This window comes from Platalea leucorodia (genome assembly GCF_965183815.1).
Source record: "Platalea leucorodia genome assembly, chromosome: 7".
In the NCBI taxonomy this organism is placed as follows: domain Eukaryota; kingdom Metazoa; phylum Chordata; class Aves; order Pelecaniformes; family Threskiornithidae; genus Platalea; species Platalea leucorodia.
Genome location: NC_138829.1, coordinates 20,280,258 through 20,352,346, shown reverse-complemented (window position 1 = coordinate 20,352,346; position 72,089 = coordinate 20,280,258). Strand labels below are relative to the sequence as shown.

The 72,089-nt window shown below is 39.6% G+C and overlaps 1 protein-coding gene across 1 annotated transcript; it reads left to right on the top strand.

Annotated features, from left to right (window-relative positions):
- Positions 1 to 11,683: 11,683 nt before the first annotated feature.
- Positions 11,684 to 56,305, top strand: TTC8 (tetratricopeptide repeat domain 8). Its single transcript, XM_082318306.1, has 15 exons — positions 11,684 to 11,813; positions 20,369 to 20,398; positions 26,093 to 26,213; positions 29,774 to 29,837; positions 29,990 to 30,149; positions 31,070 to 31,159; positions 34,841 to 34,885; positions 40,928 to 41,013; positions 42,989 to 43,076; positions 46,857 to 46,967; positions 49,173 to 49,312; positions 50,622 to 50,796; positions 52,128 to 52,250; positions 54,024 to 54,107; positions 55,788 to 56,305. Exons 1-15 carry the CDS (start codon positions 11,706 to 11,708, stop codon positions 55,902 to 55,904), a joined length of 1,542 nt encoding a protein of 513 aa, XP_082174432.1. The 5' UTR covers positions 11,684 to 11,705; the 3' UTR covers positions 55,905 to 56,305.
- The last annotated feature ends 15,784 nt before the right edge of the window (positions 56,306 to 72,089 follow it).

Sequence of the window (72,089 nt, the reverse complement as noted above, 5' to 3'; positions counted from 1 at the left end):
TTGACAAGGTTTTCAAAATATAATGCACAGTACTGACTTTGCAAAAGCTCTCAAAAAGCTTAGCTGTCAAAAGGAATCATGAAAGAGCTTAGCCGTAAGTCACTACATAGAATCAAAGTACAATAATGCAGGTTTATCAGATATGACATCATTTACCAGTGATAATATAAATATTCAGAAGAACTGCAGGAAATAAAATATTTAAACATTAAAAAAGTAACGGTATTAACTCTCATAATGCTGAGAAACTTAAAAAATAGCATAGCACTATTAATCCAGCAGTGAAATGCAAACCTTGATTTAATTCATTTCATTGTATGACTCCATACTGTCAGATCTGACTAAGCACTGGTACAGATGGGTTAAGGACTGGAATAGGTGGCCGAAAGAGGCCACCCTCAGAGATTCTCTAATCTCAGCTGGACAAGGCCCTGAGCAACCTCATCCAACTTTGAAGTTAACCCTGTTTTGAGCGGGAGGTTGAATTAGACAGCCTCCAAAGATCCCGTCCAACTTAAATCATTCTCTGATTTAGATACTCAGTGCTGTAGGCTGGTTCCCTACAGCCACACTGCACTTAACTCAGTCTACCGACTGAAGTAAAGTAAACCTGCTTTTAGGACAGCAAATACTTCATTTTAAGTGATTCCAGTTGTAAAAGAAAATACGGGCAAGAGACTGCTACGTGATATAACTTTTTAGTGTAACTTACTGTGCGCAAGCCTCTATAAAATAGCCACTCCTCACAGTAGGAAAATAGATCTTTTTCCCACATTTTTGCTCTAAAAATGATAAATTAATAACCAAACAGATTAACACTCCTAAAAGGAAGAAAGTAGATTTGTAGGACAGCTACATCATTTTTTGTGCAAACTAAGAGATAGAAAACAAATGATGATGCTGGAATGGCTTTGTAATTAATACAGTAGACTGAGTACCACAAGGTCTCTATTGTCTCTCCACCACTTTCGTGTGTGTGTGTGTGTGTGTGTGTGTATGAACAAACCCATTTACATCAAGCTTTTCAGATATGACTGTTAACTTAGTATTATTACCAGGGTACCTGCTTCGATATTTAGGATCCACTGCAAATAAGCGTGCAGTCTAGCTGCTCTAAATTTGAAAAGAAAGAAAAAGTGTCAAGCCCAGTTTTTTTAAGCTGAGCATCCAGTCATCAGTGGATCCTTTGCAATTTTTTGCAACCTATCTTTAAATGGAAATAACACACCAGACTTTTTCATAGGCCACTTTTTTTTTTTTTTATAGCTGCATTGATTCCTCCTGGTGTGATGAACACCGATCTATATTCAGCGCAGCATGCAGAGCATCTGCATCACACAAGAAATAGTGCCTCATATGAAACACTAAAGATAAAAAGGAAGGTGACAATCTCACTTGAAAAACATCCTATTCATCCTGTGCACTGAAGGAGGTGTGGATCTGATCATACGGATTGTATTCAGTCCACGCATAAATAGAACAGGGCAGACCTAAAGTCATATGAAGGTTAATGGCTTGGGACCTGAACAGTATTGCCACCAAGGTCCTGCTATCAACTGCTGGATGATCCCTTTTTAGCTAGACCGTGGTAACCATGGTTAGGATATCATGTATGATCAGCAAGAAGCAGCAGTATTCTTATTTATGATAGCAATAGTTGCTATTGACGCATATTGTTGTCCTGGCTGGTCACAGAATGAAACCTGCAGCTGTTACTACAAATTACTTTCCCCGATGCTGAATCTAAGCCTCAGCACAAAACTCTGCTCTTAATGCAATTTCATTTGCATGACCTCTCCTAATTTTCTACAGTCAGTAAGAAATGGGTTCTGCAAGCAAATATTACACAAACTCGGCTTCAGATGGCAGGGCCCTTGCTGAAAATAGCATGTAAAAAGGGAGCTTCCTCTGTGTGCTCTCCTGCCACAACTACGTGCCTTCCCAAAAAGCAGGCACTTGGCATGGCCTGATCTGTAGTCCTGTTCGGGTTCATTCAAAGCACACAAGACAAAACGTGCTCTACATTTTGTTGCTCTCAACATCAAATGTATCTGAATCATTAGAATGAACCCTTTTTGCATGTCATCTTTCATGATTCCAGCTCTTGTTCACAGGTAAGCCAGATGTCTCTAGCTGAGGCAAGCTGCAGGTAGAGGTATGGTAATATTAATGTTCATTTTCAAGCCCTTGTTAATCGTTTTGATCAGCAAATTAAATCTTCTGTATTCTTACATCTTGAGAGAGATGAGTAACTGACAAGCAGTAGCCTGCATCTGAATGACTTAGCTACTGAGGGGTACAGGACGTTTCTCCACAGAGTTGCATAAGAAATTTTAATATACCAACAGCATTTTAGGAACTATTTTTAGGTTCTATTCCTGGTTTTATCATAAGAATGTGAGTTCATGATGACAGATGAGGCCTGAGAATTATCATTCCTAGTTCAAGAAAAATGTATGATTGCTTGGTGCACAGAAGACCATGGGAGACTTTCAGAGAAAGGCAAAGTCAGCCTATAGCGTCTCTGTTTTTAAAATGAAAGGGGTATTAGATATCGGTGGGTCCTGTCCCACCCTCCTCTTCCATACGCCCTTTGTAGGAAGCTAATTCATGTGTCTCATACTCATAGTTTAAATGTTAAGAGACCAATGCAGAAGAGCCATAAGAACGTTTGGAGAATGCAAAGCATTTTAGGCATACCAATAGTTTATTCTGGAGGAGTATGTAAAGGAGAAAAACATTAAATACATGTATTCTGTCAGAGCCAGTATACAGTATCAGTTTAAAGCGCCCTTGTCAGTAGGAAGGAAAAAACTGTATTAAAATAAAAGGTGAAAATGTGAAGCAGATTTAAAGCTCTAAGCAACATTTAATCTTGACAAGTAATTGAACAATTAATTGAAACACAACTGAAATCCAGTACACAGATCTAGATCTCAACAAAACCTACGTTTTATAAAAAGGAATTATACAAGCCCATGTGTTTTATGAATAAAGATAAATAATAATGCATTCCTGATATTCAGTAGAGCTCCCTGATATTTTCATTTAGAAATAATTATAATAAGAGTTCTTATTGTAGCCTGCCTCAGGGGTATCTAGTTTTCAAATGAAGAATAAACCATAGACAGAAGAGAAATTAAACTGTCCCTCACTTCTGATTCATGAATTTTCTGCTCTTGGTTCAAATAAATGAAGTCAAGGTTCAAATTACCCATGAGACACTGATATCATCACAATTCTCCAGCTGTAAATAAAGCAGCGCCACTGAGTTTCCTGTCCTTTCACAGAAGATGAGAATAGTCTCTCAAAACACACTAGCTAAGGTCAGGTCACTTCTAATACAACAAACGTGCATAGTTATACAGGAGAAGCACATGACTTTTCTTGAATAAACCCTGGTGATTTCTATAGTTATATCGCATACCTGTCATTGTCCCAGTAGAGCATTGACACAATGAACATGGAGGGATTCATTAGGACATTTGAGTATTATGACCAAGTTAACCACTTCTACTTAAAGTAATGAAGGGACTAACCACTAGACTACAAAACTTTTGAAAACAGAATGCAGACAAGCCTATATTGCACTCAAGCCAAGCAACTTCCACCTTTCATAATATCACACATAAACACTACTTGTAACATTTCACACAGTGAAACCCATCTGCCACCTAGACAATCTCTCACAGGATGTCGCTGTTACTAAATTATGATTTTTTTCTATCAATGTTGGGAAAATTTATAATTTGTTTTTCTCCCACAAATCAAGTACATCTGAGGTATAATTCCTCAAATTTCTTTTGTCCAACTTTCCACAGAATGAGTTTTCCTCATTTTGGGAGAGAGTGGGTGAAAGAAGCAGACAGCTCTAGCAAGCTACTCGAACAGTGTCTTAGCCCTGAGCTATGGGAAAGGAACTGATCAGTTTCCACACACATTCAAAATTATTCTTTTTCCATACACTATGCACAAGTATGCCAGAAGCGATAATTTCTGAAGTATAGCATGGAGATTTAAGCACTACTAATTTCACTGAAACCAACCACTAATTTCCCATAAGCCACTGAATAGCTATCTTGTGATAGATAACACTTCCAGCTCTCAAATGGGGTGTCAGATATATATTTGAACAAATGACATCACGAAGGAAATGCTCCAGAGCTGAAAACCACTCCTTAATACCTTGCAGATATTAATGCCAGAGTCTGAAAGATACTGTGTTCTCGCTTTTGTGGAGGAGGGCCAGCATGTTCCGTCTCCCAAGCTGTGACGGTGCACCCCCAACAACAAATGTCATCCATTTGAGTGTGACTGAGAGTTATTTCATGCACTGCAGCCTGTGTGAGAAAACTCCTGAGAAGCCAAACAGGCTTTCCAGGCTTCTGTCAGCCTAATGACAAATACAATTCGATGGCAGAGTCATTTTATTCACAGGCCAGTTGTGTAGTGTGGCTACATACAGGGGACGCAGGACACTCATCTGCTGCCCAGTTGGTTGAATTCTTTTTAGCCCTAGCGTATACAGCTTAAATGACTATGATTAACCAGTGGCTCACTTCATGCATAGAAAGGCTATGCCTGTGTACAAAGGACTAGCATGCAGAGCTGCAACCACATGAAGCCCTGAGAGCAAAAAGCTCTGATGTAGAAAAATCTTGCAGAGTCAAATTTCCACTGACCTTTGGCTCAGACTCACCCAGTCCAACTTCCAGATAGAGAATGGCTTTAGAAAAATGGGGTATGTGGTACACTGCACAACTATGCACTAGACAGGAATTTGTCTTTGTGGGAAATGAGAGGAGCAAGTTCCCTTTTTATGTTCACACAAATCAGTAGTGGCAAGTGCCCAGAGGCGGTGGCAGGAGCAGAAGATTGCATTCTAGGCCAGGATCTGATCAGCTTTGTTACTGGCCTTCTGTACTTGCACTTTTACATACACCTCAACTCTGAAGAAAGCGAATTGCTGGGCTTTTTCCTTTTGCTGTTGGCACCAGCCAAATGCATACAGTACACTCTTTCGGGATAAGCATCAGCATTTGCAATAGAGGCTGGTACCAGCTACCTCGGCAGACAGGTTGGACTCATTAGCATCCAGGAAGGCCACATGGCCAGAGCAAACACAGCAGCTCTGAACCAGGCATACGTGTGTAAAAGGAATACTGCTCACCTGATTTCAAGGAAACTAAAAAGACCAGGGGTCTTTAAAGGCCATGAGGCCAGCAGCAGACCCTCAAGGAAACAGGGCAAAAAATAACCTACATTTTGTTTTCCTCTACCGTAGAGGCCTTACAGCAGGGCTCTAAAACACCCTAATAATATAGCTGGACATGAAATATTATAAATTAATCTATGCTTCTCAGAAGGTGACACGGAAAAGACTATTTACAAGCCTGTGCTCGAACTGTGCAAAATGACCTGAGGCTAACTAAAGTGCATGGCTGCCCATGCTGATGGCCTATTGTGAAAGTTAATGTTGCTGTTAACCAGGAGAAACATAGAAAAAAGGATATGAAAATTCCTCTGTAGTCTCTTCCCATTACTCATCTCAGTATTAGTCTGGGAGGACTGCAACTCAGAGTCCAGGAAAGGACAGCCAGAGCTATAGTGGCTCTGTTCGTCAGCTCCTGTTTTACTTCCTCTGTCAATCCAGTTCCCCCTCTTTTTCTCATATGTCATAGGATAATTAATCAGCCCTACCAACCAGCCCTACAGTTAGTCCTAAACCATGATCAGGATTTGTTTATATCCCAAGTCAGCCAGGGTGTTTACACATTCCTTCAAGGACTTCTGTATTCCTGCAAGTAAAGTTTTCCTATGTAGTCTTATTTGACATATTCCTTAATGTACTAGCTGCCATGTACTGGCTTCCAAAATCCTGTTATCAGTGTCCCAGAAAGTGGGGAAGTTTAGGTTGGGTATTAGAAAAAACTTCTTCACCAAAAGGGTAGTCAGGCATTGGAACAGGCTGCCCAGGGAAGTGGTTGAGTCTCCATCCCTGGAGGTATTTAAAAGACGGGTAGACGTGGTGCTCGAGGACGTGGTTTAGTGGTGGACTTGGCAGTGCTAGGTTAACGGTTGGACTCGATGATCTTAAGGGTCTTTTCCAACCTTAATGATTCTATGATTCTATTAGAAATATTCACTGGACTACCCATCTGGCTTCTATGCTGTGTTTGAGAATTACACAAGTGTGCAAGAGTGCCTCTACACATGCCAGAAATAAGTATTCAGATCCAGATTTATTTGGAAATAAATATCATAGGCAGATGGATAGGGTGAGTTGCTCAGTTGAACAGGTATGAAACTTCTCCCAATTTTATGTCACCTAACTTCAGCTGCAATGTATTACGTCTTTTTCTTTCCCTGAAGGTAGACTGGTCATAGGCCCTGAATCTAATTCCTGGCTGTTTAGCTTTCATGCAGTTACACTGGAGGGGGACTGCCATACAGGGCTCTACAAAGCACACAAAGACAGACACAGGGACTTTGTGTGTCTTACTGCAGGATTTTAATAAGTTAGAGAAGTGGAATGTGGCTACTCGCAGAGATTATTATTTGAAGGAAGTACTAGACTGGTTAAAAGGCTCAAATCTGGGGATTTCAATAATCAAGATAAATGAGAGTCCCCATATTAAAAAGCTCTGAACACTCCCCTACGCAGGAAGTGAAAGCCAGCATTATCAGTGGAAAAGACTTGAAAGATGATACACATAGGATGATCTCTGTGCCAATACCAGAGACGGACCAGGCTATAAGCGTGCCAAAAAAGCGCACCAGCAGCACGCTTAGGGATTTGGCCTCACCTAGTAGCAGCAGCAGGCTGTGACAGACGGAATGCATTGCTACTGAGGTAGGACTGGACCCCAGGGATGCAAACAGCATCTGCACCAAGGGATTGGCCTTACTTGAAAGGTAGGGCAGGGTGGATCATGCGTAATTTTATGTCTAAGTGCTCTGCTCATACAGAAATCTGTCAATATTGGATTGAGTCTTCTTTGCAATGTCCCTCCAGGATCGGGACATACTTTCTAGACAGCTGTTTCTGAGAATAAAACAGTGCCACAGTTTAGAGAATTGACATTCTCTAAGATTTTATGGAGGACGAACATAGGTATTCTCAGGTCTATATTCATCCTCTGAATAGTGCACGTAGAGAGGCAACACATGAGCAGGGACTTACATGTACCATAACCGCTGACTTGGGTGGACACACCTTTCTCTGTCCATCTTCGCTTTTTCCTACCCTTATACAAACTTGTCTGTCTAGGGATGCACAATGCGTAGCTTCTGGAACACAGACAAAACTGCAATGTGATCTGGAAGCAGGAGGAGACTGACAGTGTGTTTCTATTCGACATGCTGGCAGGTAGGCCACGAAAGTAAATGGTTTGATAAAAGCTAAATTTCCAGAATCACAGTTGCTTTACATTTGGAGCTATATAAAGGAAATAATCAAAGGCCCCTGCTCATATAAATATTGCTGACAAATTATTATATAGATTAATCTTTATTTGAACTTTGATTTAAGGTACAGTTTTTTGCTTTATGATTTTAGTTCTGAGTGTTCACATTGCCATGGGTGGATGAATTAGGCTTGCCAGGTCAACTCTTTCTGGCTTCATACATTTGAATTAGATGCATCCCATCATGTAGAAACTGAAAAAGCCTCCTTTTCATATCTGCAGCCAAAGAGAGAGCAAAAACCCCTTGCACGTTACAGGTTGAAAAGAAGGAAAAAGAATTTTCCTGTCATTCTCAACACTGTAAAATCTCCTCATTGTAAAAAAAGCTGAAGATCCATCTTGATCTAATTGCTACCATAGGATGCCATTACTTCAGCTCAATCACTAAGTGCAATGAATACCTTTCCCAGCAGTGTAACAAATAAAAATTGCTCGGGGACCATCTTCCCCTTTCTTTTGCTGAGAAGCTATATGACAGTATCTAACAGGCTAACTTTGGAAGACTGTGACCTTTCTTGTTATAGATAGAATCTTGGTGCTATAAAACTAGGCTGAAGTCCAGTAATAATGTGTATTACTGGGTAAATATACAGCAATTCTTTTATATGAAAAGCATTCAGTTTCCACCTCTCCTCCCAACAGAGCTATTTGAAATGCTTACTGTTTTTCTTGCTTTCACGGGCATCCTCCCATGGCCAGGGACCAAATACTGGCAGCTCACGACTCACAATTTATTCCCATTGGTTTCTAGTCACACAGCCTCATCTCTTTTTTTTTCTTCTGAAAAGTCATCAGCTTTCATCAGAGGAACTCCAAGTTTATCACCCATATAAGGCTTCATGCCTCTTTCTGGGTCTCCACTGCTTTCCGCTTGAAGAAAGACCCATTCTTTTCTCTAGGAAACAGAAAACACTGTTTCCTTCTCAAGCCAAACACCCTCAGGTGAGCCAGAGCAGAGAGTAGTCAATGATATCTATGACTAATCCACTACTTGCTCACCTGAATGCACAGCTCCCAGGTTGACAGAGTACTTGGAAACCTTAATCCATTGTGTCTGCCCCCAATCACTGCTTCATTGTGTTTTGTTTTACTATCTCAAAATGGAAATCATTAAAAAGACTGTTATAATCAAACATTCTCAGCATCCTTAGACATTTACTTTACTTTGTAGTCTGGAAGTAGTCATTAAGATATTAAGGCGTAAAATAAGCCTTCACAAAGAAAGAATTAGATGTAGCACTTTAATTATGAGGTTTTTAAGACGGTAGTGTTGGAATCAATAAAATTTAGGAGCTATTGGTCTCCTCTCTTTTCCTGTGCAGATAAATGGTGTGTTTAACTGATGTGGTGGGCTATTCACAAAATAAAACTGCCTTTTAAAAACAGCAAGTATAAAACATTCTGACATTATTTGTCTCCAGTAAACCAACTAACACCAGTTTGGCATTTTAATCTAACAACTTTGGAACTCATGTACTGACCTCAAAATATGTCTCTACAAACTGAAAGTGCCATTCATGTCACATTCTATAAAAAAGTAGCAGCCCAGACATGCTGAATTACCCTAGTAATTGGTAACAGCAAGCATTTAAAGCATTTAAAAACAGATCATCTCATAAACGTACACAAAAGTGGAGGAACTTCAAGTTAGTATTTTTAATAAATCTGCAGTTTTTGACCAATGTTCACAATCTCTCTGAACAGCACATCCTGCTCATCGTGCTAAGCCTGACCATAAAACACATGCTGAAGGATTTGCCATTTAAAAAGAATTTGTAAACAAAATGGGCTAATATTGTACAGCTCAATAGTTACTCAGCCACAGTAGTACAACTGCATAGCAGTATCACAGCAGATGGTCTGACAGAGCAACAAGAAATACTGTTTACTCTTCTGACCAACCTGAGGTATACAGCGAGTCTCCTTGTGCGAGTCTCCTACGTGTTTTGTGGGAACGCAGCACATACGGGCTCCCACAATGACTTAAGAACAGAGAAGGCACAGAAACTATTGTACTATTTCCTTTCCACCCTTCTGAACTGTGGATGGCTTGGGTCCCAGAAAAGACTTCACTCAGATCACCATTTCCCTGTTGTGGTGGGTCGACCCCGGCTGGATGCCAGGTGCCCACCAAAGCCGCTCTATCACTCCTCTCCTCAGCTGGACAGGGCAGAGAAAATATAACAAAAGGCTTGTGGGTTGAGATAAGGACAGGGAGAGATCACCCACCAATTACCATCATGGGCAAAACAGACTCAACTTGGGAAAATTAGTTTAATTTATTGCCAATCAAATCAGAGTAGGATAATGAGAAAATAAAAACCAAACCTTAAAACACCTTCCTCCCACCCCTCCCTTCTTCCCAGGCTCAACTTCATTCCCAATTTTCTCTACCTCCTCCCCCCCCAGCGGTGCAGGGGGACGGGGAATGGGGGTTGCAGTCAGTTCATCACACGCCGTCTCTGCTGCTCCTTCCTCCTCAGGGGAGGACTCCTCACACTCTTCCCCTGCTCCAGCGTGGGGTTCCTCCCACGGGAGACAGTCCTCCATGAACTGCTCCAACGTGGGTCCTTCCCACGGGCTGCAGTTCTTCACATCCTTCAGGAACAGGCTGCTCCAGCGTCAGTCCCCTGCAGGGTCACGAGTCCTGCCAGCAAACCTGCTCCGGCATGGGCTCCTCTCTCTCCAGGGGTCCACAGGTCCTGCCAGGAGCCTGCTCCAGTGCAGGCTTCCCGCAGCCTCTTTCGGGCATCCACCTGCTCTGGTGGGAGGTCCTCCATGGGGCTGCAGGTGGATCTCTGCTCCACCATTACCCTCCATGGGCTGCAGGGGGACAGCCTGCCTCACCATGGGTTTCACCACCAGCGCCTTGAGCACCTCCTCCCCCTCCTTCTTCACTGACTTGGGTGTCTGCAGGGCTGTTCCTCTCACATATTCTCACTCATCTCTCCATCTGCTGTTGCACAGTTTGTTTTTTTTTTCCCCCTTCTTAAATATGCTATCACAGAGGCACTATCACCGTCACTGATGGGCTCGGCCTTGGCCAGTGGCGGGTCCATCTTGGAGCCCGCTGGCATTGGCTCTGTCAGACATAGGGGAAGCTTCTCACAGCTTCTCACAGAAGCTGTAGCCCCCCCACTACCAAAACCTTGTCACACAAACCCCATACACCTGTGCACTCTCACATGGGACAACCAAAACTCAGCTGTCTATAGTTGCTACTTCAGTTCAAGCCGCTTACTCCCATATTAGAATTAGCCATAGTCCTGTGACTGGCAGTTCTGTTTCTCCATCTTTCCACCTGACATTGATCTTGCTAGCCTGGATATCCATTTCATGGATCTTGGACAAACTGATAGTTTAGGTGAGACAGAAGCAATAAAACCAGAATGATCTGTTAAAATGCCAACGACATGATTTTAGCTATCATGTTAGTATCCGCCTATCAGATTTTCACATCACAAGCTCGCTCATTTCTCCAAGCATCCCTAGAGATTTTTTTCTTCCTTTTACTTGGGCTGATGGTTGCAATCAGCATCTTACAAAACATACAAAGTAAGAGTAATTGTATTCCAGCTTTTTTCATCTTTAAATATCCTGGTCTTAGTAAGAGTAGTTGTATTCCAGCTTTTTTCATCTTTAAATATCTCGGTCTTATCGTTTCTCTGCAAGAACTAATGAAGTAAAGGAACTAATGGAGCCTGCAAGACTGAAAACAGTGCTGTTCACAGCAATCTGTACTTTTCTCAACCAGGACTCCCATGGCTCTAAAGGACATTTTACCCAAATAAGGATTAAAGGACTATATTCTTCTTGTTTAGGCATATATTCCAATTCGAAATGGCTCTTGATAATAGGACAGCAAATAATAGGACGCAGTTAAAAACAGCGGGGTTATTTGAAATCTACTGTTCTCAATATTACGGATCAAACCCTGCTTTCAGCCGTCAATGTATCAGCCTACGAGAGGCTCCTGCAGCGCGGGGCTCGGCCCAGGAGCGGGGCGCAGGGCAGCGCGCACGGCCCGGCGGCAGGGCCCCGCCGCGGCTCCCCCCGCCCGCCCGCCTCTCGGCGGCCTCCCGGCGCGGCGCGCAGGCCCCGCCAGGCCGAGGCGGGGCCTGCCGTTTCCGCGGCAGCAGCCCGGCCGGCCGCGCTCCGCCTCGGGCCCCGCTCGGCAGGCAGCGGGCCGGGAGGCGCCGGGGGCACAGCCGGAGCCGCCGCGGCGGTCCCGCCGGCGGGATGGGGCTGGAGCCGCTGTTCCAGGCCTGGAGCTACTTCAGGCGGAGGAAGTTCCGGCAGTGCTCGGATCTCTGCTCGCAGCTGCTGGAGAGGCCGCCCGGCGAGCAGGTAGCGGGGGCCGGGCCGGGGGGCGCCGGCTGGCCGGGGCGGGAGGCGGTGGTGTCGGTCGGCAGCGGGCCGCGTCCCCGCTTCCTCGGGCCCGGCCGCCCGGCAGGGCGAGCAGCACGGGACTCCCTCTCTACCTGTTGCAGCCGCCGGAGCGGCCCGGTGTGACCACCCCCCCCCCCCCCCTCAGCGGGCCGGGGAGGGCTGGGCCGCGCCGTGCTCCGCGGGCAGGAGGAGGAGGAGGAGGAGGAAGGCCGGGCAGCGCCTTCTCACCGAGCTCCCCAAATGTCTCCTGAAGCGAGGCGGTGAGCGGGGGGCTGCCGGCTCCTCCTCAGACAAGCTCCTGGTAGGACCCCTCCCGCCTCAGCCCCAGCCAGGCGAGGAGAGGGGAGTGGTGCGACGGGTACCGTGTATGGCTGGGAAGGAAACCGTGGGGGTAGTGGGCTCCCAGGACTCCCCACAACAAGAATTTTAACTCACTCAAGGTTTTGCAGAGTTAAAGGAAGAAAAGCCAAGACTGAAAATCAGGTCTGCTTAAGGATGTTACTGTTGATTTTCCACAGACGTTCAGATATTACAGTTGCTGTGTGGACTAAACCTCACAAGGCACCCATTTTAGCTCAGCTTATGTGTGAGCATTACCGTGGGACAGAAGGCATTTCCATTCCTCTCTCTTTGCTCTTTCTTCATCTGCAAAGTCTCTGGAAATGTTGGGCATGTGTTGTTCAATACCTGCATATTTTCGCACCCTTCTGTAAGAAGGAAGGATTTGAGAATGTTGTTTCTGGATTAATATTTATATGCATGTAAACATTTTTTACTGCCATATTTGGAAAACAGTAATTGAATGGACTTTATCTTCATCATAAATACTTTACAGTAAATTAATAAGTCTCTCAAAGCATCCTGTAGCTACATATCTTGAAGGCAGTTCTTTTCATCACAAAGGAAAAGTCTGTAAAGAAAGCTGCACAGTCACACAATTGTGTAAATGTAAAGCACAGTAATTGTTTAAACTGGTTTAGGGTAGATATTTAGAATATCCTTTTGTTTATGTTATATACTGTAAGGCATCAACAAGGAGCCATCAGCAGAAAAAATTTTAGCAGAGAAGACATTCCAAGAAAATTGGTCCTGAACACTAAATGGGATTGAGTGTTAGTTCTGTGCCAGACCTGTATCATTTATGTGTATTTCCATTATTGGGTCTCGATACATGTAATCTTTGCATGTGGAAGTACAGCACTTGATTTGTGATAAAAACTTTTGAGGCAGTACAGATAATAACAGTAAATAAGAGTACTAAAGGTCATAGTGCTTCTGTTGCTATTCATTTATAATTTTTTTAATTAGTAAAACATTTTCCAATCTATGGTCTCAACATGGAAATATAAAGACAACTGCATTTCTACTGTGTGCTGAAGCTCAAGTATAAAATTGTTTTGTTACACCTGGCAACTGCAAACTTTTGCTGGGCTGTTTCCAGTAGCACTGGGGAACTTGTTGAAGACATCTGCAACTGACAGAAGTAGGGTAAGGAACAGAAGGTGTACAAGGCTGGGAAAAAGGTTTAGGAGGAAGATAACACATTGTCCTCGGCGAAACAGGATCTTACGTACCAGCAATATGAGAGTTTTTCCAAATACTATATAAAATTGGGACAAACAATTGATCACTTTAATTTAATCTTTGAAATGATCACACCAGTCTGTAAGCTTTGTCTTCTATAAGAATGAAAGAGTGAAAACAATTAAGATAATTATGCTTTGAGAAACAGTGGAGGACGGGGATATGAGTGGTGTCCATACTCCATCAAATCACAAGCTTTTAGAAGAGGTCCTATATGAAGTCTCTGAATTTTAAGATCAAGTTTCAGCAGTGTTTTGAAAAGACTTCCAGGTCATGGTTGCCTGAAAAGGACTGGACTTTATAACTTCAGTATGTTCGTTTCAGAACTATATTCCTGTTCATCGTTTTATGTGAAAAAGGTACTCTTCATCCGCAGTGTATTTCAAACCTACTGGAAAGTTTAGATGGAAGAGAAATGGCTCTGCTTTCTGTAGAGGCAAACTTGAAATATGGTTAGTGTGGCTCTTGGCCCATCTATTATCTATCTATCTATCTCTTATTAAGAGCTCTTTTTAAGTAGGAATTAATGACTTCTAAAATATTTTAAAATATGCCTACTTTAGCTTGGAAAATATCAGTTTAAGTATCTCTTTAACATTATAAAAGTGCATGGAATGACGTTTCAGTCTTTCTCTGAAAAGAGATTTCATAGAGCAATGTTCAAGTAAAGCACATCACAAGTTTGCAGACACCAGCAAGTGGTTTTTACTCTGTATAAGTACTTTATGTAAGTGGAATAACAGTTTAGAGACTTTTTAAAAAATAAAATAAATGAAGAGGTGGCTATTAAGCGGCAATTCAGCATATTTCTTCAGAAGGATCATGGCGTATACTGTACTTCATGGTGTATAAGGTAATGGCTACACAGCTTTCTTCCATCATTCCTCTCTGTTAGTCCAGACAAAGAGCACAGCTCCTGACAGGAGAAGACGTGGCATTGCTTATACCACCTGTTTATTTTGGTCCAGCAGGTTGGAGAAACCAGAATATTGGTTAAATAACTTTCAAGAGTGCAACTTGAACCAAACTCAAACCAACTCAACATACAAAATCTTACAGTTGAAATCTCTTCAAGTAAAACGTTTTCTGATTATCTAGTTAAAATATAGCTTTGACATTCATGGCAGACTTAACATGGAATGGTATTTCTCTTCTTCAGTTAGCTGTGCTCATGATGTTTTTAGACTTTATGCTTTTTATTGTAATCAACACAAAATCTTAATATTTACTGATTATCTGTCCAAGTAAGCATGTATTTTATTATTCTGCTTCTGATTTATAAAGCCTTGCAGGTCTTTTCCCTAGCTATGTTGTTGCACTTTCAGCTCATTACTTTCTAGCACTTCTTGCTTTCAGGTACCAATCTGTCACGTTTCCCCTGCTAGACTTCAGGTACAGAATAAAGGAAGTAGTAACGTGCCTCAAGAATGTGTTTTATATGTAGTTGAAACCTTACAAACTATTTTGAACCTACTTAATACGACAGAATGAAAAAGCAAATCATGTTTATGTATTGCAGCATGTATAATTTGCATTCAATAGAACCGTTATTTTTATAAAGCCTTTGAAAGATACTAAAATCCAAGTCTGAACACTGAGGTAATTAGAACTCAAATAAGTGACATACATTACTTAATTCTCCTGGCTTGCCTAGTCTAATACTGTTTTACGTTATAATGTATTTATTCTAATGGTAGCATATCAGTTAAGTTGCTGTAGTTGTGAATACTAGAAAAGTGATCTAAGATTACTTTTTTTTAAGGTTAATTAAGAATCCAAGACCGTTCTCAGGCAGATTGACTGTTGATTCCCTAAGTCTGTGTTACTTTTGAAGGTGGTGTGTTAATGAAATCAATAGTTCCTAAATATTTTGATCAAAGTTTATTTCTGTTTTCTTCAGCCACCTACCAGAAAATGGTGCTGTCTTCCATCTGTGTGAATTACATTAGTAGTATTTTAGTATAACCTGGAGAAATATCTAAAATCAAGTAGTATCATTTTTGGTACCTAACCAAATATGTGTGGTTTATTATGCTTAAAAAACACATAGCAGTTCTAAAACATTTAATGGTCAGAATCTTAATGGCAGCACTTCTACAAATCAGGCCCAAGATATGTCATGTTGGGCACCAGGAATTCAAAGAGACAAATGACAACACTTACAGAAAGTTTGGATTAAGTGAGCTGCTGTGCAGCACCAGGGAATACTCAACTGCTGTAATCACTGTGCCATCTGTTCTCATCCTCTTGTCCCATATTCCACTAAGCATGTGCCTCCCAACCTCTGCAGCCAGGGAAGGAAGGGTCTTATAAGAACAGTAGCCTTGGTCACTCTTCAGGGATTCAGTTCTTTGAACAGCATGCATTAGGATATGACATAAACCAAGCCACGGGAGATGGTATCCTTCAAAGAGTTGCTCAGGAATGGTTGAGTTAAACTGTGACTGTGACAGGTCAGAGCTTCTTCACGCTCAGACAACTAGCCTTCTCCCTTCTAAGACATGTCATGTAACAATAAGTAAGTAAAAGAACAGACTAACACTGCATAATCTGAGAGTGTTTTCATGCCTGAAAGAGATGACCTTGCTTGTCTGAAAGCCTGTCCGTTTTTCCCAGCTCTCAGATGGTCTGCTAGATGATAGCACCACTCCTGCTCCGTTGCATCTGCAACACAGTCACAAAACTATGGGCAGCTGAAATCAGCTTTCTACGATAGCCTTAGAAGTAGGCATTTTTGCCAGTCACACTTATAAATGTAATAAAAAATTTTCTTGACCCATACATCTTGATATATCTCTTAATTTACCACTCCCTGTACTTATAGCTTAGTATTCAGAATAAGTTTTCATCAGAAGTATAATGACATCTCAGAAGTTCTCCTTTAAGAGTATGGTAAAAGATGATTTGAAGGTCTCAAAAACAAGTTTACTGATAATCCAGTCGATATTTACGTGTACATGCATTTAGAAGCTATCTTAAATGATGTAGAACTCTCTTTAAACTCTGTCACCAGATGCGGTAAGCCTTAGGAGATTTTTAAGGTATGGTGTTGACTTTTAGCCAACTGGGCATGAATCAGGAATTTCCTTACGTAGCAGTATCAAATGCTATGCTATTATAAACTTGAATTCTTAAAGAACACATCAATGAAATCAAAATATTTTAAAATCAATTATGTTTTCCTGAAGAGTTCTTAATGAATAAAATGTGCGGAACATCTTGATAGAAGAATAATTAGCTGCTACTGAGCTGGATTTTATGGAAGACTGAAATATTTTTTTCTATAAAATGTCCTGTGCATTTGTCCATTTAAGAATTAGGAATATAAATTTTATTGATGGAATTTACTTCTATGCTGACGATCTTATCTCAGGATAGATAAAAGCTATATTTTCTCTGAGTAGCATTTGGGCATATAAACACATGTATTTGGGCATATAAACACTGATGTTCTGTTTAATTATTTCCTATTGTAAGCAAACAGGCGTTGTCTTCTATGTTTATGGTAATAGCATGACCTAGAGGAAATACAATCCAGGGCTGTCGCTGTTGATCATCCTGATTAGTTACCTAATCTGATTACTCTTCTTTGTGTTCCGTATGTCAGATGCAAGGCAATAGCCAGCACCGATGTATGAGGCTTGCTTTAGTTTAACAATTAAAAAAAAATGCCTAATGTAATTAATACACATACACTAGGTGTCCTGCCTTTAACTTGATTAATGGTCTGCTCTGAAGGTTTGCTTTTGTTCATTCGTCCTTTCTTCTCCCATGGTGAACTTTCAGCTACTATTACTTGCATACTGTTTTTTCTAAGGTCATAATAAAGTTGTCACGGATATATTTATGTTCATGGAACTTGATTTGACAAAGTATCTTCAACTGAAATCAGTTATTGGTTCAAGAGACTGTAATTATTAAGTTTATGCATGAAAATTAGTGATACATACAGGGAATGTATGTTCCTGGGTAATGTTTTTTCTGTGTTTCTGCTCTTAATCATTTGAAGAGCATTTTTGGAATATACTGATTTTAATATTCTGCATGTATTAAATCATACTTACCTGAAATTAATTGTAGAGTAAAGCTTTATTGGAATATAAGGTATGTAAGCTTGTTTCATTCCCTCTTCTAGGCTATAAGCATCAGAAAACTTAATTTTTCTAAATATTTTTGGTCTCCAAATAAACTGACTTTACACATTAACTTTCATTTTAAAATGCCCTCAGTGGATTTAGAGATCTGGGTTAAATCCTTCCTTCATTGCTTTTACAATCTTATTAATTTCAAAGGAGCTTTATATGTGTAAATGAAGAATAAATTTGACCTTTTGTTTTGAGATACAAGCTTACAGGGCAATGCTATTTGTTAATCCTCTCAAAGAAATCTTTATTCGGAATCTAGTTCGAGTGGATTACTTGCATGAGTAGCAACTGCTGGATCCACCCATGTTAAAATATATTATATTTTAATGTTAATTTTTATTGTTCCAGACTTGTGTTTAATGGGAGGGTTCTATCACCTGCTTGAGGGTTATTTAAAATCTTAAGTTACTACTTCTTGTCAAAAACTGAAACATTATATTGGGATGTATGAACAATGCATACTATCACCTACCATTATGAGAGGGCAGTGTTTTTAGTAAGTATTATTGGTCAACCCTACCTTTTTCCAAAGTAATGAGGGATGTAATTTCTGAATTTTTTAGTAATATGAATGCTCCTACATAAGCAAATTTGGTTTATTTTTAAATTATTTTTTAAACTAATGAACAGTGCCTAAAGTAAGATACACATCTGTAACATCAAGGCATTTTTGAGTTAGTGTTGATGTAACATTCCTAACCTTGTCCTTCTTAGTTACTGTAGCACATATGGTATGGAAGATCACCTACTGCTCTTAAACCATTTTCTAGTACACCATATGTGCTATAACACCTTGGACACAATGGGGTGAATAAAATGCAAGCTGAAATATTTCAATGTCCTTTTCTTTATTACTTAGAAAGCTAGAACAGTTTAGAAGATGAATACTATAAATAAAACAACATATTAGAAGAACTTGGAGTTCATTTAATCATACAGCTAAAATATAAAGGCAGTTTCAAGTGCCTTAGTCAAGCCCAGGTACATCACAGACAGCTGACATCCCTCAATTAACGTTTAGTTCCATAGATACTCAATTTATAAGCTGTGTTATGCATTCTAACACCAGTGAACAGGTTTGTGATTCCAAATATGATCCTTAAAAGGCCACGGAAATTCCAGTACACTACAGAAGTAAGATGCAAGAGCATCACCAGTCTTCAGGTCCTTGCTGTCATGGAATTTACTGAATAAAAATGCTCAAATTGAAAGAAGTAGACCATGTCTTATACTACAGAGTAAAAGGGCGAGCTTGACCTTGCCATTCTCTTGGTGAAAGTGAGCCGGCGGTGTGTCCTGGCTGCAAAGGAAGCTAACAGCACGCTGGGCCATGCTTCAGCTTGAAGACATTGGTGTGATCTAATAGCGGTCTTCTAATACATTCAAGGAGGTTATCGAGAAGATGGAGCTAGGCCCTTCACAGTGGTGCATGGAGTGAGAGACAGCAAAGATAAATTGAAATAAAGGAGGCTTTGGCTTGACAAAAGGAAAAACATTCCTCTGTAAGGACAGTCAGGCACCAGAACAGGTTGCACAGGGGCATTGTGCAGTCTCCATCCTTGGAAGTTTTCAAGACCCAACTGGGCAAAGCTCTGAGCAACCTCAGCTGACCTCATAGCTGATCTTGCTTTGAGCAGGGCTTTGGACTAGACACCTCCTCCTGAAGTCCCTTTCTAGTCTGAATTACTCTAAGGTTCTATATTCAATCTAATATAGCTGGCTTAACTGTGATAGAGTTACACAAGGCCAGATATGTAAGAAATTTTCTGCTGCCTTTAGGAGCAGAAGTTATGTGACTCTACAAAAGACTAATAGTGATTTAGAAAAAGTGACATCTGTCTCCCACCTTCCCTGTCTTTCCCCCTAAAGCTAAGTAATGCATTAGAGAGGAAAAATTCCTCCCCAGTTCCTGGAAGTGAGCAGCAGAAGCCCTGAAGGATAGTTCAAATATTGTATAAACATGATAATTACATGATATATGGTGATAAACCTACATTTCCTATTGTTGGTATTTACTCACTTTTACTTCAAGTTTTCAAGTAGATGCAAGTTCCTGCTTTTTGGCTTGTAGGAAACTTCATCTGATAGTTTTCCTTTTGTTTATTAGATGGTGCAATAAGCCATTAGTTTGACGTTTATTCCACTTACAGCATTACTGTCCAGAATACAATGAATATATCATTTCCATCATAAAAGTACGAAAAAAATTCAATATGTGCAGAAATTTTATGTACTTCAGTGATATCAGTGTGATCACCATCAGCAGCTAACAAAGGTGCACAAAGATTGATTTTATTACATAGGCATTCTAAAGCCCATGGCTTAATAATCTGGTTAACTTTTGAGAGATTTGCTTACATCTTCCAAGCTTTCCTTTTTCCTTTTTCCTTTTTCCTTTTTCCTTTTTCCTTTTTCCTTTTTCCTTTTTCCTTTTTCCTTTTTCCTTTTTCCTTTTTCCTTTTTCCTTTTCCTATACCATTTTTCAGTTTAGTAATTCTGTAGTGTTAATCTAAGATTTGGCCAACATGATCCAGCAGAAGCAAGAAAGCAAAAGGTATCTGAAAAATGTACGTTCTGCAAATCTGCTTTCATTATGTAAAACATCGATTAGCTCCCTAATGTGTGTAAGTTGAGATAATGTAATAAAATGGAAATTTGGATATATGTGTCAGAGAGACAATGTTTGTGGAAAATGAGGTGGTCACAGAGTAAAGTTCAATTTTTTGTTGTTCTTTTTATTGTTTGGCATTTCCATTCCTCAGCTTCTATTTCCTCTGTTTTCAGGAGCCTGATTCTGAATACACCGTGTTTCAGGTAAATTCTTTTCATAAATACAATTATTAGATACAATCATTAGAAAGAATTTCTGATACACTGAATAATACTTGTTTTGTTGTTAAATCTTTAATGGCATATATTTGTTTTTCATCATTGGTAAGGCAGTACATTTGATAAGGGGTATTTTAAATAGGCAGCTTTATATTTGATAGAAGTTTATTTCTCTCATGTATTTCCTGTAGGTTTATTCAAAGGTTCCGTAGCTTAGTGCCTTCTAAAAGCTAAATTGAATCTATTTTGAACGGAATGACCTTCATCTGCTGATGAGATTAGGAAAAAGCCAATGTGTATTTCACAGACAGAACAATGTTTGTGCTCTTAGGGCTCACTTTCATGTTTCATTTAAGGCGATGTAATGGTGGGCTGTTACCCATGCCCTTCCTGCTCCTACAGCTCATTCTCACTGCCTACCTTCTGTAGACTCTGGTGGTCTTGAAGCTGCATGATGATGCTTTGCATAAGTGATGGAAGACGGAGTAATTGATTAGTTTTCATTCTGTCCACATTAGCACTAGATTACTGCAATGGGAAGAATAGTAATGTGCAGGTGGTGGCATGTTAGGTTAGCAAATGTAACGCCCATCTACAAGAAGGGCCAGAAGGAGGATCCGGGGAACTACAGACCTGTCAGTCTGACCTCAGTGCTGGGGAAGCTTGTGGAGCAGGTCATCCTGAGTGCCATCACACGGCACGTGCGGGACAGCCAGGCAATCAGGCCCAGTCAGCATGAGTTTATGAAAGGCTTCACTAACCTGGACTCTCACAAGGTGACCCACTTAGTGGATGAGGGAAAGGCTGTGGGTGTTGTCTACCTGGACTTTAGTAAAGCTTTTGATGCCGTTTCCCACAGCATTCTCCTGGAGGAACTGGCTGCTCATGGCTTGGATGGGCGTAAGCTTCACCGGGTAAAAAACTGGCTGGCTGGCCAAGCCCAAAGAGTTGTGGTGAATGGAGTTAAATCTGGTTGGTGGCCAGTCACAAGTGGTGTTCCCCAGGGCTCAGTATTGGGGCCAGTTCTCTTTAGTATCTTTATCAATGATCTGGACAAGGGGATCCAGTGCACCCTCAGGAAGTTTGCAGACAACACCAAGTTGGGCGGGAGTGTTGGTCTGCTGGAGGGTAGGAAAGCCCTACAGAGGGACCTGGGCAGGCTGGATCGATGGGCCAAGGCCAGTTGTATGAGGTTCAACAAGGCTCAGTGCCGGGTCCTGCACTTGGGTCACAACAACCCCATGCAACGCTACAGGCCTGGGGAGGAGTGGCTGGAGAGCTGCCTGGCAGGAAAGGACCTGGGGGTGTTGGTTGACAGCCGCCTGAATATGAGCCAGCAGTGTGCCAAGAGGGCCAATGGCATCCTGGCTTGTATCAGGAATAGTGTGGCCAGCAGGACCAGGGAGGTGATAGTGCCCCTGTACTCGGCCCTGGTGAGGCCGCACCTCGAGTACTGTGTTCCGTTTTGGGCCCCTCACTCCAAGAAGGACATGGAGGTGCTGGAGCGTGTCCAGAGAAGGGCACCGAAGCTGGTGAAGGGTCTGGAGCACAAGTCTGATGAGGAGCAGCTGTGGGAGCTGGAGTTGTTCAGCCTGGAGAAAAGGAGGCTGAGGGGAGACCTTATTGCTCTGTACAACTACCTGAAAGGAGGTTGTAGTGAGGTGGGGGTCGGTCTCTTCTCCCAAGTAACAAGCGATAGGACAAGAGGAAATGGCCTCAAGTTGCTCCAGGGCAGGTTTAGATTGGATATTAGGAAAACTTCTTCACCAAAAGGGTAGTGAGGCATTGGAACAGACTGCCCAGGGAAGTGGTTGAGTCTCCATCCCTGGAGGTATTTAAAAGATGAGTAGACATGGTGCTTGAGGACATGGTTTAGTGGTGGACTTGGCAGTGCTAGGTAAATGGTTGGACTTGATGATCTTAAAGGTCTTTTCCAACCTAAACGATTCCATGATTCTTTGATCTTTTGGCTCCAGCTCACAGTCAGAAGAGATTAAATGCAACATGAAATTGCATCTTTAAATACAGCTCAGTAACATATTTTACAAGTCTCCAATTGCATTCCAGTGAAGTCATGCAAGTTGTTTGCATACAAAGTCGTTTCAGTGAAATACTGCCGGATATGTTCTTGACTTGAAAGATAACCCTTCACAAGTTAGTTGTTGTGTTCTGGGGTTTTTCACTGTGTACAGAATAAAATTTATGATAATGGAAAAGATTACTGGAGAATGAAACCTCTCAGAAATGTGCGTTGACAGATTCAGAAAATACATTTAGGTTTAGATTTTAAGTTTATCTTTTTTTAATTTGGTTTTTGGACTTTTCAGGAACAAAAGATATTTGATTCAGTGACAAACCAGTTCTCAGGAACTAAGTGAAAAACGCTTTGTCACTTTTCTTTCTGGAGTACAGACTTCCTAAGAAATACTATATCACGTTTCTGTACTTACAGTACTTAAGATATTGCTTCCCTCTTTAGTTACTATTAGTTATTGTGAAGTTCTGTTCTGATTATGAGTTAAGCAAGCTAAATCTGTTATTATGTTGTGAATATATGGGTTGTCTGAAATAAGCTGTCCCTTTCTTGTTCCTACTGTTTAAGTGCCCATTTCATAAAAATGCAAATCTTCTTCATAAATGCCAGACATGTTGCTTGTCACGAAACAAAATTATCGACCCCGCAAAGAGAGAGCAGATAATATAAATGCAATCTGAGGCAACAGTTTGAGTGGACAAACTTGTGCTAAGTCGATGTGTAAATAATATTGTCATGTGGTTACTCAGAAATGTGTGCATTTATTTTTATGGCTTTTTGTGATTATAAGTGAGCCTTCCTCTCACTGTTGGCAGTGTGGTTCTTCCAGTTTTGTGCTGCTCTTATTCATTTTAATTGAAGTTTTTCAGCTGAAATTCTTCTGCATTAGTTTCAGATTAAACCCTTACAGGTTTTCACTGAGCGAAAAATCTGTGCATTGTACCATAGTAAAGTAGTAAAATTCTGTACTTTTTTATGAACAGAATTGTTAAAATTTTTCTGAATAACTGAAAACTGCAATGCAGAAAGTAGGCCTCATACAAGGATAAAGTAGCTATAGGAAATACCAGGACTACAGGTGTAAATTCTTTATAGATAGTCAGCAGAAGTTGAAATTACTGAGCTGTTAAGAAAATCTCTGAACCTTGCATGAGTTTTAGGTCTCATGTGATAAAAGACACGCTTATGAACAAAAAAAAAAGATCAAAATTTGTTGGGGAGGGTCTGTTTTAACAGAGAAATGTGCATCACTCAGGTTTTCTTTTAAAAAGTAGAACAATAGCCATATGCCGTAGTTCTAATAAAGTCCTATGTGATTTTTTTTATGAATGAAAAGGGTGTCAGAAATGTCATTTAATTCTTTAGAAAAAAAAATCTTTTTCCTACATCTCCCTTTGTGTGCCAGTATACATGTCTAATTCCTTTTCCCACACCTCAGTTTTTCAGATATTCAGCATAACTGTGTGCATGCACAGAAATGATACTTCTGTTTCATATGGGTCTTGTAACTAGTAGTTAGGAATTTTGAATTGTCTTCTTGTCTCCCAAAGTAAAGGTCATCTTTCTATAGTTTAAGTAATGAATTTGACATTTTTCTCTCTCTTGCTGTTTTGATCAGAAGTCCTATAACAAACATTGCTGCAGGCAATACTCTAATCTACAGACTGATGTTTAATTAAGGAATAATATGCAATATTTGAATTTATTGTTGGCTGTGAAGCCTCAGACTAGGAGCTTAAGACTGGAAGAGCAGCCTAAGGAATCTATTTCTTATGACAGATATTTGTCCAATAATGACAAAAAGACATGTTGCTTTTAAAAACACATTATCTGATGTTTGTTACTGGAAAAATCACCATGATATACTTATGTCTATGTTAAGAACTGGCCCCAGTTTTAGCAATTAGTGTAGAGAAGTTTCTACTTTCAGTTCCCAGGAAAAGGTCATTACTATGGGCAGCTTTTCTTATCTCTACTAGGAAATTAGCCTGTGTTTGGCCATACTGAGAGCTCTAATTTCAGCATGTTCCCAATCAGACATGGTGATGTTGTCTTCAGACATATATGCCTTTGAAAAAAAGCAGAGTACCACCAAAGTGTTAAAAATTCAACAAACTAAATACTTCTATAGAATAATGAAAAACAGTTAAGGGTGTTGAACATCTAACTGCAAATCTCAATGCGAATTAAAGGTTGTCACCCTACTACATAACAAGAAACTAAAAGATGATAGAGCAGATCTGGATTATGTCTGTCTGGCCTAGATTCAAATCATCCTGCCCTGTTCCTTCCTCTTCATACCTGAACAAAGATTTCTAATTGTGGTTGAACTGGCTGGCTAAATCCCTCCTTTACTTCTGCTTGGAAGAAAGAGCTTTTAAAAAGAAGAGTTAAATATTTCAACATTTTTAGATATACTTTCTTTTTGACAGACAGTTATAAAGTTGCATAGAAATATGAGGGCAGTGTAGAGGAAGGGGTGGTCTGAGACATGATGCATGAGAAGTGTCCCATTAGATGATTACTTAAATTCTTAAATAAGCCTGAGGTCCAGATCTCCTATCTCTTATTTAAAGAGCAAATGTTTCCATGTGTTTGATCTTTAGTTCTATTAAGGTGGCATCAGTCTGTTTCTATTTTGAAATGTCTCCTTAGCAAATATTAAACTGCTTTTCCACAGACTGCTGTACCCTGTGTCAGAAAAGAAACTAACCTAATTGTTTTGGCAGTGATTTTTACTGTGGAAAATTTATGATGATCTGTTCAATATCTGAAGGAAGATCAGGGATTGGTCTTGTGGCTCCCTTTATCATGCCAGCTCTACGAGTACATTACAGGCATATTAAGTTATCAAAGTGGTTGGATCTGCACTTATTTTGTTGGTACTTCCGTATGGCTGCCACTGGTTTTTCTTTTCCCCATTGATTTGGTGTCTCTACAGTCTACACAAAGCTTGTCACATAGGCTAGAATTATGCTTGCCTTTCCACACTGCTCATACAATCCTCCAAGACATTTAATGTAGTAATTTGTCAGTTCATTTCACTAAAAAGTACGCCAATAATCTCACAGTCTGAGATGCTTAATGTATACATTTACACATTTTTTACAGCTGATGCTTTGAACAAAGGAGTTTTAGATTATCTTTCTAAAGACTGTCACTTGTGGATAGTAATGTACTGTATCTGTAACTACTGGTTGAAAGATTTTCCGTCTTTCTCTACAGAAGATGCCTGGGAAGGGCATTATTTTGCATTACAGTGGTTTACTTACCTTCTTCTCCCATCCCAGTTTAAATAAGGTGTCTGTCAGCAGTGGGTTTTGAATGGCACTGATAGCTGGGGATTTCTTCAAAAGCACAAGATCTCAGAGAATTGCCTGTGACCATGACTTTTCATGAGGCATGAAATTCTGTCCTCCAAACTCAGTTACTATAGCTGTTCTACTCCAAAAGAGTTGTCTAAAATCTTGGTCCCCTTTCCACTTCCATCAGGCAACTGATGGATATACCCAGCTCTTTAAGTACCTTATTCAAGCCTATTAAAACTGTGAGGGGAAAAATAATAAAAAAATGGCAAAATTGCTGATTAGAGTATTCACTTGGTGTCTTGAAGATATTTTACTTTTTACTTTATCCTTATTCAGGCTGCCTGGAGCCTGAAAACACGAGCTTTGACAGAAATGGTGTACGTGGATGAAATTGATATGGATCAAGAAGGAATCGCAGAGATGATGCTAGATGAAAATGCCATTGCTCAAGTCGCACGTAAGAACGACTTTCACTTAAATATGTTGAAGCAACAAGAGCTCTTTTGGTCAGGATTGTCATCTAGCATAAAATAGTACATACTGAGGTGACCTGATATGACTTTTAGCTATTGCTACAAAGAAGGGTTTTAGATTTTTTTATGGTTGCATGGCAATGTTGAGATACACCACATGATCTTGATGTAGTGCTCAGGCCTGTCAGACAGGGGTTGAAACAAATAGTGTTTTGTCAGCTTTTCCTCTACATCTCTGTACTCACTAGCTCTTTTCCATCAGGGCATTGATTTCTTTTACTCCTTTCTGGCTTCTTTAGGCACTGTGGGGAAACTAGAGAAAAATATATGCCCTTGATGTACTGTGAATCTCATCCATATGCCTGTACTGTAGGCAACAGTCTGGCCAAATCTGACATCACCTTTTTGTATCATTTCCCGCAAACATTTTCTGAACTGATATATTCTCTTCTGCTTTTCTCTACTTTTTCCTCTCTTCCTTCCCAGGGCAGTTCTTCAGCCCTGTCACTGTTTCTTGTATGCAGCTTTTTTCAGCATCGTCAGTTCCCTTCTAAGTGGGCAGTAATTAGTAGTCTTCCACTACTTTTTGGCATTATTTCTATTTTTCTTTGCTTCTTTAGTACAGTCCACATGGGAATTTTTATGCATCTTATTAGATGTGGCTCTTAACTACCTACCATGTCAAGGAATTAAAGGGAAGAACTGGACATAGGCCAGAACTAATATTTGAAACATTAAAAGCTTTTCTCATCTGGATAGAAGTAGGCAATTACATATCTATCTGATTACATTTTTAAAATTTGTCATTACATGCTTGGTCACATATAAACAGTCAAGCAGTACTCAAGCTGTGTTTATACATTATGATAATCTAATTACATGTATCTGTCTTAAAACAGCATAATAATATAATTTAGACTTTTATTTTATTTTATGTCCCCTGTGGTAGAGAAAAAGTCATTTGATTGAGAAATAAGGCATCCTGGAAAAATATGTTCATACTGTATTTAAACAGAAAAAAGGTGACTTTCTGGATAGTGTGTCACAGATTTCAAAGCCAAAGAAAATCATTATGATAGTGTAGCCTGCACTCCTGAATCATTGAGATAAGACTTTGCTATTCGTGCTTCAAATCCACTAGATGTGCCTGAGCTAGTGTATAGTTTTTCAGAAAGTATAAGAACTTTCCAGAGGGAAAGAACCCCCTGCAGTCTTTAGTAAATTATTAAATTTGCTAGTTTTTATCAGTGTATGCCGTATCTTTTGTTGGAATTATCAACTATAGCTCCAGCTGTTGCTTCTTTGTGTACATTTTATGCCTGATATGAAATCTTTATTTTCAAAGGCGTATTTCCAAAGTAAATAGTTAAAAATGTCATATAAGTCATCCAGCGATCTTTTCTTTGGTAAGCTAAACAATCTTCTCATTCTGAGGTATATCTTTTAATTTTTGAGTTGAGTCTTGAAACTCTCTTCTTAAACCTTTCCAATTAATCTGCGTGCTTTTTCAGTTGTAGTCAGCAAACCAGACAACAGTCCACTGACACACAGAAAATAAATTTTTATTCTACAGCTTGATTTTACTTTCTTTATACATCTGAAGTGTTTTTCTGTTACACTTTTATATAAAAAGTAAGCACAGATATCACTAGGGAGGGTGCAAAGAGGATGGGGACAGTGTTTGCAGTGATGCCCAGTGACAGGACCAGAGGCAGTGGGCACAAACTGAAACACAGGAGGCTCTGAACATCAGGAAACACTTTTTTTACTGTGAGGGTGGCACAGGTTGCCCAGGGAGGTTGTGGAGTCTCCCTCCTGAGAGATATTCAGAAACCGTGTAGACAGGGTCCTGGGCAACTGGCTTTAGGTGGCCCTGCTTGAGCCTGGTTGGACCAGATGACCTCCAGAGGTCCCTTCCAACCTCAACCATTCTGTGAGTCTGTGATCACTTCCACTTTTACACATGATTTAATAAAAATGGGTGCTTGCTGACTGTGGCCTTTTTCTTTTGCTCTTAAAGTGTGTTAGCCATGGTTGGTCTTGACTCAGGATCTTTTACTGTGGCAAATCTTTCAGGATATCCTCCCCCACTATAATTATAGCTTACAGACTTAAAAATTTGTAGCCATGGCTCCCATATTGCAACTGGTATTGTCTGTACTTTGTGTACTAAGCAGTGCAAATCCTTTTGCATCAGTTACGTGTCCATTTCAATTTTGCATCTCTCCTTATCTTAGTTTCCAGATTAAACTATGTTAATAATGATTTTGCTCTCAGTCTTGCATTATTAAATAATTACTAAATTGTATAGGGTCCACTGGAAACAGCTACTTTTCTGTGGTTCCTCTTCAGACATGTATAATGAAATCTGTCTTCCACCAGTTTTTAAATTTTTATAATTTTGCTGGGTTAATTTTCCATCAGTCTTGTTTATTAATAAAAATGACCTATAGCATCATTTTACAGAAAATTCCTAATATGTTACCTTTGGACTCTTAACACCATTAATTTTATCAGCTAAGGTTGTAGTCTTGTTTAAAAGTGTTACCTTGACAACATAGTTTTTAGAAACTCATACTAATTAGTGTTATGGATAATTGCAGCTATGGATAATTGCAGCTATTTCATTAACTAGGGAGTTAAAGGAGTCAAGTAAGTAGATGAGTAGCAGTGATTTGTCAAGAACTGGCTGTGTCAACTTAAATCTCCTTTCTTTCTGTACATGGTAACAAGCAGCAAACAGACCAGAAGGTATAGATGTCTCATCTTGCTTTTAACCAAGTTTTTAAAAACATCTCTTAGACATTCACTTGGGAGGTTAGAAAAACTGACAATAATCAAATGTCAGTGAAGGTGATAGAAAATCTACGTGCAGGAACTATTCTTAATATTCCACTGTCAAAACAGAAATATGTGAAAAGGGGGACCCTTCATCTGTTCACCTGGGCTCAAGCCAATTCAGTGTTTTCATTGACGACCTGTGGATATGGATGAGTTTGAACTTTACTGTGCGCTAAATGGTGGTTGGGGGGTCCTACATGGGTCTAATGACATGAGATATCATTCTCCATCTGCCCTGTAGCTGAAGGTTTTGGGTTACTTACTCAAGTTTGGGTGCTATTTTAGTCCCAGATAGAAAAGATACCATTTCAAATTAGTATGATCTCATTGTTCCAGTAACCTGTCTTACTTCAATGCTTTCTGTTGCTCCTAAGGTGTTCTTAAGAATTGTTGTGGGTTAACCCCGGTAGGCAGCTAAGGCCCACACAGCTGCTCACTCACTTCCCTCAGGTGGGGTGGGGGAGAGAATGGGAAGGGTAAAAGTGAGAAAACCATGTTCATCGTGGCAGGTTTCTTGCAATAGTCTGACAATTTATCAGTAGCACAGTGCAATATTTGTTTTTGTCTTCTTTGTCTAGTGCTATGTCCGCTCAGTTTGAACAAAGAAATTTCCAGTTTATTGTAAGACAAAATAACTTTTTAAAGTCCCCTGGATGAGGGTGTAGTATCTCAATGTGAAGTGAGAAATGCTCTTATTTTATAGGACCAGGAACGTCTTTGAAACTCCCTGGAACTAGCCAAGGTGGAGGCCCCAGCCCAGCTGTTAGGTATGATTGTTTATTTTTAAAAACTGTGACTAGTTGCAAATGAGCAAATCCTAAATTTAGCTTCTGAAAATTAAATGCTTCAGATACAAGTGTTTAAATTCTCCATCGATAAATACTACTCAACATAAGGATAATGTGCTTAACATCTTCAGGCCGGTAACTCAATCAGGAAGACCTATTACAGGATTTGTGAGACCCAGCACACAAAGTGGACGGCCAAGTACTATGGAACAGGCTATAAAAACACCTCGAACAGCTCTCACAGCTCGTCCGATTACTAGTGCTTCTGGGAGATACGTCAGGCTAGGAACAGTAAGTTGTTTGACTGTTCTCAGAATGATGGCTTTCTTCGTCGTAGTGTCTGGTACAGTGATATTGTAGTTGACTTAAAAGCTGCATCTAAACTCAAGTTTGAAGGAGGTAAGCATTTTTAGATTTTTGTTTAAATTGTTTTCAAAGTGGAGTTTGAAAATGTTACTTCTTGTTAGTTTGCTAGTCTGTTTATATAAAAAAAAGTACATAAATTCACAAGTTCATAAAAATTAACATAAATTCCAAATTCACAAGTTCTGTGAGACTCATTTTTATTCACTGAAGGCCATGAAAAGACTATGACATGATTTCACCCTAAGTATGTTGAAACCTTCTCCAAGTTTTTCAGTTTACTACAAAACAATTATTAATCTCTGAGTGTCTGTCATTTCAGAAGATAAGGAAAATAAACTATACTAGTTTTATCCTGTTGGCAAAATTAATAAACAGCAACTGGCACAAATATGTAATACAGATTAACATCACATGAATGGCAAAATGTGGTATCTTCTCACAATTGCAGGTATGACCTGATCTTTCTAAATCTTTCTTGAAGATTTTTTTGTTATGTGTCCCAAATACCTTCAGTCCATCTAACAGTTAGTCTAAGCTACATGCTTTTAGGCACATTATGGAAACAGTGGAGAGAGGGAAGAAAAAGGTAGTTCCAAAAGGTAATTCATGCAGCCTCTTTCAGGGACTATATGGGAGTAGGGCAAAGTCCTGGCTTTCAGAAAAGATGAAATTCAGTAAGAAGAGTCTGTACTGTACGGCAGAGCAGTGCATCTACAAATGCTTTGTTTGGGTTTTTTGTTTTTTTGGTTTTGGTGGGGGTTTTTTTGTATACTATTAATATTTTGAAAACTTTCAGGAAGACTGTAGGGGATCTTCCCACTTAAAAACTTCTTTCTCCCCTTCAGGCTTCAATGCTAACAAATCCAGATGGCCCTTTCATAAATCTGTCTCGACTGAATTTAGCAAAATATGCTCAAAAACCCAAACTGGCAAAGGTATGTAACTATTTTGGTTAATGTTGTGATATCTTTTTCTTATTTTCTGGCATCATTCTAATGTAACTGTACATGGGATTGGGGATACAAACAATGACGAACTGTGTTGTAGATGTAAAGTTCAGAAAAATAATGTGTTACTTATCTTTTGACAGTGGTTACCAGACTTGAAATTGAAAATATGTCTGAAGAGGTCATGTTGAAAGTATAACCTAGGAAAAGCATTTGTATAGAATAAAATATTCCATTGGTAAATAACTTTGAACAGTGCATACAGGAGTGACGAAGGGCAACTAAAAAAAAAAAAAGCCAGGAGGAAAAAACCACAGCAGAACCCTCCTTAGGGTCCGGAAATACAGTTCTGTGTACAAATAGATGGCAATCCTGTCCTAAAAGTCTTCAAGTGGTTTGGATTTGTCTCTTTGATTTTATGGCATGAGTTAGCACTTTTTATATAAAAAGATTTCATCTTTTTGTTCAGAATTCTTCTTCATTTTCAGTTGAGATCTTATGATTGACAGCCATTGAAACAGAGACTCTCTGCCCGTAGAACAGGTTTATCCAGGTTATCTGCCCAACTTAGGGGTTTCAGCTCTGAGTGGTAGGGACCTAAGAGTTGTGTAATGATTTATCGCTTTGTGGCCTTTCGGTTGAATCTTTCCCCAACACAACCAGTTAGTTGTATAGATGAAAATGTTTTCTGTGCATACGTTGTTCACAAAAAACAACTGTTGGATTGAGACCAAAAACTCATTTTGCACAAGGTATCAAACAACTTTCAGACACACTCTCAGGGGCTATATTTGGCTAGCAACCTAGAGTTAAAAGAACCTGTATGTATTCAGTCTATTTTGAGAAACGTAGTGGTGAACACTGTTAGAAGACTAGCAGTACCTAATAATCTACTGGTGGGAATTAGCTTCTCCAGTCCAAAACTTTAATTAATAATTTTTCATAAATGATTAACAAATTCCTTTGCTTTTTAAAACCTGATCTAGACTGATTAGACTGATTGCTTTTCAATGTGGTTTTCAAAGGAAATAAATTTTGTGTGATCGCACTGTGTTCCTCACCCACTCCTTACATCTCTGTCCCTTGGCCTCTTAACCAAACTAAGCAGAAGAATAGACATCAAATATAGTAAGTTGTAGTCTGGTGAGATAATGAAAGACTTCCAGACTATCATCTGAGGGCAGTTACAAGCCAGTTTTTTATCAGTTCTGAAAAACCTGCAGGCCTTTTGTCCAATTATGTCCTTGCCAGCAGTCAGCCAGCACACACGTTATTCTAAATCCATCATAGTCTGTAAAATAGGGAGAATGTAAGAAACCTGGGAAGAATTAAAAAACACAAGACACATCTATAAGAAACTAGGCTGAGTTCTTCTGCTTGAACATAGCTAGTTTTTAATTGTGTTTGGTAACTCTATATACTATTTAAGTAGGTAGCTTAGCTTTCAGATGAAATACTTATTCTCAGCAACAGCTCTCAGGAATGAGAAACATATATAATTTTAACAATTTTTGTTTTTCATTAGCATTTTGTGGGACAATGGGGTAGCTCTGTCTTCCTTCAGTTTGGTATGAAAAGAGGCTTCAGCCAAAAAATGTAAAGCAACAGTCACAGAAACATCCATAGGCAGCAAATGTACTTGTCAGATTATGAAGCTAATACATTATGACATTAACATTTCACACAGAATGTAAGATCTAAGTTTAGATTTGGAGCTACATGGTTTTATAATGTTTTTTTAAACAAGACAGCATTAAGGCTAAAGTCAAGGCAGCAGGTGAGACTGTACACTGCACTATGTTAAGAATCATTGATTAAAGTTTTAAAACTTTTTGAGCTGTCACTTCTTCCAGGTGCAAAAGGGTGATAAATCTTGCAAATATTAAATTCACATAATTAGCCTGTCCATTCATGTTGGTATATACTCCTCCTACGTACTTCTTCCTTATGTGTTTGCAAAGTATACTCATCGCATCTTTTTTTAGGTTAGATTATCTATCTTTTTATTGCATGACTAGGTCTTCCAGTGTTTTGAAGTATACAGGAATGTGGCTTCTGTCTGACTAGCATCAGCCATGTTAAGGACTAGCGCAGGAAACCCCATAGTAGACATATGAGATATCACCTGTCGCCAGAGAGAGCCTCTGGTAAATTCAGTTAGCATCTGGTGTATGGCATAAAACAGGAGCTTTATCTTTTTTAGCTTATGGGTTTTTAATAGAGTTATTAAGATAACTGTAGATATTTTTATCCAAGTGAATGTTCAGTCATTTAAATCCTTTTGAAGGTCAGGTCCTATAGATAACAGCAGTAAATTCCTCGTGCCAGCCATGCAAGAAAACATTTTTTATCACTTTAGATTTACTCCCTTTTGCTGAATGCTTCCCTGTTATTGAACTAGAGGAGGAGATGTTCCACTACATCTTTATTTTCTATTCTTTTGTCATCCACCTATTCTAATCTCCCTATAAATGTGTTTTTGTTTATAATTCTTGAATGTCTTTTAATCATCCGTTTGGAGTCTTTTCTGGCTAAAAGTAGAAGAAAAGTAGGTTGTGGTTTACTTTCCTCACCAGACATGATAATTCATTAGTAATTCTCTAGTTTCCTTAAGGTAAATCTTTTAAGAATTTTGTCTAGGAAAATCTGGCAGAAGAGTCATGGAAGCCTTTAGTAGACTGCTGTTTCGTTCGTTCTTTCTTTCCTCATGGGGCAATACTTTCTTTTAGTTTTTTATAATGAATAATAAGAATTTAGAAAAACGTTCTATTCTTCTGAAGCAATTAAGACCTGGGATTTGTATGCAGAAAAAGGTCAAGTGAGTTGAACCATACTAGCACCCATACTACATTTCTGGGAATAGAGGCTTCCAGTCTCCATTTAGTTATCTAGTATCTTTCAGCATCATTTTACTCACTTAAAAAGCCACCCCCATTACCTGTTATATACTCTTCTATATTCTAGTGCAGAACAGCTACAAGGTAGTATGACTTGCTTAACTTTATACAGGAGTATTGTTGTGGGCTTATGAGCAGTTACCACAGCACAGCTGATGCATCTAACTTGTTTAAGCTTTGGTATTATGATGGTGTGTTTGAGTTTCAGAAGCGCAATATTGTTAGCATTTATCATTTACAAATAAAAAAGAAGTTTTTCCTTTACAGATTCCGAAATTCTGTATGGTTTAGAATTTTTTTTTTCCCTAAGGCAAAATTTGCTCAGCTTACATTCTTAACAAACCTATGTTTAATTGAAGTAGATTTTGCATTACATAAGCACCTAACTATACATTGCAAAAAGTCTTTGTTAGATCACTTGTTGATTTTACAGTTAAAAAGTCATGAAAATGGTATCAGGTTTTCAAATCTATATTCACTTTCAAATTATAGCTGACTTTAAGGACCAAAGATAAGAGACAGTTCCACTAATCTCTTGCAACAAATTAAGAATTAGAATGCTTTCCTGATAATGACAATGTAGCACATCTGTAGTTTTTGTCTATTCAAGTCTTAATTAAATGTAAATGTCAGCAATTGTGATGTGTGAATGTGATTGCTTTTGCAAAGAATTAATTTTTGCCTAACATAATCAAGACTCTGTATTACTCTAAAATAATATTACCAATTTTTATCTTCAAATATGACAATGTTTTAAATATTTTTCTGACAGGCATTGTTCGAATATATTTTTCACCATGAAAATGACGTAAAAAATGTGAGTAATTCGTATGTTCCATTTTCAGTTTTTATTAAGTATCATTCGGTTATTTCTGTCAGTATTCTGCGAAACTAAGGATCCAGATAGTACATCACATCTGAGTACAGAAGTGAAGCATTAAAAGTTGTTGAAGAGAAAGAAATCCTTTCTTACAGGGGTGATAATTAGGGATGATAATTTGCAAATACCAAGATACGGATTGCTCTCTTTTTTGAGAAGCAAAACATTCTAATACTTAAAATTAGGTCCCTCATCTGTCAACCCGATATGTTATATGTATCTAATGATTTCATGTTAACAGAATTTACTGGAGCCTGAGCAGTAGCTGAAACTACATGTCAGGTAGCTGAGCTGCCTAGAAAGTTCAGAGTTCCTGAGAGTAAGCAATAAGTTACAGAAGACTGTCTGTTAACAGAAGGTGAAAATATCTGACAAAATAGTTAGTGATTGAATTGAACATCATTTGGCATGTTAAACTACTGAGACTACTGTTTATGCATTTGGGTGAATAGAAAGGAAAGGTATTTGGTGAAACTGCGGAAAAATAAAATATCATTAGGACTTTGGACACTTTTTCTAGAAATTTAATTCCATAGTGCTGAGGTGTTTTGTGGCCTCAAGAGAAAGATTATATTGCCCATATGATTGTCTGTAACATTTATTCTCCAAAAGTTTTCAGAATTATGCAGTTTCCCTCTTACCCTATCTGAAATTTTTCTTATGTGGTTCTCCATATGTTACTGCACTGAATGGGTAAGATCAAGTTTGGGTACACATTGTTTAAACTTTCAGAAATAGATAAAGGTTGCAGAACTTTTTTGGCAGTTCACCCAGGGAAATAAATAATTTATGCAATGAATAAAGTGTCAAAATATTTCATTATTATGTTAGATATATGCACCCAGTTGATATGGAATCAAAATTTCTGCTTAAAGTTTGTTTGAAAGAACTGTTTGTGTCAGTAATGCATAGCTGACTAGAGAGTTATTGAATTTTCTGCAATACTAGTAACTGGTGTGTGATTAGATCTGAAGTTAAACTCTCCAGTTAATCAATAACACATAAAAAATATTTTGTTGTCGTTGACATAGATCAGAACCATTTCCAAATATACTGCTATGTGAAGCTTTTTAATCTACTATCAAATGATTGTAGTTGTACACTGTCAATTTATTGCATAGCATCCTCTTAAGAGGATTGAATTGCAATGCACTATTAATCCAAAATATGGTTGAAACAGTAAGTGCAGGTGTCGGAAATGTCAGAGAAATAACAATTAACATTTACATGTTCTGATACTGAATATCAAGAACGTGCCTGGGTTTTATGCCACTAATTAAAATTTATGTTGTTGGTTACTGAGAACTCAGTTCACTAAGAATAAAAGGGTCACTTGATGAGACACCACATGTGCCTGTGACCTACACATAAAGGACATGCAGGATCTCTAGGATAGACAGATAATTTCATATAATGCAAGGAATTTTCCAAGCACTCCAGAAAAAAATTGTAAGATGTTTTTACACTGTACTGCATGTATTTTGAAATCCTTGCTCAGAATCCCAAATCTCTGTCTTGCAGGAAAAGTTTTGCCTATGGTTTGTTATGCACCCTAGCCATTTGAATAAATATCCGTAAGCAAAGAAGTGTCAGCTTAGTCACTAGTGTTTATTGTGTAATGAGAGGGAGATCAACAAGTTTGGTTAATGATAGCATCTTGTAGGGAAAAAAATTGTGTCACGCCTCACAGTATGAGGTGCCTTTATAATGTAATGTGTATCTCTGAAGAGGTTTTTGTTTTTTTTTTTTAAATACTGTTCAGTTTGCTTTCTCTCTTTTGCTTTCGTTCCTCTTCTTCTGCACTTTCTGCACTGTTTTCAATATAATTCTGTTCTCCAAACTGTCCTCCCTTCCTTTTCAACCTCATCTGCATTAATTTTTCTTAAACAGATAAAGAAATACTTTAACTTCTACTTAAACTTGGCTGCATCACTGTTTATTCACCTCTCCTACCAATGGTATTTCACTAATTCATTTTCTTGCTTCTCCCTGAAAAGAATTTGGTCGCTTAGGATTCAGCAGAGAACCAGCACATATGTTAACTATTTAAAAGTTGATCTGGATCCTGCTTGATCACCCATTAGAACATTCACTGGCATCTCTTGCATCTTTGTGTTACCTGTTACTGTGTGATGTTGCACATTCTTAAAAAAAAAAAAAACAAAACACTTTTCTGCATGATATGAGATGAAAGAGCTTGGAAGGCTTGGAAGCCTGGGAAATTGGTTTAAGTTTGTGACCGTATAGACTGAAAAGCCTCTACTTGTGGACTTTCTGCATGGGTAGAATTGGAAAACCAGTTCCTGCAGTTTTGCAAATAAAACACAAAAGTAGTAGTGATGATATCCTTCCTTTGTCACTGTGCTCATCTGGAACAGTCTGTACTGTTCTCAACTGCATTATTATTTAAGAAGCAAAGGCAGTTTTATTATCTATCATCTGTTTAGTATTCAGCCAGTATATAGAAAGAAAAAAAAAAAAAAGCCTCAGCAATTCAGTTGAGAAGTATCATTAGTCCGTGTGTGTTCAACCGGACAAATGATGCTAGGAACTCGGTTCAAATTAAAAGTAAATACATCTGTACTCCATCAATTATCAGAAACGTGGGATGCAAGAAGAAGAGAGAAGCACGGAGCTTTTTCAGCACTTGAAAATGTATTCAAAAGTCTTTCAGCTTATTTAATGAAAAATTAAACAGTTCTCTGAAGAAATTACTATTACCCTAGCCATTATTGTTCTTGACTTGTTTCCTTTTAAACACATATACTTAATAACTGACTTTCTGTACCTCTTGAGCTATCTCTAAAAGCCGTTTTATGCACTAAATGCTGTAAGAGCAGGGCAGTTTAAAAGACTTGTCCAGAAATAGTTCAGCTGCTACTTTTTCAGCAGTAGACTGTGACATCATATTCTGCCATTATTCACAGGTGGGTAATGATGCCAAGATGCTTTGCCCTGAGGAAGAACAGTGAGTGTACAATATATACTTGGGGCCAGAAGTCATGACCTCTGATATTTCCTTAGTTCTTCCTAATACTCTGAAGTTTATACTATCTGATAGAAATCTATTTATAATGGAATTATGTTAGATTTACAAGCTACAGAAATCCGGAAGACATTCACCAAAAGAAATTGTGTTAAATTGACTATGGCTAATGTCATTTACTCAGCTATCTTATAGACTGTCCTGTGTTGATTTGTCTACAAACAAGACTTCAGTCAATACCTGTTGCTGGGAGAATTATTGCCATTCAACAGCATGTGAAAGAAGCGGCAGACACTTGCTATCGTTTCCATTTTATCTAATTTCTTGGTGCATACAATACTATGTATGAAGTTACTAAGTTTCAAACAAATGCACGTTTACCAATTTAATTTTGCAATACAATAGTAACTTACCACAACGCTGCAAGCTGTTTTCTACTGAGTTACAGCTGGTAGACAATTTGGAAGTGTTAGTTATAATGCAGTTTAGCTAGGGAAAGTAATGATAAAAAAAATGAATCTCAGAATCATGCTGAATACAGTTACAATTAAACAATCTACATTCTTTTTCATTTAAAAACAGCTCTGATGCATTCTTTAAGAAAAACTTTTTTTTTAAACAGAAAACCCATTAAGTATTAGGGGGTTTTATTACTATTAGTTGCACAAATATAAGAACTGAGAGTAAAATAAGTTTGTTCTGAAAGTCTTCCCAGGGCTCAGACTGTTATTGAAATGGACTCCTGAGTAACTATGCTAAGTGGTCTATGGACTAATAGTTTCAGCTGACCAGCATTTCCAGATGATGAATTATATCCTAAAGTTTATTAAAACTTTTGGAACAATCCGGGGGCGGGGGTGGTGGATTCCGATATGTACATTAGAAACAAAAATGCTTAAAAGGACATACCAGTATCTGCCAATCCACAATCCGTGCTGGTTTTCCCTTGTAGTTATTAATACGACTGCACCAACATTCCGCCATGCACAGGAGTGCAGGACAGGCATAACCCTACTGCTATTATAGATCGGTTTTATATTAACATGCTGTGCAGATTGAACATTGATTTGTATCTAAAATGTGCAATTAAAAAAGAAAGTTTGCAGCAAACTGAAATTGAAATATGCTAGCAGTTGATGTTGACATGGCAAGGTGAAAGCTTTGACTTTTGAAAGTCAATTTTAATCAATTTGCTAACATTTCAAAAGCCACATTGTTAAAAGATTTTGTTGTAATACCAGCAGAAAGTCTTAACTACTAGCACGGAGAAAGCTGACACTGATAATGCACACAGCCTTTTCAGCCAAACACTTCTTAGAAATGTTGGTAACATTTGTACTATTTTTGGATTAAAATTTTTGTAATTACTTATAAAGTATCAGAAACAGGATTTTCCTATTCCTTGCCTACTTCCTTCATAGGAAAGTATAAAAACAGGACTTAATTACAGAAGCTAACTTCAAAATGAAGTCATGCTTTGTTTCTTGGTGTTAGGAATAAGATCCCAGTAAGAGTTCAGGACCTGCACGGACAGATAAACTGCTGATGTTAGTGTCTACTAAGCCTGAAGCAGTCTTAGTTCCCACTCTCCAATAGCAGCCAGAATTGTTAGCCTTGCATAAAATAGTTATCAGAAGTAATTAGGATACCGGAAAGAAAGCTGAATGTGTAGCTACAGAAGGGATTGTTTTTTGAAATTCAGTCCTTCTTGAATACGTGCCATCAGAGCACTCTAAGGAAAGCTCTTTGAAGCGCGTTATTTGCAGTATGATCCTTACTCATTTTAAGGGGCTGCTCATGCTGCATTAGAAGCAGGTGTGGTATTGGACAGACACACACATTGCTTGTATATTTGTAAACGCAACAAAAGTAACTGATGTTTTAACACCAGCTACTTTCCCAAATTTTCCCAGTACAAAATTGCTTATATACCTTCAGATGAAAGAAAATATTTGTCTGAAAAGGAAACTGATAATTTCTGTCTTGAAGCAAGGTTTTTCCCCATTATAGCTGGAGGTCCAGAGGCCCTGTTGTGCAATTTGCAAAGCCATTAAGAAACAAAGGGCAAACGAGATAAGAGCTGCCATTTGAGGTCTTCAAGGATTCCACCTAACTGGAAGAAATAGTGACTTCTAGAGTTGTAAGCTTTCCTCAGTCTTCTCTCTGCTGTCACAGGGGCAGGGAATGATAACTCTCTCTCTTTGAGGACAGCATCAGTGCAACTCCTTAGCCTGAACTGCTACAGAAAACAAATTATTCTTTCTCACAGAGCCGAAAGAGAGCAACTTGTCTTAAGTTGTCATAGCTTCGCTGACTTTGCTGTGCTATGTCAAATCTACACCCGTTGATTACTTGCAGCTTCATTTTGCTAGCAGGAAGAACAGGAATCAAACCCAGAGGTAGCTGTCACTAAATTAGTCTCTTTCTAGTATTTCAAGTATTCAGATTTTTTTTTTCCTGGAATTTATTGGTTCCTCTGCTACTGACTGGCCAGTATACAGAACTTTTCCATATTGTTCCTAATAGATAGCTAGTTTCCGAGTTCTGTGGTCTGCAAAATGTTTATGAAGACAAAAAAAAGGTCAGTTCTTTGTTATAAAAATGCTGCGTTAAAGCTTTTTAGACTATTTCTGGTGATATCCCTAAAATATAAGTAACAAACGTAGCATGGCTATGATATGTTCTGGGACAAAATGGAATTTCAAAAAAAGGGACACTAACAATTGCTTCTTTGGTAGGTTTTGGTACAGAACAGACATTCTATTTGTTTTAACAGAAATGTTGAAGTTATAGATAAAACATGAAAAGCCATAGATTCTGTTTGTGGTGGCTGATGATAGCACCTTGATTAGCATACCTACTTTTCCAAGTTTACCAGGACCTTCTGTTCAAAATTTTCTCTTTACAAAAATCTTCACATTGTTCACTTCGTTCTTTTTTTTTGTGTAAACATTGAAGGTATTAATGTTAAGATGATGGGTTTGTTTTGGAAGGCTCTAGATTTGGCAGCCCTTGCCACTGAGCACGCACAATTCAAGGACTGGTGGTGGAAAGTCCAAATTGGGAAGTGCTACTATAGGTAAGCCGTTGTTTGTTTCTTCTGTGATCAGTAAGTATGAGTGCATGACCTGAACTGCTGGGTATATTGCGCAATGCTGAACACTGAGAAATAGTTCAGTAAGTATTTAGTTGGAGAGTGCTGTGCTTACAGTTAAATCTCCTTTAATAAGCAAGGAGATTATGTTCAACTGCTTGAGGTAAAGGCATCAACATAGAGTACCTTTAAGTAACTGAATTAGTTGCATCTTCACCTTTGTTAATGTCTTTCCAAGTAGTTGTTTGAAAAGTCAGTAAATAAATGCAAAGAACTATTGTTAAAACAGACCACACAAAATGAATGTTAGAATATTAGCTTGAGAAATTAACTGTCAATGAGGGCTTCAGATTGATGAAATAATAAAAACCGAAATATTCATGTTAGACACTTTCTGCCAGAGGTACGTTGCCCAAGAAGTACCAGTTCCAAAGATGCCAAGGCCTCAGTGCTGGCACCCCGTACCTGAGCATCTGATACAAATGACAATACCCTCGCACTGTGCAGTGCTAACACCTCTCTGAGGAAAGAGTGGCAGCAGTGGGGACGAGAGCTTGTTGCACACAGTTTGGAGTGGTTGCTGAGGATCTAGCTGTGATTGTAACAGCCAGTTCTGCCAAATCAGGTGAAACTCCTCCTGATACAACCCTGCTTCCCATAATTCAAACAAGTACTGAGGCGGCTCCTCCCTTCATTCTTTACAATGTGTTTGTTCCATGAGTGTAAAACATACGGATGCCGTATTGGTTGTTAAGAAACTGAAGCATCATCTACAGTCTTTACAATTCTATAAGCAATTCTTGTATGAACAGGCTGATAATACGAAGCAGTTAGCCCTTTAAAATTCCATGTTGTATCTTGGCTTGAAACTATTGCTTCATTTTAGATGCCCAAACTAATGAAATTCTTCACTATCCTTAACCTTTATTTGACACTCTTGGAAGATTAGACTGATTTTTTTTTTTTTTTTTTTTTTTTTTGGAGCTTAGAGGTCATTCATCACTTTCAGGATTTTTATGAATAGTGTTATAGAGACTAAAGCATCCAAGCAGGCACATGTACTTCCAGGATCCAAAATTACCTTATGTCCCCAGTGGCTGTGCTTCTTTGCTTTGGCTGGCTTGTTCTGGCTGTGTTTTGTGTTTCTTCCCCAAGTGTATGTGCTCTTTGGCTGAAGGAAAGAAAAGGCAATTTGCATATGAGAAACTGTACCTTTTTGCTGTTGTTGAAATGGTACAATCCTCTTAATTTTGTAGTCTATGTAGCATTTATAGATTACTGCAAAATATTCTACAGCAATACTGCAAAACAAATGCTTTTGAGATGAAACAGACTTCTGTGAGGTTCATGTGCCATATACTGCCCCCTCCCAAGCGATCTGCTTGGACAGTCTTAAGCTGTGGTGCCCTTTACAATGCAGCATGTTTTCAACACACAGTTAAATATTTTTAATAGCAGCAACAGAAGTTTCACCATTTCCCATACGAGGCTAGGAGAAAGTGTTTTATAGATGATTAAGCATTCCCTAAACTTTACAGTGGAGAGTATCGACATGATCTTTGCCATGAGTGAGGAAATTCTGCTCCAGAAACATGTGGGTAGAGGTTGAGGCATGACTTTAGCTGCTCATTTTCTACTGTCCATTCTGGACAAAGAGCAGGAAGGAGTCCTATGAAAACGAGTACATCATTATTCAGTTGGCACCAGAAGGCTGCGTGTACAAAAGGGGGCCAAATTTAATGAATTTGCCTTTTTCATGGTTTTGAATGGTTGTCTTTTTAACCTTAATATATTTTACAGCATGTTTTTTGTTAACATGCACACAAATATATGACCTTAAAGTATGCTTTTGGGCAGTTCATGTTTGGTTTAGTGTGCACTGCTTCATTATTTAATAAGCTTTTTTTAAACAAAACAAACCAACAAACATACTCGCTAAATATATCTGTTGTCTCTTTAGGTTAGGATTATATCGTGAAGCCGAAAAACAATTTAAGTCAGCTCTCAAGCAACAGGACATGGTTGATACAATCTTGTATTTGGCAAAAGTAAGTCATAGATTCGCTTGTTTAAGAATGAAGTGAAATTCCAGACTATCCCTGAGAAGTCCATACACCAGAATAGCTGAGTATTGACCTTGATACACCATTAAGTTTAATAATGTGTGATCTCCATATAGACCTGAGGCAATACATGCTAACAGTTGAAATAGAAGTCTATAGTTTACAAAAAGGTTTTGGAGCTTCCAGATTTAAAAAAAAAAACCCTCCTACATTACTGTATTCTTTACTCTAAACTCCAATGCAGGTTATGTAGCTAAAGAATTATTGGAGTTCCAGTATGAAGAACAATGTAGCTATATATGGTCTCCTAGAAAACTAATGCAATAAATCAGTAAGCAAAGAGTGAAGCTCAAAATCCTAGTTTCATAAGCAAAATCAAAACAAAGTGAGCTTAAAGGAAGCAATTGGAGACCTTGAAACAGAGAATGTTCTGTCAAAATAAAGGCATTAAAAGCTTTATAAGAAAAAGTGGCACAGCTAAACCTCAGAATTACTTGTTTACCAGGCTACACATCAGATTCTAAACATTTTCCAAGACATTCAAGAAAAGGTGGCCTGTGAGAAACTAGAACTGCATTTTTCTTCCTCTTGTCCTAGAAAGAGATGAAATCAGTTGCTCTTTTTCAGCTCCCTTTAGGCTAGCTGTCGCAGGCCTATCCAAAAGTCATTACTACTAGTGGGTAATTCAGATATTCATATTATGATACTTGCTTTACCTTTACATTTCTTGAGCAATTTAAGTTTTGTATTTAAATGATCATCATTGCTATCTGGAGACTTGTATTTAATACAGCAGTTGGAGTTAGTTTACTCAATTGAGCTTAGTAATTTTAGATTTCTGTCACTACTGGGAGTCATTCTGTAAAACACATGAGCTACACAGAATGATTAAATTGGCAGAGTAATTGGATTAACAAACAGTGATTCGTTATGGGAGATGTGCATCCCCCCACATCATTACTAGCTCAAGCAGGAGCTGCATTTGAACTTCCGCCTCCCACTCCATAGACCAGCTTGCTCAAGTATAAAGCATCGCACAACATGATTTAGTGACTGTGGGTGGACAGGCAATAGAGTAGGGCACTGAGACATATCTCAATCTGACAGTACTGAAAAGATAAGCCTTGAGTTAAGCAGCCATTAAAAAAAGAATAGGATTGCATCAAGTTCTGTGCAAACAGACCGATACTATGTTACCAATTTGTTTTCTGTTTATATTCACTATTACAACAGCTATCTGGGTTTTTTTTTAAATATTTTCCTGAAAGCCAGCTCTCCCTTGAAATGTAATTTATGACAAGATAAAAGACCAAAAGAAAACTAAAAAAATAAAGAGTCTTTAAAGAAGTTGGGGCTGCTGAGAAGTTACGAAGTGTTTCATGACCCAGAAGAGCTGGAAATGGGATATTTTTACCAGAGATAAGAGAGATACCAAAATGAAAATGGAGCCATTCTGCATTTAGTATCTAAAGCTTAATGACTGTAGCTGTAGTACTCTTAAAGAGCAGGTCTCCCCAAAGCAGCTACGAGTAGGTGGAAGTTGTCCCGCCTATCTTTTAATTTCTTTTGCCACTCATCTGGACAGCAGCTCTACAGTCTGCAGCGATGTTGGACAGTGTGATATGCCACTGGATATGGGAATTACGTAGCAGAGTACTGTGGCTGTGTTGCCTTAGCATAATATTTGCACAGAAGATCTGTAGCAAGTTCATCTTTGGAGTGAACCTCCAGATGAAGCAATAGAACAGACTTGAGTCATAGTGCTCAGAAAAGATACTTCATAAAGAAGCATAAAAAGATAAAAAAGGAGCAGATCTAGTGGAGTTTCCTGTCCTCCATTTTTAAAATTTTTTCCCCTAAGAATATGAAGATAGCTGTGCTTCATAGCTAGATCAGGTCAAAAAACAAGCAAGCAAACAAAACAAAAAAGGAGCTAATTAAAATTTTCTCTCAGTTCAAACAAAGAAAATATGAAATTACTCTTAGGTATGGCAGTGTGCACTGGCTTACTATACATATTTAGGATAAATTGTACAAGTTGCTCGCATAGGTGATACTTGGGAGTAAAACAGCCAGCCAAAGTTCTTCTTAATTAAGAAGTCATACCCAGCTATCATGTATTCTCTTTCATCTTTGTACTTTCCACTGAAACTCTTTACAGAGTAATTTAGTTGTAGAAAACTGTTTCTAGAAGAATATAAGGAGCAGGACAGTCACATCAGAGACAATTATTGAAAGTTTAAAATTTAATGCAGACATAAAATTCATCAGAAACTGCTGCGTGGTTTATAAATGACAAACTATAGCAGATGACTTGAAGTCTGTTTTAAGTACAGCAACATGCCCAAATAGAGGGCATTAGGAATAAATTGTTGATTTAAAGCATATTAATTAATGGTGTCATTAGTGCAGTCCTAGTCTACCAAGTACCACGCCCCCCAAAAAACCCAACCCCCTCAGTCTTTTATTGCTTTTCACAGGAAGGAATTAGTTTCCTAGCTTAATACAGGAAAATCAAGTGACATTAGCAAAATGACTGGAAAAAATTGTCTGTATTTTTTTTCTTTTTACCAGTGATCAACTTGAAATGGCAGTCCCTTTACTAGGAAGGCACTCACAGTCAACAGCTCTTTGACAATTAAGAATGTCACTTGAGTGGCCATAGGAAAGAATTCTTTGCAAATGTCTACAGCAGTATATATCTATAGGGATGCAAATAAAGAACTTATGACTTTAACTAGTATTTTGATTGTTGGCACTCAAAAGTCCATGAAGCTCAAGAGAAGAAGCAGGAAATGTGTTTGGAGGTTTCTTAGGTGTTCAGTTAACATTGATTTTTTTTTTTTTATATGGCACCACAAAATATTTGCATCAGGATACCAGTCACAGATTCTTTCCCTTTTTTAGTCATATCAAGTATTAGCACTATTTAATGTAATATTTCTCCAACAGGAGCACTCAAAACACTTTTCCACTCTGTGGGAGACAGATTAATCACTCTAGCCATCTCATTTCCCAAAGTAGGTGTGCAGGGTTTTTTTCCTTTGCTGTAGCTGTATTTACCATACCTCACAACAGGAGGACTTTACAGTTGTTCTCTCAGACAGCTGCAGAGGTGGTCTCTATCAACATGTTGGTGCCCTCTATCCAATTCTCACACAACGTTATCCAGATCACACGTTGTCATAATCGACACAGAAGCCAAAATCAGAGAGACCAAACTGCCCTCTTTCTGTTACGGGATTTTATTGTTTGTGACAGGAGAGATTGGCAGAGCAGTAGGGAAATTTGAAAGTGTCACTGCTCTGTGACACTCTTTTACTTTGAGAAAGTAAAATATTTTGTTATTCCAGCACTATCAACCTGAATATCCAGTTCTTTCAAGCCTAAATATAAGTTTTTTGAAATATATTAAACAGGAAAATATTCAAGGTGATACCTTCACCTCTGTGTCAAAGTATATTATCTTGATATGATAATAAATAACAAGTTACTTTTTTGGTTTATTAGTAATGTCCAGATGAATTAATAATGTCTAGATGATATGCATGCAAATTTAATTATCTTAATTAGTCTGTTTTATCTTCATTAGAGAGATTTATGCAGTATTCACTCCATTATTTTCCCAGTATTATTCACCATCTCAGCTAATGGTTTACTGCATAAAGGGAGGTGTCATCCCTTTTATTTATCTCCCTTGTTAAACAGCAGTACAAGTATAAAAGTCAGACATTTGACATTTATATACACTTTTTATTTGCTTAGGTGTATTTGCGCTTGGATCAGCCTGTAACAGCTTTGAACCTTTTCAAGCAAGGGTTAGATCGATTTCCTGGAGAAGTGACTCTTATTTGTGGAATTGCCAGAATCTATGAGGTATGCACCCACCATGCAGTCCTTATTGTGGCCAAGGTTAGCTGCCTGAACAAGAAAAAAGAGCCAATAGTTGACTATAACTGTAAGGTCATCAAAAATTAACTACACTGATTTTCAGTGTCACTAATGCAAAACAGGTAACATTACACAAAGATACCAAAGTAATGTCAGGGGAGGCTTGCGGGCTTATTTGTTTAAATGGTTAATCGCACTAGCGAGATCCTATTTAACCTTAACACACAGAAGCAAGTCCACATTAATCAAGTGGTCTAGATGTTGTCCATGTAGCTAGGTCTACTTTATGTATGTTTCATCATACTAAAACTGCTCAAGTCACCAACAGCCTGCTAGCAGGATTAAACAGCAAAATAGTCTACTCATCAATGTTGTCTTTATTAGCACTATGTGTTACTGTTAGTTTCTTAAGCCAGTGAGAACAGTTGGAATGTGAATGTTTCTTAGTTTAGGAGATAGATGTTATTTTAAGTAGGATTAGTTTTAAAGTAGTTTCATTTTAGCTTGCTAACCTTGCTAAAATGTATTTTGTATTTTAAAAATGTGTACTTTCATGTCAAACAGTGGACTTAATATTGTTTTTCACTGAAAGTTGGTAATGATGCTATTCCAGAACAAATGTTCTAAACAAAGTCATGATTTTTTTTTTTTTTTTGTCTAAATTCATACTTGGCATTCTTTCCTGTTCTCATCATTCTCATCTAACCCCTAAGCATTAATCCATTTTCATATTAAATCCTTTTTCTCCTTCAGCAAGAAAGAAAACAGCAGCATAATTTTTGGAGGCTTTTCTTTCTGAATTGTTAAACAGTTTTTAATATGGATATTATTTTGCAGAACCATACATAACATTGCATAACCCTTTAAGGAAATATTAAAGAGCAGCATATAGTTGACAGGATCTAGTTTTGTGCTGACACCTGAGTGCGGGATTATAGCTTCATTAGCAAAGACTTGTACTGCAGCACAGGGCTGTTCTCATTACATAGACTCACAAGTGGAATACATGCATCAGGCATCTTAATCAGTGCTTTTCTTCTCTGTCGCTGCCTTTTGACAGTAGGAAGAGTTGTAGACCTTTTTTGGTTTTAAAAAACACATTATTTTTAAAGGGACTGCTTTCATCCTATTTCCTTTAATCACAGGAAATACATTTTTTCATAGCTAAATATGCTATGAGGTATATGAGGTTAAGTAAAAGCTTATTCTTTAGTCATGTTGAGAGTACAGCATATCTACAGCACACAGGTAGAAATTATTCCTCTCTAAACAGAGAAATGTGGTTTGATCTTTTGATTTATTTTCTTCTGATAAGGGGTAGAGTCCTCTGGTGACTTGCGCTCCTCAGAAACAGTGTGATGTTGTTTACAGCAATGAGTTCACCCTAATTCATCTTCCAAGTAGCATACATCCAAGCATATATTTTTATACAATATAGTTCTCTTAACTGGCATATCCTAGCTAGCACAAGTTTTGGTAATACATCTGTGATTCCTGTTTTCAAAGGCATGTAATAATTCTTCATATAGAATCACAGAATCGTTTAGGTTGGAAAAGACCTTTAAGATCATCAAGTCCAACCGTTAACCTAGCACTGCCAAGTCCACCACTCAACCATGTCCCTAAGCACCACATCTACCCGTCTTTTAAATACCTCCAGGGATGGGGACTCAGCCACTTCCCTGGGCAGCCTGTTGTGTTCAGAGCAATTCATCAGTTGACTTACAAAGCATTGAAAATAATTGAGACATTGACTGGGGAAATAAGTCTACTGTATGTTACCATACTGGGAAACCGACTGCACAGTACTGTCTATCACAAGTCATTGTGCAAAAAGTAGCAAACGTCTATTGCACATGCTAAGCTTCTGACCAATCTTTTTTTTTTCTAAAAAGTAAAAAACAAATAAATTTCTTTTTGTAACAATGGCGTAGAGTTAATGACAGGTACAGCTAGCACTGATAAATTAATATGCTTTCTTTTTGTGGATGTGTGTGTCGCTTGTGAAGATGCCCATCGGTGATGTTGCATTGTACGATGAGAGAACTCTAAGAGCATACATAATTAATCTCAGTTAAATACAGTACAGCGCATAGATAAAGCACCCAGTAGATTGACATTTTTATAAGTTTTATGATAAAAATCGGTGATAAATAGTAGAATTAACCTGAATTTTTTCCAATTGTGTAGGAAATGAACAATATCTCCTCGGCTGCAGAGTACTATAAAGACGTCTTAAAGCAAGATAATACTCATGTGGAAGCCATTGCATGCATTGGCAGTAACCATTTTTATTCAGACCAGCCCGAGATAGCTCTGCGGTTTTATAGGTATCTACACTTGTGGGAAGGGAGGGGGAACTGAACGTGTGGGAGGATACTATAAAGGGTTGATTTTTGTAATGCTGATAGCAAAAAAAAAGAACATTAGGAGATTGGCATGGGAGGATGATGGAGCATTTGGACAAATAGCACCATGAAATCAGCATACCAACTTACGTATCTTCTCAGCCAGTGATAATTACATCTCTCTCTCAAATAAAATTTGTCATCGTTACATGCGGAGCATGTAGAAGTATCAACAAAGGTTATCAAAACAGTTATTATTTGATTAATAAACAAGAAATGATGTTTCACAGCATGTGGCAGTTTGAGAACACTGGACCTTAGTCTCATTTTCAGTTGCATTCAGAAGGTACATGGACTTCCTATTTAGCCCTTTGAAAAACTCCACCTGAAGTCACGAGCAGTTGTGACTGCAAAATCCCTTATTTGAACATTGGCTGGGGCTCCCCCATGTTTTACTGAAAGCAATGAAAAGATAGCGTTAAACAATGCTGCTTGCTTTTTATTTCAGTACAGTCAGAGTGCAAAGAAGCCTGACTTATAGAATCATAGAATTGTTTAGGTTGGAAAAGACCTTTAAGATGATGTTCTTAAGTCTAAGAGCAGATTAAGTCAATATAAGCACTACCATCTAATTTCTGTTGGACCTGAGCTCTTTTATCCTTTAGGTTCAGAAATTCACAGCCATACTGCAGACAGCAGCCCTCTTTTTCCCTGGCCCTCTTAGCATATCTGTTTTTTCTATAAATATTAATAAACAGAATTTTTATAAAACATCTCCATTCTAAAAGACACATTAAACAACATCAATTTGAATAAAAATCTGAGTTATGCTTCAAATGTAAGATTAATGTAGATTCATATACTAGATGTACAAGTACTGATTAGAGCAGTGCTGAAGGACAGGAATCAAGCAAAAAATTGAAGTCTGAAGAGTTATAAAAAGTAACTGCAACAAATTACAGCTTGATTGAGATTGAGGGCTGGAAAGAGGAAATGGAGAAAGTCTGCATACGGCTCTGTCTTACAGTAAAGTCAGATCACGTGGCGCAGTCAAAAAGACAGAAGTTACCCAATTAACACGAAGACTGCTTTGCACAGCTTTGATTCTACTAATCAAAAATGCCCTGCACTGCCCTTCATGAAACCTTTGCCAAGCGTAAGACTTAACACTTGGTTATTACACCCTCTCAGAACAGGGAGAAAGGAAGAGAGAACTTTGTCGTTTAGAACAGAACTCTTATGTGAGATTAATCTAAAAAATAAATTAAAGAAATATTTTCTTTCAATCTAGACGGCTCCTGCAGATGGGTGTTTATAACTGCCAACTTTTTAACAATCTGGGCCTCTGTTGCTTCTATGCCCAGCAATATGATATGACACTATCTTCATTTGAACGTGCACTGTTTTTGGCTGAAAATGAGGAGGAGACAGCAGATGTGTGGTACAACTTGGGACACGTGGCCGTGGTATGAAAAATATTAACAACCTTTCTGAATAAATATAATTTTACAAAAACTGGAAAAAGAATAACTAGGAAGGAGTCATTGCCCTACTTTGAAATATGAAACACGATAGTGTACAGGATAAAGTGCAGTACAGATTAAAGGTTTATTTGCACTTCAGTAGAGAGGAGGAGACAAAAGAAAAAAGTTCTGTACATCTTCACAGAATGTGGCTTTCTCCTGCTAAAAGATGCTCCCTCCCCACTGTCTTTAACCTTCCCTTCCTTCTGAAAAACTGCAACATGTACCAGCCCTTGAAGGCCTTTGCTGCAATGCAAGCTAATTTGACAAAAAAAATTGAATTCGGGATATTTTTCTCTGACCTGTTGTTTGTGTTACATGGAGCATTAGACCGAGTCTGTTGTCATAAAAATACATATGAGCAGCATGTAGCAGACACTAAAGTACTATGTATCTCATAGTTGGGAAGGCATGTTCCTCTGTCTTACAGGCATCTATAGAAATACTGTGTAATTGTGTGATAAAGTTTGTTAAATTTCTGCACTAATTGGCATTCATTGCCCATTTTTGCAGGTGTTCTTCCAGAAATTGTGTTAGATTTCTGTTCAGTTGCATGCCCAGAATAAGGTTACTGAATAAAGTTTTTGACAGCTTTCTAATATGAGGTGTCTTCAAATGCTGATTATGATTTAACTTAAGTCAGAGAGAAACTCGACTGTTCATCTTGATTGTACTGCAGCTAGGATAAACACGTTAATTTATACTGCATAAAACATTGAAATTTGAACTGATGTGCCTATATTTTTCAGCATTTGTCACTTTTAATGTTTCACCTGATGCTGTATCAGTGTTGATCAACACACTAGAGCATTAAAGAGTAGTCAGCTGCTCCATACAAAGAAATTAATCTCCCTTAATTTTTATCTTCTAAAAACTAGGCTTATATGTGACTTTTTTTTTTAATCTGTGTCGAGACAGAGAGGCAAGATGACTTCCCCTATGGAGACATCTCTGTTTTTCTTGCCCTACTATAGACAATAGCGGAAAGCGTAGTCTTTAGATGACACTTTGGTCATCTAAAAGTTAAATTAGATGAAGTGAATATCTCTTGGAGCATGGACGTTTGTACTGGAGAGAAACGATTCTGTCTGGAGGAAGAATAAGAAGCAAATGAGAGGGTCTGGGAAGAAATCACATATGGTTCTGATCAGTGTGTTTTTATTGTAATTTGTATTCCATGGTAGTACATATGGGTGAAAAGATACCCCAGACAACAAAACAGATGCATGTTGTTTCCAATCTTTTCACAAATTAAAATACAATCTTACTTTTAGGGGATAGGAGACCTGAATCTGGCTTACCAGTGTTTCAAGCTAACATTAGTCAACAATAATGACTATGCGGAAGCTTACAACAACTTGGCTGTGCTGGAAATGCGAAAAGGTCACGTTGAACAGGTTGGTGTTGAATCTCAGCCCAGGCAGAATGCTTCCTTTGGCCCTTTTATACTTAAGAAACATGTCATTTCCCTGAGGTGGAGGCACCATATGAACATCTAGGTTACTATTAGAGGCAGAAAACATGGATAGCTGATGCATGTTTCAGTGTAACCTCCACATTGTCATGCCATCTCCCATTAAACTGCTTATTCTTAGGCATATCCAAATGGTTCATCAAAGACAAACAAGGTTTACAGTGACTTTGCAGTTGTTGAGATCTTTTTTCTAAATTGATACCCAAAACAAAACCCATCAGTCTGGAATCATCACTTAAATTACAACTTTGACTAGATATTCAGTTTATAAATGTAGATAATATACTTGTGTTGGGTGGCAGAAGACAGCAATCAGATCAGCTCTTAAAAGATTTCTTTCAACAAGGAGATTGCTTTAGAATTTTGTCCCAAAGCAGCAGGTTCTTGATAAATACTTTTGCATCAGCAACCTTGGTGGTTCGTCTTACCTAATGTGAGTAATATGTATAGTGGACTACATACATTCATTTTTTATACACATGCAGGGAAAATTAGTATGCATTTGTTGGACAGTTTGAACTACTGAGGGCTTGTTTTAATCCTTATGGGAGCAAGCCTGTTTTGATGGATTCATATATACATCAGAGAGCTACAGTATGATATAAAGACTTACAAATACCTTTTTGAAGAGCAAATTCTCAAAGCTAACTTTATTCAGATAACCTAGCAGTTACCATGGAAACACTGAAATGAACCCAGCACTGGATGTTTCCAGTGGCAAATAAACTTCAGGTTTAGTTTCAGTTTCATAATCAGTAAATTTACAGACATTTAATTCCGAGGTGGACCTTACATCCAGTAGTGGAGGTTGTGATTGATAATACTTAGCACTGCAGAGCCTTTCCATTATAATCACTTCCTGTCTATTTTAGTTTTTAGCTTAAAATTTTCTATTTTCTTCTTGTATCACATGTATAATTAAAAATCAGGATCATCATGGCAATAAAATTATGCACAGAAGACTAAAAAATGTGAAGATATTTTGCTTATCTTGGATTGTATTTCACAATGTTCTTTCATAAGTACTGTTGCATGAACTCAGAGTTATCAGATTTAGGGAGTTGAATAAGTTCTTAACTCTGCCTTCCCAAACAGTTTACAGATGCTTTTGCTTTTAAAAGATCACATTTTTTCCCCTGAAGTTCTTGTAAAAGCGTTCACAAGTTGACCTTAATTTTGTGTTGGATTTACAGCATGAAAATGCACACTCTGATACTCAATTTTTCATTAGCTTTTAATGCTACTGTTTTGCTAGTCAGAAAAAAAGTTAATTTTATTAAAAATTTTGAGAATGAAAACTGTCATTTTTATGATAAAATTCAAGTTTTCAGGGATGCTTAAGACAGTGCTGTCAGAGACAACAGATAAATACAGTGGGGTGGGACTTTAAATAGTTTTTTTTTAATTAATGTGTTCTGTTTGGTGTTTAGGACAGAATTGCTTAATTGAGTAAGTGCCAACATGTTTTTTCTGACTCAACCAAGAGTCTTATTCATTTCAATGCTATTAAACTGTATTATGCCTAAACATACTATTGGTGTAACTCATACATAGTTGGAGATGGCTTTCTTAGTAAAGGCATAGTAAAGAAAACACAGGATGATTTCTTTTAAGAATGATGAAAATTGCATTAGATTCTTGTTACCCTCCCTCCCTCCCAGATTTCACGATATCTTTTTTTTCTTTCTCTACATAGGCAAGAGCTTTGCTGCAGACTGCTTCATCTTTAGCACCTCATATGTATGAGCCCCATTTCAATTTTGCAATACTCTCAGAGAAGGTAACGCATTATCCTATTCTTGTAATCTAAAAATTGAGCCTTGGTGGGGCAGTTGGGTTTTTATTGTTATTACGGAGAATTCCAAATAGGTAAGACAAAAGAACACAATGCATAAACACAAGGAAAACTAAAGTTACATTTTCATTTTAATACCCAGAAGCTTTGTGTGTAAAAGCAGTCATTCAAATGTTTGCTTTTGAGAATAAGCGAGGCCAACTAGCTATAAAGTAATGTTGTTATTTTCCAAATGCCCAGAAGATGAACAACCTGTTAACAATTACATCTACAGTCTTTACAGTCATTGGCTTTTTCAGAATGTGAAGTGAAGTAGTATCATATGATCTATCAGTAATTATAGAAAGAATATCATTTATTCATCCCATGATCTTACTGATCTCAAAAGGGAAGTCTGTTCTTCAGCTTTACAACCTTTGAATTTTGTGTGTTAATAATTTCTTTCATACACAGTGTGTCAAACACTGAATTAACACTGTGTCCAACATTCCTGTTAATAAGGAGAAACTTGTAGAAGTCCTTACATTTTTCACAAGAAAAAATTGCTCCTTTGCTTGTGCCTACACCTTCAAGATTCTGTTATGAGTCTGTGTTGTGTGGGCAGCCCAACTCCTACAGATACTAAAGTACATGCGTCAAGGGGAGAACAACCCATTAATTTGTAAGTGTATCCTTTCCATTGTGAAACATAAGATGGTTTTGAATAATTGCATTCTGTACTTACCGATTAAGGAGTAAATCCTAGCCTGCAAATGTCTTGTTATGTAGCTTTTGCACAAAGAACCTGCATAGGTTGTGGGAGAAGACAGATGGCCAGATCAGCTAGCTGTTGATGCAGTGTGATAACACAATCCTTAGATTCAGTGTAAGGCCATGGTTTACAAAACATAACTTCCCTGGCCAGGACTCTGGTTTCTTCCCCTTCAGAGACTTCTTGCTGCACTGAAGCTCTGTGTTGACTGATGCACAGGCAACAGGGGCCTCCTGCTGACACTTGCCACAGCCTCTTCCTTTCCACCCGGGAGCTATCACTTTTACTAGGTGTGCTCCCAAACACTTGGGTTCTTTTTGCTGAACCCACTTTCTGAGATGCTCTCCTTACATACACTTCCTCCTTCCAAAAAGTGATGGCTATTTAGGAAAAAATAAAGTTCCCGAAGTAGGGAACAATGTGGGAACATACTTCTAAAAGCAGCAGAGGAGCAACATCAGCTCTCTAAGACTGTTGTGCCTCTCTGAGGAAGCAGGAAATCACATGGAGTTGCAGCTTTTACAGAGGCCTGATTGGTTGTGTTTTGCCTGATTATACAACAGCAATTCTATGGAGTTTAAAAACAAATCTTCCATTTTTTATTCCTCCTCACTTCAAGCACTGGGCATGGTGTACCTTGTTGTCCATTCTCCAAGAAGTCAGGTGGAATGGGATATAAAGTTACTGTCTTGAAGCATCCCTCCCATTAAAATCACATTTCTGTCTTCTCATCCCTTGATGTAAGGGGGACATAACCCTGAGTTCAAAGCCTCCATACTGACTGTTTTATTTGTTCACTTTCAGGACCAGCTATGTTTAAACATTCGTGAGCATCAGAAATGTACCGCACAGAATATATGATACAAATACCGCAGTGCTTGGATTTACAAAATTAGTTTGTGTGTTTCTTACAGGTTGGAGATCTTCAGAGGAGTTACACAGCTGCTCAGAAGTCAGAAGAAGCATTTCCAGGCCATGTTGATACACAACAGCTCATCAAACAGTTAAAACAGCACTTTGCTATGCTCTGATGAGCATATTTTTTATTATGTAAAAACAGTTAGCCAGAGCATATGTCCCATACATCTTTTTGAAAATACTAGCTCAAAGCAGATAAACTATACTTAATGCATTCCTGTGACAAAGCCTGTGTTACTTTGAGTAGCAGGAAAGGTTTAAGAGTCCTATAGTTTCTGTCATCTTAAAACATATCACTTGCAGCTAGAACACATGTTGCAACTACATACAGCAGAGATTACAGGAATGGCAGGATATTGCCAGTATGACAACGTTGAAATAGTTGTCTGGTATATGAGCAAGTAAGACTCCATTTAATGAACATTCTAAAGGTTTTTTTTTTCTGACTTTTCTGCAGAAAAACATGGTTTTAAATATTCCTGTGTGACATTCTGTCAAGTAACGCAGAGTAAGAGTACTTCCTAACTTGGCTTTTGATAGTATAGTTTCTTACTGAATGTTAAGCTTTAAAACTAAAATACCTAAAAAGCATTTAAAATACATATGTAAAGCAGAAGTTCTTATATTCCTTGTTGTACTGTATGAATTAAATAAATTCCAGTTTGTATGGTTTGTCTCATTTGTTTATCTAAGTTAAAATTACATCCTTATTGCCATGAAAATTAGAGTCAGCGATCTTAATGTATTTTGAAGGACTCTGCAGAACTGGTACAAAAGAGCATACATATGTGTGTTCCTCTCTACCCAGATGAGAGTTTATTCTTTATCTCAGTGAGGGAAAAGGGTATTTAGAAACTTGCAGAGTTAATTACTAATAACTGAGAACAAGGCACTGATTGGGTGGTTACCTGTGCTACCACATAAGCACTGTTGCTAAATAAAAATTAGGATCATCCTAACTACAAGAATGCTACTAATAGCAATAAACAAAGACTTTCTCTCTGTCATATATCTTTGTGTTCTAACTAAAAGGGATAAATTTGCATGATTTCCCAACTTGACCTTTTTAAAAGACCTTTAAGAAATGTGGGATGTTAAGGCATTCTGAAATGGCACATCCTGAAACAGGCCTTTAAAATCTTTTCATGTTTCTGTGATATATTAAGGGATTATCTTGGCTTAGGGAGCAACCCTAAACATGCTTAGGAATATGATGTCTTCCTTTTTACCCTTCATTGCCTCCCCACCCTCTTCTTTGTATGACTGTTGTAGCTGGTGAAGGCAGACGCTGGGGAGCTTGGAGAGGTGTACCCACAGGCTCCCCCACAGAGCAGTCTGTAGGTGACAGTCAGAAATACTGTCGTTAACTGGTGTCCCATCGTGTTGTGAAACGCAAAAGCGTTATTGGCTGAATAGATGCAGCATCTTTAATGGAAATTTTATTTTCTCCAGATTGATCTTTATATTGTTGGAAATTTGTCACAAACTAATAAAGAGAGAACCTTAGTTATCAGTAATTTTCATTACCTAAATAAGATTTTACTTTCTGCTAAAAAGGAAGAATTTACAGGGAAGTTTCATCCTTTGATCTACTGTACTTACGTCTTCCCAGTTGACAGTGCTAAACTTAGGAAGCTACCAGAAAAGAAAATGTTTGTCTTAGCAGTTTAAACACAACTGTTGAGAATTTTTGAATGTCATATTATTAACTCAAAGTATTTTTAAAATTGCATAGTAAATAAGATTATTTCTACATGAACTGGAACAGAAACTAGTAATACAACTTCAGTTTTTAATCCAGTGTGGCAGCTTAATAGTTCCTCATAGGTGCTTATAAGATCCCACTTACTGTGACCACTGGTCAAGTTAATGATCTGAATAACTGCTTTTTAGCAAACAGTACTCCTTAGAACGTAGATCCAGCGTGATTATTCTTTTAATATTGGGGGATGAGTGGAGAATGAAAGGGAAAACGCCTTATGTTTTCCCCTTGAAAGGCAAAACGCCTTACCACCTTATGTGTGGTAAGGAATGCTTTACACAAGATGCTTGTGCAAATTAATTATAAAAAACCCCACCACCTCACAGACAAACACACAAAGGTCTAAATAAGGATTAAAACCTGTTTAGCTCCCTAATGTGCAGCATCTGCAAGCCATTCCAGATTTATTTTACATGGTGTATTTTGATTACCCCAAAAGGCAGCAGCTATTTGCTTGGTCGACCTTTCATCCCCCGAAGCAAGGGTACAACAGTGTTTTTTTCACGACTAGCATACGTACAAATGAAATCAAATGTGGTAATGAGAAGAGCACCACAGTGAAACAACAGATGAATGAGCAGGCTGTTTGCCGTGGAAGAATCTCTCGATTTTGTTGTATGTTAATTCGGTGCAAGCTCCACCGAACAGATGAATCGGCAGGCCCTGGGGCAAACCGCCTTCAGTTGATTGAGGACGACACAGTACAACACAGGGCATCTGTACTCCTCTCTGCGGTAGGATCATGTTAGGACGGTGTGACCTTAATATTGCAAGCTGCATTTCTGTAACGTAGAATTCATTTTTCCTCTAACCTGTAGCACAGCCTCAGCTACGTCCAGCCAGCCTTTATAAAGCCCCTTGGGAGTGGGAAACAAAATACAATGAAAAAACAACACAATTTTTTAATCGACAGGGGAGGTGGTGTCCACAGCAACGCTGCCTGGAAGGAAGCTCAAAGCAGGTTGCTGGGCTGTGTCCGTGCAGGAAAGGTCTGTACAGTTTATGGCTGTTACCACCAATTCCAGTCAGTCTTCTGACCGGCCCTCTTGCTGGGGTCTTTCTGATGAATGAATCCATTTAAAAGTTGATAACGAAGGGTTAGCTTATTAATGGATTTTGATCATTTTGCAAGACGTTATAGCCACAGCACCAGCTCCAAAACTGTGGCTGAAATTAATCAGAATTCAGTTAAGGGTTGTGGATGATTTTGGCTGCAAAAAACATCCTCAGAGGTCGCTGGGCAGTACAGGAGCAGTTTGCCACTAGGTGCCAGTTCAGTCACTGTCAGACTTTGGCTAATGATCCCATTTTGTTGTTGCTGCTGCTGGTGGTGGTTTTTTTCTTTGATTGCTTCCTATCTTTGTAGGCCAGAGGGAGAGATGTTGGGGTCATTCCGTCTGATCTCTGATATGAAATAGGCCAAACATTTTAAGCCAGGAGCTCTTTTTAATGAACCCAGTTTGTGCTTGCTAGCAATTACCTGCCAGAGCAGCAGCAAGTTTTGGTACAAAAAAGCTACAGCATCTTCTGTGAAAGATTTTGTATTTAGTCACTCTCACTACCATATGTTTGTCTCCTTTCTGATGGATGATTTCAAGCTCATTCGTGCCCCCCCTTCACCCGCTGCTCAGCCGGTGGGTGCTCGTTATACCCCAGCACCAGCAGCTGAACCTTCGTTAGGATCTGCCACAGCTGAGCAGCACCATGGCCGTTTGGCCTCCTTTAGGCAATACCTACTTTGCCTCTGTCACCAGAGCTGTCACTGGCATCTGTGATGGTTATTTTTGACCAAATACACTGTTTCCCTGCCACAGAGAGCATGAAATAGAGAGCTTAGAAGAAACCTTCGCGTCAACCCACTTGTCCACACGAGGACATGCCGTTTTACTCCAAACGGCAAGGAGCGGTTGCTGGGAAAACCTACTGGCAGGTATCAGCTATGCCCCTTCGGCAAGGGCAGAAGTGGACAGTCTGAAAGGCAGGTCAAAAATCAGTTCAAGACAAGGGCAGGGGAAAAGCAGCTGCCTACCAGGAAACTAAAAAAGCCGAGTAAAAGGCTTTGTGGGATCCCACCCTGTTCTCGCCTGCTCCGGAGGAAGTCTCAGAATTGCCATTTTAGCATGTTTCCAGATGAGAAACATTTTCTATTGCACACAGCAATATAAAACGTGGCGCACGAAGCCCCTGTGGAATCAGACTCAAAGAAAGGGTGAGCTTTTGTCAGAGGGCCAGGACAAGAGGCAGCTCACACAATTTTCTCTGCTTGTTGGAATTTATTTAAGGTCTGGGGCTGCTGCGAACTTGCAGTTCCCGGCAGATGCCTGTGTGTACACACACTGTAATTTTGCACTGCCAAGCTCTGCAGGCCACAGAGCAGTATTTTACTGATATCCCAGCCGTCACTAGGAACAAGCAAACAGATGGCTGGTGTAGAATGCAAAATGCCCCTTTCTCTATAAATAAAAACAAAACTAAGTTTCTCTTTGTGCCTTAGAAGATGAATGAAGCAAAAGCCAAGAAATCCTGATATTCAAGTCATAGACAGACTTGCGTCTCCAGTCATTCTCCAATAGCATTTTAATTCCTATGCTGGTAAGATAGTCGTGTTACGAATTTCCCTATTCACATTTGCAGAGTTTAGGAGTGCTCAGAAGCTGCAAATGCTCAGAAGCATCTGTAAGCAGGTGAAATCTGGGAGATATGTCACCAGAGAAAGCAGTTTTTGTTGCAAAACTATCAAGTACGCATACCCTGAGTTACGCTGAATAACTGAATGATCCGTACGAGTACTCGATTTACCTTCTCCTTTCTGTTGGTTTGTTACAGCAATTGCTTAGTGCACAGTCTTCTCTCTTATGTTTAGTTTACAAAAGGCTCGTAAAGGTTTAGCTGAAAAAGACTTCCTAGTTAGATACTAGATCTGTATAGAATATGTAAAAAAAAAAAAAAAAAACCAAATCAATGAATTTATAGTAAAAAGCTCTCTTCCCAACACATAATGCGTTACGTTTAATTGTGTATGTGAATCTATCAGCACATACAAATGTGGGGGTTTCCCCCATTTCCTGGTTGCTTTTTGACAGGTGTTGCCAGTGAAACCGATTACATTGCTTCAAAGGTAAGTCTTGAAGCCATTAGAAATGAGATGCAAGAAGAAACAGCAGGATGCAAACCTTGCTCAGCACTATGGAAAGGGCAAACTCATTAAGAGCCAGGAAACTTGGTTCCAGCAAGTAGACCACCCCAGCAATTTAATCTCATTTTTACATAGCCATAAAGTAATTGCCAAGATTTTACGTTTATAGCTTTGGTGTTATTTTATACTACTATCAGTTCCATATTTTGCCAAGTCTATATCCTATAATAATGTCAAGCATCTTTAAAGCTATTATACATGTTAACTAATTAATCCTTACGTACAATAAATTTAGATCATCCTAACCAAGGGTCCTAAAACCTTTGATCAAGAGACTCTGGTCTATTTTTATATGAGATACTGCACAAAAGCTAATTTAGGAATGTAACCCTAGACTATTTTTATTCCTGTGAATTACCATAAGCCAACAGTTCAGGGTTCAGATAAAACCACGATCTTCTAGAATACATGGTCACTGATTTTTTTTTTTTTAATTGGTAGAAAAAAACCAGATGCACATATCTGTCCCAGCTTTTAAGGATGTAATTGTTGGTTATTCCAGAGATACTGATGTGGGAGGCCCAGTAGAAAAACTTTAAAAGCTTCTGACTTCTGCCTGCAATCCTGCAATGTCTAAAGGATAGGCTTAAAATGCTGTGTCATTACTAAGCATTTATTTAGTATGGTATTAAATGGTAGCTACTTGGATGTACACAAGATTTAAAATTGAACATAAATCCTGGGAAGGCAGGCTAATAAGCAGAGATCACAAGCCATGCCAAGGTCATATACTAAAAACCTCTGCAGTATAACAGGGATATCATTACTACCTATGTGCAAGACATCCACAAATAGCCTATGTCTTCAAATCAGGCAGTAGCTGTAGACAGCGAAGGAAATAACTCTCCAAGAGTTTCTCAGACCCCAGTCTAACTGAACACTGGGAAAGGTGGGTGGAATGGGATATCTGGTTTTGCAAGGGTAGGTATATGTACATTTGCAAAATGAAGAAAATTAATGGTAAATAAACATAATGTGGCTACTTATAAATGACTGAGGTAATGTATACTTTGCAGCCGCACCTATGATAATCTTTATTACCTTTATTAGCAGATGTGTATATATTTATCAAACAGACAGCAATTGCAAGCAAAGCTCAGAAACTTTCAAACCCTGGCATTATGTGACAGGTCTCATACTGTCTACCTGAATACAACATCACCTTTAAAGAAAAAGTTAGACATACTCAGCAATCTTGAGAAGTGGTTCTAATGCAGCTGAAGCTTCAGATGCTCCAACGCCTTTAAAAACAAAACCCAACACCACCAGAACAGATGCCTTTCCTGATTGATAGATCAAAACTTAAAAAAAACTTAAAACAAAGCTTGAGTAATGACAGATATTTGATTTTGAAGGGGAGGGAGACTTGTTTCTTGGGGTAGCCCATGACTCCTGTCACATCATCACCTGTAACTCCGTATCATGTTATCTTGGTGGACCCTACTGTGCTGCAACATAAGTCAATGACATGATGTAAGGTAACATACGTTGCAAGCAAATTCCTTTCTGGCTAAATACCTGTCACTTCTGGGCAAACAAGGTAATTGAGGTGCAAATCTCTTGAATGAGGAAGAGTAAGGGAAAACCTGCGAAGTGTTATATGGATTGCAAACAATATTCTCATGTTATACTAAGAGGCACCTCTGGGTCTCTTGGAGATTTCCACCTAGCAGCATAGCCGACTTTTCCAAGATTAAGTTCTGTTGCAGCACAATAACATTTATAACCACGTGCAAACAGACAAACTTCACCCATACAGGTCTATTCAAGCATCCTGAGGAAAAATAAATGCTCTTGTTACATGGGATTTTAAAATGTACATACTATAAACAAATTCTTCCCCCTCTGGAAGTCCCACTTTAGCTCAGGTTTAAAACAGCACAGCAGGTAGTTTAACAGGCCTCAAATTGTTTGTGGTTTACCATAAATCTATTGGTCTTTAAGGAGTCCGCAGAGCGCAGGGAAACGTCGTGCTGCTGCACTCCTGGGAGCAGTGCCGTCCTTGTCTTTGTGACCATGCACGGTTGAAAGTCAGTGCTAGGCACGGTCATAACATTTTTCTGCCCCTTCAGGAGTTCATATCACTGGACATGCTGAGTATAACAATTTTGTTTTAACAATAGCAAAGGAGCTAGATATGAGAAAGACAGACAAGTGCTTCTTTCATGGTCTGTTTTCCACACATATCCACAGCAGGTAGTCAGTGGGTGCTTCCCATCAGTTGATTATACCTGTAGTAGAACAACTTTTTTCATCACTTCTAATTTCAGGGGTTTGTACCAATGTTTTCATCTCTACTTAGGTGATGAAACTGCTTACAGCAGAGAAACAGTAGATATGATAGTCCCTCATAGCTGCTGAGAAATGAGAGCACTCTCAGGCTGGGTACATCTCACCAGGCAAAAAGAAACCAGCCATCCTGTGGTGCTCCCAACCACAGTCGGAGCATATAGCATCTCCAGTCAGGTTTTGATTAAGCTTTAAGCAGCTAAAGATACACTTGATAAAAACCTCAACAGACAGCCCAGGATGTTGTTTTAAGGCTTGTCTTACCTTTAAAAGAAAGTTGTTGAGAAGAGGGGGTGCCCCAGGGCTTTGCACAGCTCCCAAAGGCTCAGGAGGCCTCCTGCCACTTCCCTTGGCTGGCACACTGCTACCGGGGAGACAAGGAAAGGGAGCCGTGACCCCTTCCCGGCAGTTACCGCCCGGCTGCGTGGCTGGAGCGGGCTGGCACATGACAGCTGATGTAAGAAATACCTTTAGTTTCTGGAATAAGACTTGCGAAATTGAAGTTTTTTTCTTAAAAGTGAGCTGAAGACAGGAATCATTCTAATCACAGTGAAATCCATCGCTGGATGAGACACTTAATCTGAGCTACCAAGCAACCTAGGAATCACTAACGAATAATAAGTGTGGTTTCTTCTCTTTTCTCAGTTTTTATGACCTACTTTCATCTTTTCTCTCAGGATATGTTCATCCTGCCACGCTGCACTTGCACTTTCCATGACTTCATGTTCTGTTTCCAGGCACTTTGGTCTATGTGACCCCAAAAGCACTCCTTTCCTCCTCCAGCTGCTGACTGCGTAAGCTTGGCTTTTCCCAAAGAAATGCATTCCTCAGACAAGCCTCAGTGCCATCCGCTCGAGCTGTCACCGTGTCAGGCCAGCTTTGCCACACAGCCACCAATAACTCTGGAAGTGGTTCAGATTTGCCATTGGCTTGAAGAGAAATGCAGAACAGTTCATTTTGGTTGGGCTTGTCAGCTGGATGCTTTGGGTTTGTCCTGTGCATGCATTTGGAAAGCAAATTAAATTTCATTTGATTGATCATGCTGACTAAGAGAATTTTGTCCTTTTCCAGCCTGATAACCTGTATTTAATCTGATGTCCTTTTCCTATGTTCTGGAGGCTTAGAAGAAGATCGAAACAGTAGACATGAGCAGTATTTACTTTTATCTATCTCCACTGCCTCCTGCTCTAACACACTGGAAACTCCAGAACATTTTAAATCTTTGTAATTTCTAAAATGTATGGTGACAATAGAGATTGCTTAGAATAATCTTTCCTGAGATGTTCAAAGCAGCCCTGTCAAATTGCCGCTGCTAAACATGAGACATGCTATTTGGACACCTTCCAGACCCATCTCCTCTGCAGCGCATGCTCTCTGTGCATTTACAGTGCTATACCATAGCTTTCCACTTCATGACCCTACATGTCACAAACAGAAAGCTGGACCTGTTGGTGGCCAGCCCGCCTGCTTCAGATGGCACAGGAGGTCCCTGGACAAGCACAAGGTTTCGTATCTGTACCCTGCAGGGGAGCTTATGTTGCCCAAGGGTATCCTGTGCTCCTATTGCATGGGCTCACACACCACCGTGGGCCCTGCCGTGCTGGACCGGGCACAAAAGGACCCAGACAAGGCAAAAGGTCTGCACCAGTAGCAAGAACTTTGCTTCTGTAGCCCTGCGTGACAGCAGACAGTTGAACACAAGCCAGCTGGCAGCCAGAGAGTGCGTCACACCAACAAGCAGCTAAGAACCACAGAGGAAGCGATGCTGGAGAGAAGGGATCTTGTGTGGCACCATGCTGCAGAAGTGCTGGGGGATAAAGATCATAAACAGTATCAGAAAAGACTGAGAGAATAAAGGAAGGAAAGGATTGTACTGAAAATAGGACACAGGACGGCCAAGTTCACAGGCAGTGTGTTGACAGCCATGTTAGGTGTCATCCCCACAATGGTCTCATGCTGGAGCAATAAGACTGGCTGGAGGCCACCTGGCAGTGAGTTCCCTCTGTCAGGAGGGACCAGGATGGATCATGAAAAGGACGGAGCGTGCTGTGAGCAGTTACAGGTGGGCCATGTTCTCAGCATAGGGCCAGCACAGAGCAGGTGAGAAGAAACTGTGGTGACAAAACTCTTGGATAATGTCGGAGGAAGGTAAAATAGCAGACAGATCTGAACAGAAGTCAGGTGAAAGCAACATTACTCCACCAAATATCTCCTGGATTTGATAGAGGACCAGAAAGTTTCTTTCTGATTTCAGATATTGAAGAATATGTGCTAAATAGCACTGAAGTAATGCTTATTTAAGCACTTTGATCTGCCAGAAGTGTGCCCATCAAGAGCATTAATGAGGACACAGTAAACACCAGAGTCCTTCCAGACCTACCTAAAAATCAGCAGCTTTACTTCCCCATCACCTGCACATCCTTCTTAGCTGGCAAAAAGCAAGAGGGAATGGGAAGCCCTGAAGAGATTACTGAAAACAAATTGTCATGGTGAAGATTCCCCATTTAACTGTTTGCTCTCCCACTGCACATGCACGCCATCTCACTGCTGGCGCGGGAGGGAGGACCCACAGAGCAGCTGCCTACCCCGCCAGCCCCCACAGCCCGCACGAGCCCTGGAGACTGGAGCTTCAATCTGCCGTCCAGCTTTTACAGCCATGGGTAGCGTTTTTCACAGAGCATATTCGTATGTATAATTTAAATAAAAACACAGGGTTTCCCAGGCTTCTTCCATGTCTGGTGAAGCCACAGTGTCTGTTCCACTTTGTGTTCGACAGCTCTCCTCACGTCTCCTTACACTGTGCCAGCCGAGGAGCATGCGTTTGTCTGAGCTTGTTATCAGGGTGATCCTGGTGAGCGCTTAGTACCATCTGAGAGAAACTGAGTGTCTCTGCTCCCGCTGAGGGCAACAGATGCTGAAGATGCTCAGCACTTTTTCTGATGCTCTTAGCACCTTCAACCCCAAAATAACTAGCATCTTTCAGTATCCAACATTTCCTATCATCACAGAGCGGTGTGGTGTATCGTCCCTATAATTTTGTCCTTTCCCTCTCCCGCTTCCCCCCAGGCTTGGACTGTCCAAAAGGAACGGAAGCTAAAATATCGGTACAAGGTGCCATTAGCGTGGCAGCCTTCAAACATGTTAATGGGATGCAAAACAGGGGCTCATGTAAGCTAGATCATACAACACAGCCACTGACCTGCCAGTTGAGGAACATTCATCCAAACTGCCTGGTGCTCCTCAAGAGGCAGTACAAATATGACTGAGGGCCAGTGAGGATACATGGACCTCAAAGAGCTGTGTGAGGATCTCCTGACAGGTTATAGTCAGGCTTAATGAAGAATATCAGGTAGCAATTACATGTTGGGTTCCAGGCAATGTGGTCTAGTGGTGAGAAGAGAGACCTGGAAAGGGGAAGGCCCATGTCCTGGACCCAGCTGGTGCTCCCAACCTCAGCACCTAGTGCTTTTCCATGCCTTCATTTCCATATGTGTAAAATAAAGCTAACAGGATTGTTGCTGCTATTATTATGGTAAATTAATGCATTTGCTGTCAGCTGACCCCCTTTTCAATGCTTGCACCCAGTGAGCACTGTTTTTTTTGCGTGAATAGTCCTCCTTAAGTGATGATGAGAGGCAGTGGGGGGGTGTGACAGGGCTGAACTCTTAAAGGATTTTGTCTTTGATTTCCCTCAGTAACACTCACAAGCACTGGGAAAATAAAAGCTGTGCAGGAAGCCGGAGCGCTGCGGGCGCGCTGGGCTCACAGCGCTTCTCCTCCTCTCAGACAAAGGCAGCATCTTCCCTCGCCCGCCGTCACCTCCCATTAATGTCAGGAAAGTTCAGTTGCTGCAGCTTTTGCAAGTGAAAAGCTAATAGGTTCGTGAGGAGGGAAAAGAGGCTGTTTGTCTAAGTAAGATAATGCTAACACCACAAATGGCGAGTCAGGATTCAGAAAATAGCATTTCTTTTTAAATCATGCAGGAGGTCCTCTTCATTTTATGTATTCCCAGGGCCTGAATCAACAGCTGCCCAGACAAAGATATTTAGAGAGAGCAAACAAAAAGGAGGCTGTTCACCCTGGGCTCCAGATACAAACAGAGAAGAAAGAAGAAAATGTCAAATCTGCATAAGCCCTGGATGGCTCCCTGATGGGTATAAAAATACCTCTTTTGAATACCATCTTGTAACTACAAAAAAGTTGAGGTAACCTTTTCGTATTTTCAGCAAATATTTCCCTTCTAATCCTAATGTCATTTTTCACTTAGTAAAAATGCAATCAAATCCCAAACCCGTACATCATTCTGTTGTTCAGATCTTACATTCATTTTGTTTATTCACAAAAACATAAATGTTTTGTTGCCATATCTTTATTACAAAATATGGAATATATAGTCTATTGTTCACTCTGGAAACGTGTAATGCAGAATGGCAAAATAATTGCTGGTAGAGTCAGAAAACTCCTGACAAGTGATTATTATTGATGAATTCTGGTAGAGTAAATAAGATTATTGCTAGAAGATGAGAAATGAAGATAAGAAAAAAGCATATTGCCCTAGAGGCAAACTGTGCTGCCTCAGGAACTTCGGCTTTCACAGGGATACAAGATTTTTTTCAAGATACGAAACAGTTTTTTGTCAAATAAATTATTCATATGGCCATTACTCGTCACTGATTTCCTCTCTTCGTGCTCTTCCACATACACACAGAGATAAGAGTCACCTATTCACCAGATTATCAAGAATATCACAATATTCATTAAATCTTCACATAGTCCATATTATGGGCAGTTTTTGTAGTATATTTAACCCCTAAGTCAGTAGAAGGCTGCAGGACAAGAGCTAACAAAATATTTCCTATGAAAAGGATGGTGCTTTGAGGAAGGAAACTGTATATTTAGTGCAGCTAAAACTCACGGTCACAAAATACACAAACCCTCGTCAGAACCAGAGTTCATTCATCAGCAGCTGGAGTCCTGACAGCCTTTCTAGCACTATCTGAATAGCAAATCACCTGTTTTCACTGCCTGGATCTCATCTTCTGGAGGAAGCCCGCCGGCCCCAGGAGAAGGTAGGTGTTCAGCATGATCATTGTCTTCCCTGACACTCCCTGGGCCCTTCACAGCCCAATGCTGGAGGCAACTTCCATGCATCTCTTGCCCGATACAGGCACAACAAGCCTCTGGAACAGCTTAAATAAAAGCAAAATGAGAGGGAAGCAATGACAATTTGCCAGGATCTTTATTTTCAGAGATTTGAAATGGAACAGGTCCTTCCTACCTGTCTCTTTATCAAGAAAGCCCACCACTTCCTGGGGAAGTGTTTTAAATGCAGAAATTCATTGCCTCTTTGAAACATGACTAGATAATAAACACAATTTTAGGAGGAGGGAGAAAAGGTACACATTTAAAATACAGAACCAAAAATAGCATTTTCTGCCTCCAGGACCTCACTGCTGCTCCCTGCGTGATGCAGTGAGCAGGTGCAGAAGGTACCAATCACAGCATACATTCATCTGGGAAAGGATGATAATGTAAGGAAATATTTAGATGTGTTGTTTCACAGAAAGATTGCTGGTGCCCGATAAGGAACACAGTCATAGGATATCACATGTACAGTGCAATTTGACTCAATTGTCAGTGAGAAAGAAAATAAGGCTGAAAGCTGGGAAAAAGAAACATCTGTCATTTGCAAACCCAAGCAGCACAGGGGAAAGGAGGGCAAGTCACACTCTCCTGGGTTTGCGGGGCTCAGATTCTCTAACCATGCCGTTTCCCAAAATAATGCTTCCCAAAGCACTCTCTGCAATGCAGTCTACAAAAGTGGAAGTAATCTGGGCTGCACAGTTGACTTCAGCTCTGATAAAACACTCAGTTGTGTTATAGAATTACAGAATCATAGAATCATTTAGGTTGGAAAAGACCTTTAAGATCATCAAGTCCAACCGTTAACCTATCACTGCCAAGTCCACCACTAAGCCATGTCCCTAAGCACCACGTCTACCCATCTTTTAAATACCTCCAGGGATGGGGACTCAACCACTTCCCTGGGCAGTCTGTTCCAATGCTTAACAACCCTCTTGGTGAAGAAATTTTCCTAATATCCAATCTAAACCTCCCCTGGTGCAACTTGAGGCCATTTCCTCTTGTCCTATCACTGGCTACTTGGCAGAAGAGACCGACCCCCACCTTGCTACAGCCTCCTTTCAGGTAGCTGTAGAGAGCAATGAGGTCTCCCCTCAGCCTCCTCTTCTCCAGGCTAAACAACCCCAGCTCCCTCAGCCGCTCCTCATCAGACTTGTGCTCCAGACCCTTCACCAGCTTCGGTGCCCTTCTCTGGACACGCTCCAGCACCTCCATGTCCTTCTTGGAGTGAGGGGCCCAAAACGGAACACAGTACTCGAGGTGCGGCCTCACCAGTGCCGAGTACAGGGGGATGATCACTTCCCTAGTCCTGCTGGCCACACTATTCCTGATACAAGCCAGGATGCCATTGGCCTTCTTGGCCACCTGGGCACATTGCCGGCTCATATTCAGGCGGCTGTCGACCAACACCCCCAGGTCCTTTTCCACCAGGCAGCTCTCCAGCCACTCCTCCCCCAGCCTGTAGCGTTGCATGGGGTTGTTGTGACCCAAGTGCACGACCCGGCACTGAGCCTTGCTGAACCTCATACAGTTGGCCTTGGCCCATCGATCCAGCCTGCCCAGGTCCCTCTGCAGGGCCTTCCTACCCTGCAGCAGATCAACACTCCCACCCAACTTGGTGTCGTCTGCAAACTTACTGAGGGTGCACTCGACCCCCTCGTCCAGATCATTGATAAAAACAGGACCAGCCCCAATACTGAGCCCTGGGGAACACCACTGGTGACCAGTCACCAGCTGGATTTAACTCCATTCACCACAACTCTTTGGGCCTGGCCGGCCAGCCAGTTTTTTACCCAGCAAAGCTTAAGCCCATCCAAGCCATGAGCAGCCAGTTTCTCCAGGAGAATGTTGTGGGAAACAGTGTCAAAGGCTTTACTAAAGTCCAGGTAGACAACACCCACAGCCTTTCCTTCATCCACTAAGCGGGTCACCTTGTCATAGAAGGAGATCAGGTTAGTCAAGCAGGACCTGCCTTTCATAAACCCATGCTGACTGGGCCCGATCACCTGGTCGTCCTGCACGTGCCATGTGATAGCACTCAAGATGATCTGCTCCGTGACCTTCCCCGGCACCACGGTCAGACTGACAGGCCTGTAGTTCCCCGGATCCTCCTTCTGGCCCTTCTTGTAGATGGGCATCACATTTGCTAACCTCCAGTCAACTGAGATCTCCCCAGTTAGCCAGGACTCCTGACAAAGGATTGAAAGTGGCTTGGTGAGCACTTCTGCCAGCTCCCTCAGTACCCTTGGGTGGATCCCATCTGGCCCCATAGACTTGTGTGTGTCTATGTGGTGTAGCAGGTTGCTAACCATTTCCCCTGGGATTATGGGGACTTCATTCTGCTCCCCATCCCTGTCTTCCAGCTCAGGGGGCTGGGTACCCAGAGAACAACTGGTCTGCCTATTAAAGACTGAGGCAAAGAAGGCATTAAGTACCTCAGCCTTTTCCTCATCCTTTGTCACCATGTTTCCTCCCACATCCAATAAAGGATGGAGATTCTCCTTAGCCCTCCTTTTGTTGCTAATGTATTTACAGAAACATTTTTTCTTTTCTTTTATGGCAGTAGCCAAATTAAGTTCTAGTTGGGCTTTGACCCTTCTAATTTTCTCCCTGCATAACCTCACGACATCCTTGTAGTCCTCCTGAGTTTCCTGCTCCTTCTTCCAAAGGTCATAAACTCTCCTTTTTCTCCTGAGTTCCAGCCAAAGCTCTCTGTGCAGCCAGGCCAGTCTTCTCCCCCACCGGCTTGTCTTTTGGCACATGGGGACAGCCTGCTCCTGGGTCTTTAAGATTTCCTTCTTGAAGAATGTCCAGCCTTCCTGGACTCCTTTGCCCTTCAGGACTGCCTCCCAAGGGACTCTGTCAACCAGGCTCCTAAACAGGGCAAAGTCTGCCCTCGGGAAGTCCAAGGTAGCAGTTCTGCTGACCCCCCTCCTTGCTTCTCCAGGAATCAAAAACTATCATTTTGTGATCACTACACCCAAGACAGCCTCCATCTGTCACATCGCCCACAAGTCCTTCTCTGCTTGCAAACAACAGGTCCAGCGGGTGCCTTCCCTAGCTGGCTCCCTCACCAGCTGTGTCAGGAAGTTATCTTCCACACACTCCAGGAACCTCCTAGACCATTTCTTCTCTGCTGTATTGTATTTCCAGCAGACATCTGGTAAGTTGAAGTCCCCCACGAGAACAAGGGTTAGCAATTGTGAGACTTCTCCCAGCCGCTTATAGAATATTTTGTCTGCCTCTTCATCCTGGTTGGGTGGTCTATAACAGACTCCCACCATGATATCTCCTTGTTGGCCTTCCCCCTGATTCTTACCCATAAACACTCAACCCTATCATCACCATTCATTAAGCTCTAGACAATCAAAACACTCCCTGACATACAGGACTTCCCCACCGCCTCTCCTTCCTTGCCTACCCCTCCTGAAGAGTTTATAGCCATCCATTGCAGCACTCCAGTTGTGAGTCATCCCACCATGTTTGCATGATGGCAGCTATGTCATAGTTTCCCACTGCACAATGGCTTCCAGATCCTCCTGTTTGTTTTCCATGCTGCGTGCACTGGCATAGATGCACTTCAGTTGGGCTATGGATCCCGCCACCTTTATGGGGGAAGAAGCCCTAATTCCTACGTGACCATTCTCAGGCGCTTCCGTGGTTTCTAACACATCCATAACCCTTGCGTCTTTGCTGCCGCATGGATCTCCATCCCCTACCTCCACTGAGATGGCAGACCAAAGGACCTCGCTAGCACATTGTCCCTCAAACATTCACGTGCTGCCCCCAGGCTTATCTCTAGCGAGCATGGTTTTATCCCTTTCCCCCTTCAAATCTAGTTTAAAGCTCTTTCAATGAACCCTGCTAACTCTTCTGTGAAGATCCTTTTCCCTCTTTGAGACAGGTGTA

Bases quoted from the DNA above. Each gene is read 5' to 3' on its own strand.
- TTC8 (XM_082318306.1), top strand. From the start codon at position 11,706: ATGGGGCTGGAGCCGCTGTTCCAGGCCTGGAGCTACTTCAGGCGGAGG. The intron at 26,214-29,773 runs GTAAGAACGACT...CTTATTTTATAG, and splicing joins TGCCATTGCTCAAGTCGCAC to GACCAGGAACGTCTTTGAAA. The intron at 41,014-42,988 runs GTAAGCCGTTGT...TTGTCTCTTTAG, and splicing joins ATTGGGAAGTGCTACTATAG to GTTAGGATTATATCGTGAAG.